Source organism: Nelusetta ayraudi, unplaced genomic scaffold, assembly GCF_046127955.1.
Source record: "Nelusetta ayraudi isolate G7.1 ecotype Tasmania unplaced genomic scaffold, CSIRO-AGI_Nayr_v1 ptg000033l, whole genome shotgun sequence".
Taxonomy (NCBI): Eukaryota; Metazoa; Chordata; class Actinopteri; order Tetraodontiformes; family Monacanthidae; genus Nelusetta; species Nelusetta ayraudi.
Window position 1 is genome coordinate 5,320,407 of NW_027466083.1, and position 69,168 is coordinate 5,389,574.

At 44.5% G+C, this 69,168-nt stretch overlaps 5 protein-coding genes and 1 pseudogene across 9 annotated transcripts; 5 read left to right on the forward strand and 1 right to left on the reverse strand.

Moving 5' to 3' along the window:
• The first annotated feature begins 6,596 nt into the window (after window positions 1-6,596).
• LOC142891884 (clathrin interactor 1-like) lies at window positions 6,597-14,686 on the forward strand. Its single transcript, XM_076031807.1, has 12 exons — window positions 6,597-6,858; window positions 8,728-8,832; window positions 8,970-9,066; window positions 9,500-9,608; window positions 9,959-10,231; window positions 10,489-10,657; window positions 10,896-11,112; window positions 11,194-11,275; window positions 11,377-11,454; window positions 11,547-11,863; window positions 12,051-12,234; window positions 12,756-14,686. The coding sequence occupies exons 1-12, from the start codon at window positions 6,818-6,820 to the stop codon at window positions 13,082-13,084; spliced, it is 2,001 nt and encodes a 666-aa protein (XP_075887922.1). The 5' UTR covers window positions 6,597-6,817; the 3' UTR covers window positions 13,085-14,686.
• Window positions 14,687-15,117: 431 nt separating this feature from the next.
• On the forward strand, window positions 15,118-24,689 carry LOC142891885 (transcription elongation regulator 1-like). Of its 2 annotated transcripts, XM_076031808.1 has the most exons (21): window positions 15,118-15,249; window positions 16,149-16,404; window positions 16,734-16,886; window positions 17,183-17,447; window positions 17,531-17,773; window positions 18,638-18,697; window positions 19,528-19,728; window positions 20,060-20,166; window positions 20,248-20,336; window positions 20,446-20,606; window positions 21,021-21,099; window positions 21,252-21,387; window positions 21,689-21,778; window positions 21,864-21,982; window positions 22,080-22,230; window positions 22,406-22,570; window positions 22,851-23,033; window positions 23,130-23,309; window positions 23,417-23,500; window positions 23,698-23,798; window positions 23,906-24,689. In XM_076031808.1, the coding sequence occupies exons 1-21, from the start codon at window positions 15,203-15,205 to the stop codon at window positions 24,105-24,107; spliced, it is 3,072 nt and encodes a 1,023-aa protein (XP_075887923.1). In that variant the 5' UTR covers window positions 15,118-15,202; the 3' UTR covers window positions 24,108-24,689. The 2 variants fall into 2 exon arrangements, with proteins under 2 accessions (XP_075887923.1, XP_075887924.1); XM_076031809.1 differs by lacking the exon at window positions 18,638-18,697.
• A 907-nt stretch (window positions 24,690-25,596) lies between these two features.
• On the forward strand, window positions 25,597-31,890 carry pcyox1l (prenylcysteine oxidase 1 like). Its single transcript, XM_076031820.1, has 7 exons — window positions 25,597-25,970; window positions 26,579-26,785; window positions 27,265-27,439; window positions 27,956-28,167; window positions 28,586-28,726; window positions 28,978-29,389; window positions 29,667-31,890. The coding sequence occupies exons 1-7, from the start codon at window positions 25,862-25,864 to the stop codon at window positions 29,914-29,916; spliced, it is 1,506 nt and encodes a 501-aa protein (XP_075887935.1). The 5' UTR covers window positions 25,597-25,861; the 3' UTR covers window positions 29,917-31,890.
• A 2,754-nt stretch (window positions 31,891-34,644) lies between these two features.
• crebrf (creb3 regulatory factor) lies at window positions 34,645-48,530 on the forward strand. Of its 3 annotated transcripts, none has more exons than XM_076031810.1 (10): window positions 34,645-34,797; window positions 41,113-41,376; window positions 42,273-42,398; window positions 43,138-43,313; window positions 44,106-45,340; window positions 45,435-45,632; window positions 46,014-46,203; window positions 46,297-46,370; window positions 46,507-46,626; window positions 46,829-48,530. In XM_076031810.1, the coding sequence occupies exons 2-10, from the start codon at window positions 41,368-41,370 to the stop codon at window positions 46,945-46,947; spliced, it is 2,247 nt and encodes a 748-aa protein (XP_075887925.1). In that variant the 5' UTR covers window positions 34,645-34,797; window positions 41,113-41,367; the 3' UTR covers window positions 46,948-48,530. The 3 variants fall into 3 exon arrangements, with proteins under 3 accessions (XP_075887925.1, XP_075887926.1, XP_075887927.1); XM_076031811.1 differs by lacking the exon at window positions 34,645-34,797 and adding an exon at window positions 34,872-35,085; XM_076031812.1 differs by lacking the exon at window positions 34,645-34,797 and adding an exon at window positions 35,501-35,637.
• An 8,720-nt stretch (window positions 48,531-57,250) lies between these two features.
• On the forward strand, window positions 57,251-60,053 carry LOC142891891 (vesicle transport protein SEC20-like). Of its 2 annotated transcripts, none has more exons than XM_076031819.1 (6): window positions 57,251-57,399; window positions 58,025-58,117; window positions 58,203-58,294; window positions 58,549-58,656; window positions 58,919-59,037; window positions 59,268-60,053. In XM_076031819.1, the coding sequence occupies exons 1-6, from the start codon at window positions 57,316-57,318 to the stop codon at window positions 59,462-59,464; spliced, it is 693 nt and encodes a 230-aa protein (XP_075887934.1). In that variant the 5' UTR covers window positions 57,251-57,315; the 3' UTR covers window positions 59,465-60,053. The 2 variants fall into 2 exon arrangements, with proteins under 2 accessions (XP_075887934.1, XP_075887933.1); XM_076031818.1 differs by lacking the exon at window positions 57,251-57,399 and adding an exon at window positions 57,629-57,861.
• Window positions 60,054-60,591: 538 nt separating this feature from the next.
• On the reverse strand, window positions 60,592-69,036 carry LOC142891893 (uncharacterized; annotated as a pseudogene).
• Between the last annotated feature and the right edge of the window lie 132 nt (window positions 69,037-69,168).

Consider the following 69,168-nt stretch of genomic DNA (forward strand, 5'->3'; position numbering starts at 1 on the left):
AAGCAAACTGGAAACTCTTGCATGCGTGTGTGTGTGTGTGCGCGCATGTGTGCGTTTGTGCGTGTGTGTGTGTGTTTCTCCATGCGTGCAGTCCACTAATGATGCATTGAATCCGCTGCTACATTGTTGATCCTGCTTGTTTATTCATGAGCGAGTGAAGAAGCAAGACACAACATGCAATGAGAATTTACTTTATTATTTTATTATATAATCATTATTATTATTATTGTTATTATTATTTGGAAAACTCACTTTTTTCCCCCACCACAACCCCCCCGCTCAAATGACTGACACGCCTCAGTGTAAGTATTTCACTTACACCCCTCTATTAACACACGCACATAGGCGCGCACATAGGCACACACCACCTCTCCTGGCTGTGTCAGCAGCCGAACTCGGGTCTTTGTGTCTCCTTCATATCTCGTCTTGTTAAAAATTAAAGTGACTCCCCTTCCCTCCATCCCGCTCTGCCTCTCTGTCTCTCTAATGCTAATCTGTTCCCCGTTGGACCAGTATGCAGATGAGACGCAAATATGGCACAGTCTGATGAATAGTGATGAAGCTGCCTCGTGCGTGCGTGCGTGTGCACACACACACACACACACACACACACTCACACGCTCACACACACGCACACACACCTGAGATGCCTTGGAATGCCCTGTGGTTTACCTGTCTGTCTGTCAATCAAAGCAGTGACCGGGTGGAAAGAAGCGTGCGTACAGAACATATATAATACACCACCACAATAAAATCACCTGGTAGAGAGATTTTGGGTTTTTTTGTTCAAGGTTTTTTGCGCTTAGCAAGATCCCAGCAGCTCCCTCCATTAAATCCAGCGGACCTGCTGCGGGCCGTTGCATGATTCCCGCGCTCGCCTATTTCCTCTTCTGAATATAATAGCGCACTGCTGCCTGTCACTAATCAAAAGCAGTCGTATAAATACACACAAACAGCTGCAGAGTGGGCTGCTTCCTGTATACCGTTCTCAGTGTGTGCGCAGCGCTCTTCCATCTGCGCAGGCATTTCCTGTCCGACCCTGATTTAAGGCCTTTGCCCACCACCGCTGTCACTTCACACAGTCACTTGCACAGTCTTTCCTCATTTTCCCACATACTCGGTGCTTTCTGAGGCAAGACTGTTTTTGTGTGTGTGTGTGTGTGTGTGTGTGTGTGTGTGTGTGTGTGTGTGTGTGTAACATCCAAATCCACTGGCCGCACTGATCGACCCCTTTGTTCACTTGAGCAGACATGGTATCGAGATCCAGTGCACGGTACTTCTTCAGATCTTTATTATTCCCAGACTTCAGTGGAGTCTCAAACTTTTCATTAATTAAAAAAAAAAACATTTCCTGTGTGTTTACAGCATTCTGTGGAAAATACTCCGCCAAGTCATTGCACCCTTAAAAGGTTTGTAAAGGGGATAGAACCAAGACGGCTGTGAGGTGGTCTCAGAGAAGTGAATCAGCACTTGATGGAGGGTGGTGTCGCCAACCTACGAGACGTATCAGTGTTCTGCCGGTTCCCCTTTATGACATCACAATGGGCCGTTCCCAGAAATGTGTGTTGTATTGCGGAATTACAAAAAAAAAAACTGGAACAAGCTCATTTCTAGTTTCAAGAAGTTACTTGATAGGCTGGAGACTCTCACTGTTGTCATTGGAGAAGCGGATTCTACATGGCTGAAACATGGTAACTACAATTACCAGCTGTGGAATCCAGCTGCTGAGGAGAAGCTATGGCACTCCAAATATGATTGCAAGCTAAAGCGCCAGCTTTACCTTTACAAGCACCCAAAGTTATTCTAATCCACCACCTTCTCATCAGGAAGCCGTGATGTCATCAATCAGTTCCCCCCCCCCCAGTGGCCGGCTTCCCCTCTGCCCTGAGACGCCCACATGTGTTTTTATTCAGCAGGAAACTTATAGCTGAAAAGGTTAGGTCACAGATAGTTTACGACAATATTATTCCTGTAAAGGAAAGTGGAATAGATCTGTGACATGACTCTGTTTACACAAGCATGCCCTGCAACACACTGACACTGGCAGTCAGTGAAACACACACACACACACACACACACACACACACACACACACACACACACACACACACACACACGCACAAAAACACAACACATAGTGCATTAATTGCATGAACTTGGATTTCATAAGGTGATGGAAAGGAACCAAGCTGGACAATTAACAAAAATAATAACTGGGAGCCCAAGGCAGAGTGTTTTAATGCGGAGGAGACATAATGAGAGTCAGAGTTATGATTCCAGCTCACGGGAGAGACAGAAACACTGCTGGTGTTCAGCTATTCATGTGCCAAAAGGTTACAACTCTTGGAACGACGCTCCGGTTGAATAAAGATCCCGACTTGATGAGGGGAAAATGGTCAAATTGAATTTTTGCGGGAGTTTTGAGAACAGAATGTTGTTCATCAAGCTTTTCAAACGGGGAATAAGAGAGCATAAAATTAACAGGCTGCATGTATGTTGTATGTCAACATGCTTTGTACTATTAGAAAAAAAAATCTACATCTAAATGCTTCTGCGCAAATACCTTCACATTAAGAAATTTTGCAAGGGTGGGTAATGAGTTTAGGGGGGTTGCAAGTGATTAACTTGCAAACAAAATCGTCCACAGTAACAAAAACAACACAGTGTGAGTTATATTTTCCAAGTAAAAAAAAAAAAGAAAATGACATCTTCTGACACACAGGATGTGGCTGCACTGATTCCCGTGAGAGAATGAATCCAAGAGGTTGTTTAGACATGCTTCAACAACTTGACAAGACAAGTTCTTTTCTTGATTGTTTTATGTATACATCTTATATATACACATTTATATATTTATGTGTGTGTGTGTGTGTGTGTGTGTGTGTGTGTGTGTGTGTGTGTGCATATACATATGTATATATATATATATATATATATATATATATATATATATATATATATATATATATACATATATATATATATATATATATTCCGACATATTTTCAGCTTAACTTTGAATAGATTCAGTTCAATTATTTACATTGCAAACAGTTTTTATTAACACAAGTGTTTTTGAACCAGTCAATGTGTTTTCTGCCTCTTGTATCTCCAATTAGAACACTTAAATTACGTATATTTTATGTGCAGTTGTCAAAAAAACAGATAATTAAACTTCAATTAATTGCGCTCAGCTCCTGACCAGATTCAAAATCTACCAATACAAATATATATATATTTATACAGCTTGCTCACACTGCCCCCAACAGGCCAAAACAGTATAAAGGATTGCAGGATTGACGTCACACCCGCTTTTCCACCCATTTCTTGAGACCAAACTCTTGTTTTAAATGTGTCCCTAAACAAACACACCCATTAAGATCAAGCATTCTTTTCCTGTACTGGAGCATCTGTATCACATCAGGCCTGCTTTCCCTTCACCTCCATCTTTTTCTCGCCTACTCACTCCTCCATCTCCACCCTCTTCCTATTTATTTTCCCTCTTGGCCTTTTATTCTGTCATCAGGAACAAGTGTAACTTCCGTTCTCGCGCCCTCAGAAACTCATTCACAGATGCTTACTCTCGGCTCATCCTGTCCCATCAGCCAGGAGGCTGCCTCAGCACTCGGTCGAGGCTGGAAAAGTACAACACTGGCAGCTTTCAAAGGTGTCTTTGGACGAGGATGGTGAGACGTTTTGTCCCAAACCAATCCCACTTGTGTGCTAAATTATTTACATTTCAGGGTATATGTGCGTTCAATGCATTCACGCTGATCATCGTCACACAATCAAACAAACTTTGGCCTTTTATATCTGCTTTGTTATGTACGTTCAGTTTTCTGTCCATGCAATAAGATGTCATCTGTTGTTGATTCCAGGGGGTGCAAAAAAGCAGTGTGCAAATCAAGGACAACAGTGTCAAAAATGAGTGCAGTGCACATTAAGTTTACCCCATTCAAGACGACTGTAAAGTGTTTTGAGGCAAATACGATTTTGTTTGTCGCTGCCAGGCGTTGATCTGAGAGCTTGTGCTCTGCAAAACGGTTTATTGGAGAAAAACAGCTGGTTTGGGGATGAGTAAAAGTGCTGTTAATGCAAAATGGGTGCAGCGTGTGGGAAAGAAAGGAAGATGCAGAGGAAGGGGGGTGGTTGATTTATCACTTAGAGAGTTGGCTGATGATCACTGTGCATCACAACCAGCATTTGTGACACACGACCTCCCGAGCAGCCCAGCAAGTTTATCCATGCAATTCACACACTGGAAGCCTTCTTCCCATTCCCCACACTCCTCCTATGGGCTGGAAATGGAGCGGACATGTCTTAGTGGTGGAGCGGACGCTCCTCCTGACGCGGGAATTTCCCATGGCTGATCATCATCTCCAGTCACGGATGCCTTCCACCCCCGCCATCTCGCCAACTCCCCTTCCCAGTGCAACAAAGCAGGAAAACAAGTCAAACAAATTCGAGTTTCCCATTATTCCCAATGTCTGACAGCATGTGGTTCCAATCAGCACTGTGTGAACATGTGTGTGTGTGTGTGTGTGTGTGTGTGTGTGTGTGTGTGTGTGTGTGTGTGTGTGTTTCTCTCTCTGTGTGTGACACCATGTGAATGTTTTTGGGGTTTTTTTGTCCATACGTTTGCTCCTCAGATACAGGACTCTTTGTCCACACTCTTACTCCATCTCCTTGGTTCCTCCTTCCTCTCACGCCCTCTCATCCTCCGTCCTCCTCACCGAGTCCACATCTTTGATGCTTGAGTTTAAGAAGGGCCCTCCCCTCCTCTCTCTCCCTCTATTTTAGTTTTGCTTTTCTTGGCTACAAGTCAGACCTCAGGCAGACCTAGAGGTCTTTTTCCCAAGCGATCTTCAGGGTGGACTCAAGGGAATGCTATACTCTCACTCTCTCTCTCTCTCTCTCTCTTTCTCTCTCTCTCTCACCCTCTCTATCCCCCCTTCTCTCTCGCTCTTTCTCTCTCACACACACACACACACACTCAGTGCCTTCACATGCGTCTTCTTGGTCCTCCCCCTTGTCCCCGCTCCTGCATCATATCTTTTTCAGTCTCCACCTCCTTGTTGACCCAAGCAATGTTATTACACAACATTAAACAGTGCTGCTGTACTCAAAGCTGTGGTGGAATAGAGTGGACACAGTGTTCATGACCAAGTATTGTGTTCTTGGGCCTGCCTGGAACCCCAGAAACACACGTGCGTGCACACACACGCACACACACACACACACACATTAGAACACATGGCTTTGTGGTGGTTTTTAAAGCTTTGTTTATCCAGGTTGCTCCCACTGACACTCGGGTGGATCACTTTTACAAGAGAGATGTGGTCACGCAGCTTATTTGGTCACAGATGGAAAACAAAAGCAGCCACTTGACAGCATTATGAAGATTAGTGAACAACAATAGGTTTAGTTTGCTGCAACTAATGTCAGACACGGTAACTGTAGCTTTTCATTTCATTTCTATTTAAGGGAGAAATATTAGATGATACGTAGACATTTCTTTTATGAAGTTGGTATGTTTTCCCTGTCTCTGCATGGCTTCTCTCCATCCTCATATTCCACCTACAGTCCAAAGACATGCACATTAGGCTGTGATAAACTGGTGATTTGAGCCCTGTCTTCGGGCCATCAGCCATAAGCTGTCTTGGTTGGAATTCCTACCAAGACAGCTTATGCCTTACTTGACCTTGAGGAAGAAAAAGCAGTGATAGATAGATAGATAGATAGATAGATAGATGGATGGATGGATGGATGGATGGATAGATGGATAGATAGATAGATAGATAGATAGATAGATAGATAGATGGATGGAAAGATAGATAGACAGATAGATAGATAGATAGATGGATGGATGGATGGATGGATGGATAGATAGATAGATAGATAGATAGATAGATAGATAGATGGATGGACTCAAACTTTTTCCACTGCCTCCAAAATCTGGCTGTGACGGTCAAAGGATATGAATCAAGTTTAAATAACAAAAATCAGGATTACAGTGCTCTCTAGTGGCGATATTGTGTAGTTTAGCAACACAATGCTGAAGACCTTAATTTTTTTTTCAGAAAGCAATTTTTTAAAGGGATCACACAGACAAACTATGGATTATAAATATAATAAAATTATATAATATAATATATATAATAAAATTATAATAAAAATAACTCATTATCACTGCTGTACAGTGATAATGTATTTGCTGCAGCACTTAATTCTGTAAATGAACCTCGTCACGCATCATGCAGAGCTGGCATTAAAATCTGAATGTTTTCTTCTCATATAAAACACAGGACATGTTACATCAGCATACATGTAGTATGTAGTATATATGTAGAATGTAGCTGATGCTACACAAAGGTAAATGACACCTTTTACATTATTATATTTTCTGCACACACACAAAAGCAAAATATTACAATAAGAGATCAGAACATGTTTCAGAGTCTATGACTCTGTGTTCATCTTCAAATCTAAAATAAAAATTAGGATTTGTTTTTCCTGCTTTTTGCTGAGTTGCGCAAACACCGGTGTTGTTGTCGCTGTGCAACGGGAACAAGCGGGGAGTGGGAGAGGGGGGTGCGCGTTCACGCTCAGGCCAGTGAGATTCTGCGGGGGCGTGGGATTTCGGCGCAACACCGGTTCCTCCGCGGCAGCCGCTACCGTCGTCCGAGCGGAGCGCATCGAGGAGTAGCGCGCCGAGAGGCGGGGGGTCGTGCCGTCGTCGCTATCCGGATACAACCTCTTGTCTTGCGGCGGGCGCGACGCACTGTCGAGGCGGCGAGCCTGCAGTTTCCGCGCAGAGATGCTGAATATGTGGAAAGTCAGAGAGCTGGTGGACAAAGCGTGAGTACCGAGGCGCAGGTGCGGATGCTAGCCGGCTTGCTAGGCGGCTCTAGCCGGGCAGCATCAGCGGTTTGGAGCGCTGACCGAGGATACGGTCTGTGACGTCACAGCGATAGCCCCCTCAGCTGGTAGCTACGACTAGCTGGCTGCTTGCCAAGCCCTCAACCCCGTGTCATAAATAGAAATACGAGTTCCACAGTGGCACATACTGTCATATACTCATGTATATCGCAATATATGGCGCAGGAAAAAAAAATGTAGAATAAGAAATTATTTTTCTTTAGGGGGGCGGTTAGAATGAAAGCTAACCGGTTAGCTAATTCCGCTAGCAGTGCTAAGCCCGGGTCGGCTCCGTGTTACTGTGTCTGGTAACGGTGCTGCAGAATCACGCCCTGTCCCGCCTTGGTGGTAAACTCATAGCTGAGACATGTATCCACTTTAAATGGTACCTCGACCAGAAACCCGTGGCAGTGATGATGGACAGCTGCAGTCTGTTAGATTGTGTGTGTGTGCGCGCTGTCAATAGATCTAATTAGCGACGGGGCATGTCTGTGTTCTCCATAGTGCTACCACGGACCAATGAGGCCCAAGCCCCCGTGGTCCTGGACAACAAGACAAAAAGATCATGCCGTAGTCACAATCCAGCCAACAACCTCCTGATGATACAGAACTATACAAAGAATGCATCCTGGTCTTTAACCTTTTCTCTGCTGCAGCAATAAGAAAGTACATGGCTGTCTAATTACCATGGTACATCATATTGACGAGCCCTCAAAGCCATTTGTGTAGTCGTGCAATTATTGCCAGCTTTTCTTTGTGTGTAATGTTTTGTGCTTGGTATAATCAACATACAATCTATGACAGCAGCACTGCTGACTCCATCACTACAGCTGTTCCCAAAACTGTCAATTACACAGTTGCTATAGACTATACACATAGAACATACAGCAGAGGTGTCTAGGTACACTTTAGATTGCGTTAAACTGAGAATGTGATTTTCGCATGCCAGGTAAATGTAGAGGCCAGTATGTTATTTTTGGTTGATGATGGTTTTTTTTTATAATTTCCGTATTTAAAAAAAAAAACACAAAAAAACACAAAACAATTATAGTATATTTGGTTTATACCGAGTACATTCAGTTATTAAAAACAACAATGTTTTTCCAAAAATGCCACAAAAAAATAAGAGTGATATTTCGTGCTTGCTGTAGGCTCCTCGTTGTTCTTCGTAAATGTTCTTTGGCTCGTAGTACTGGTGTAGAGCAAATCATTCCACAAATGTTATGGCTAATAGAAGAAGAGTGGCAGTATAATACTGTGTCAATAAAAGGTATGTGAGCAGAATTGTGGAAGGTGTAAAACGGAAGAAAAATATGAGATGCACTGCAGTATTGTTTGAACTAATTATGCATCTGTTGGTTGTGCCTGGCTTACCATGATGAATACTCTATTATTGATCCACACAAACAGAGCTGTCAGTGACAGCCATTCTTTACAGCAGACAGAGCCACGCTATTCTAAAGCGTTAACCGCCTGCGTCTATTTGATCAATACCACAGCCACGGCGAGTCCTGCCATGGGCAGGTTCATTTATTTTCTCCTGTAGCCTAGGTGATGTTAAGCATGAGTAAAGGCATGGTTAGCACTCCTCCTGAGGAGCGAAGGGGTTGTCATAATAGGATTAAAAATGTTAAGAGGGAACATGTGCATGTTTCTTTTATTGAGGGTGTGCTGGTCAGAACGCACACATTTGAAAGGCCAGAATAATACAGTCAATTCAGAGATAATAGTTTTATCGTGAACATTAGGGATGAGATTAATGAAGATGGGTCTTTTTTTTCTTTTCTTTTTTTTTTTTATTTTCAACAGCACCAATGTTGTAATGAACTACTCAGAAATCGAGTCCAAGGTGAGGGAAGCCACCAATGATGACCCCTGGGGACCTTCCGGACAACTGATGGGGGAAATAGCCAAGTATGTGTGACACAGGCATGCAGGACACGTGCACGTTGGGCTGAAACACCGCTTTGCTGTAGTTGGCAGTCTGGATTCTACTTCAGCTTCAAGTACATTTGTATGTGCTATTGTGTGTTTTGTGTTTGTCTGTGTAGGTCAACCTTCATGTATGAACAGTTCCCAGAGGTGATGAACATGCTGTGGACAAGGATGCTGAAAGACAACAAGAAGAACTGGAGACGAGTCTACAAGGTATTGGTGCAGTGAGGCGGCTGGCTGTGCACACAATCATGTTTTTTTATTCAGCTGATATGATTTAACCTGTCCACAACCCAGAGTTCAGGAAGAAGCGAGTATTGAAAATGGATGGATGGATTTAACCTGTAGAGTTGATCAAGTCTTATTCAGAAATGTTCCAAACCTGCCAACCAATCCGCACCATATCGCTGTGCACAGTTTCTGTCCTGTCTACGAATTGGTTACTGCTTACATATTTGTTTTGTTTTGTTTTTTCAAGTAAAGAAAATTATTAGATTTTATCATTGTGCACTTTTGTTTCAAATAGAGAAATGCATATAATTCAAAGAACAAACGGGGTTGGGAGGTATCAACCCCTGCAGCGGCAGTTGCACTGGAAGGTCGATTGTCACGCTGCTCTTATTGTTTAACTCTTTCTCTATGCAAGGCTTTGCTGTTACTGGCCTACCTGATCAGGAATGGATCTGAAAGAGTGGTGACCAGTGCCCGAGAACACATCTACGACCTCCGATCTCTGGAAAACTACCACTTCATCGGTGATTTTGTGAAACACAATTATATTTTTCACATATTATTTGTATCTTATTACAGATTTTATACAAATGTATTATGTATTGTGTTTTATTTGGCATAATTCATCTGTTGATTTCAACAAAAAATTAAGTTGTGATGCATCGAGGTAGACCACAAGGTTTGATCCTACCAAAATTTCAAGATAAACGGATATTAGATCGTCCCTGCGGCAAATTGTGTTTTGGCCTGGTGACTTCATTTTGCGTGGCCCTTTTCAACAAATAGGACACATGCCTTGGCGAGCATCTGTATTGTAGAAGATTTGTACAGCTTCTCATCTTCATCTGGCCGTTGTTTCCTTGTGTGTAAGCAGATGAGAATGGTAAGGATCAGGGCATTAACGTACGTCAGAAGGTGAAGGAGATGGTGGAGTTTGTCCAGGACGATGACAGACTGAGGGAGGAACGAAAGAAAGCCAAGAAGAACAAAGACAAATACATTGGAGTCTCCTCTGACAGCATGGGAGGAAGTGGTGGAGGAAGCGGTGGAGGAAGCAGCGGCGGCGGGGGAGGAGGAGGAGGAGGAGGAGGAGGAGGTGGAGGAGGCGGAGGCGGAGGCGGAGGCGGAGGCGGCAGCATGAAGAACTGTGAGTGATTCATAATGAGTGATTAGAGAGCTTGAGTCAGACAATTAGATGATGACAAAACCCAGATTGATATTATATCAGGACTAAAAAAAGTTTGAATGGCTATTTTTAATTCCTGTTGTTTTGAGACAAATATTAATGCTGCAAAAATTTGCAGCATCTGTGATAGTTTTGTCTGCCCTCAGTTGTATCTCCATATCAAGTTAGGGAGCTCTTACATATTGATGTGTGTTTGCTCTCTTTTTTTATTGCCACAGCTAATGAACTGGATCGCACAAAGTGGGATGAGGACTGGGATAAGAGCAGAGGGGCTTTCCCCTTTAGTGAGAAACTCGGGGAGATCAGCGACAAGATAGGAAGCACCATCGATGACACGCTCAACAAGTTTCGAAAGAAGGAACGAGACGACTCACCAGACAGAATCAGGTAAACATTGCTCACGCACACTAAAAGAACCTTGATGCCTTTGGTTTTTTTGTTTACAGTGGCTGAAGATTAAACACTTCTCCTATTATGAAATGGCTACCTCCAAAATGACTGCACCTAGCCTGCCGTTAAAAACCAAAGTCATCAAAGTATTTAATAGTAGCAGCAGGTTCAGCCAAAGTTAAGACCTCCCTGCTCGCTCACTCCCCATATATGCTTTGTCTTGTTTGCCACCTAGTGACAACGAGGAAGACCACGTGTCCAGAAATGGGCGGCAAGACGCTCTTGAGTTCAAAGACGAGGAAGAAACGGTCACAACAAAGAGCATCCAGATCACACAAGCAACAGAAACCACCACTACCACCACAAGGAAACGCAGCGGCGCAGCCAGCAGCAAGACCCTGGACCTGGGCGCCGCAGCGCACTACACAGGAGACAAGAGCTCCGAAGAGAAGGTGCTCGGGGTTTTGATTTGTTTGTTTGTTTTTGGACATTTTAATGTGTTCTCACATTACGTTGCTCCACACCATCTACAGTCAACAGTACGGCAGTCTTCAAGTGGCGGTATCGCCGACCTGCTCGTGATCGACCCTGCAGCCAGTCAGGGCACAACAACAGGTGACTGAGAATCGTCTCTTGCGCAACAGTTATGAAAAGTCGAGGCTATGATTGCGTGTTATCTTTGGGCATTCGTGCTAAACCTAAATCCACCTACTCAGGTGGAAGCTCAGATCTCATCGGTGGCTTTGCAGACTTCTCCTCTGCCGCTGCCTCCGCCAGCCTCCCAACCTCCACTGGTAAACACGCCCTCACCTTTCTGCCCTCAGCCGCATTTTGCAAGCCATGCAGTCATTGTGACTTAACTTATCTAACACTGTCTTGCGGACAGCTGCTGCCTCATCCAATGGGAATGGAGAATTCGGAGACTGGAACGCCTTTTCAGTCAACTCGCCCACTTCATCAAACGCCGGTCCCACCCAGCCCGTCGGCGACCTGTTTGGCAGTGTCCAGGCGTCCGCAGCTTCTCCCCCGACTTCCATCCCGCCATCAGCTGAGCTCTTTGACCTGATGGGTGGCGTCAACCACCAACTGACCAATCAGCATGCAACGCTGAGTGCATCCCAGAGCATGACATTCTCTTTGGGTGGCGTGACACCTGGAGCACCGGTTGCTCTGCCCACCATGCCCCTGTCTCGCTCTCAGCAGGTGGGTACAGTGCACATCAAAGGAAGGCACGCCACTCCTCCTTCCGTACAAATGATTTGACTTTTTTCGTGCTGCAGAAATGTGTTGCTTTGGTTATTTTCTCCCAGAAGTTATTTTTCCATGTGTGTGGTCTCCAGTTGTATACGCTTCATTGATTCAAATGCAAAACATTTGTGACATAACGCAGAGTTTGGGAGGCATGGCATCTCAGCAGGCTGCAGGGCAGCAGCAGAAGGTCGGCGCTGGATGTCAAGGGTCATTAGGGTCGACCTGGTCCGACCCATCCGTCAACATCAGTCTAGACTTCCTATCAGCTGGTCTCAATCCCACAAAGACGCCACCTACTCTTAACAACATCATCCAGCAGCAAGGTGACAAATGTCTCACTTTGATTATGACACACTATTGGATTCCACAGGGTGGTCGAAAGTATTCAAGCAGTCAAAAATAATTGGAATTAAGTCTTTGAAAGTAATTAAGAACTCAGACTGCAGTGGAGAAGCCATGCTCTATCTAAAAATATGCTAATTGTGCTACTAATATCCAGTGAACACCATATATAGCCCTGTGTTTACAGCCTCCCACTAAAAAACTCAGTTTTAGCATCTTACCAAGGATATTTTGTTGCTTTCTAGAAAGTGGGGCTTTTATCACTTCTGGAGAGTTAGACAACCATAATATAATTCAAAAATAGATTGGTAAAGCGAATTGTATGTAACATGGGAGCTTTTTAATATGATGCCAGTTGTCAAAATTGAGATTATTGAATGATGACTGATGTGAAAACGGACATTTAACCTGTACATTTCGAGTGATCTCATCAATGTTTTATTTCACCTTGCACAGCTTAGCAGCCGCTTTAAATCTCGCTTTCCGTATTGTTGGTGCGCAGGAGTACCTCCCATCAACCTGTTGGCCCAGAACTTTGGAGGACTCAACCTGAGCTCCCCTCCCCACATGACATCCATGAGAGCACCGACAGGCAGTGCCATGACCATGGGCACGCCTGCTTCCATGGCAACGAGCATGCCTGCTTCAATGACCACGGGTACCATAGGGATGGGCGCGATTCCTGTTAACCAAGGCATGATGGGAATGAACATGAGCATGAATATGGGCATGACCGCCCCTACTATGATGGGCCTGCCCCACTCCATCAGCCCAGCAATGGTTCCACCCAAACAAGATGCCTTCGCTAACTTTGGCAGTTTTGGGAAATGAGTAGTTCAGTAATTTTGTGTGTGTGTGTGTGTGTGTGTGTGTGTGTGTGTGTGTGTGTGTGTGTGTGTGTGTGTGCGTGTGCGTGTGCGTGTGGGCGTGTGCGTGTGCGTGTGTGTGTGGATTATGAGGGTGAGCCATTGGGGCGGGAGACAGTTGTATGTGGGGACAGTTTTGCATGTTTCTCTTTCTACTTGCCGGCACCATTGACACCAGTCATACAGGCACTCCTCAGCGAGCAGATTTGACGTGTTGAAGGATTTCACACTACACCATAAAGACTGGAGTGATGTCAACTCACAGCCTTCGATATGGGTTCCTCATGTCAGCCTGTATGTATACGTGATCCGTATATGAAATAATCCCCTATTGCTAAAAAGAAAAAGTAATTTTTTTTCAGTGACAGTTCAGTCGGTAGTGCCAACTAAGGTATAGTTGGCACTGTTGCCTTACTTCTGCATTGTAATCTGGAATTTGTGTAAAACAACAAATTACACAATCAATCGTGAAATTTGAGCTATTACGTTATTGGCAGATGTGTGAGCAGTACGTTGTCCTCGCAGTTAGCTTTAGCAGTTACAGATACTCCAATCGTCCAGCAGAGGGGAGTATGGGCATATGCAATGAAATGATACAGTGTTGTACCTATTCTGAGCCATAATACCGTGTGGATTGCATATTACACTGTTTTCCATTTTCCTCCACTCCGAGAAATATGATGCAGCTGTTCTCAAGACTCACTGTACACCGCTCATACCAGTTTCTTCTGTCCGAGGTCTTCTTGCGACTATTTATATTTCAATAATCATACGCCGTTATGGGTCATATTTTGCATTTCTATGTGATGTAAGGATACATTTAAGTTTGTTTTTAAAGTACCATTCACCACCACTGATAATTTTGCCCCACACTGCTCTCATCTGTTTATTCAACATTTATATACATAAACACATAATAAACCGGAACAAGTACAAATCCATTATAGGATGTTAAATGTTGTCAAGATAAAACAGGATTACAGGATACAGCTACATCCTATTTTTTAATATTCATTCTGTTATTTGAGTTTGTTTTGTTTTTCTTTTTTCAAGAAAACATCTTCATTTACCCACACAGTTGGTGATCCCACAGTGCAAGAATTAAACATCTCTGCTCCAGAAATGGTGTGCTAAAAATGCTCACCTGATTCCTTTTAATCTGTGATTACCTAGGCTTGCAGAGACCAATGAAAAGTTTGCAGGGAGTGAATGAGTGTGTTTTCTGTCTGTTTGTCTGTCAAAAAAAGGGAGAGAGGGTATGTCATGTGTATGGGTTTGAATTTTTCAGTTTGATGCGCAAACACAACTCACCAGAGCCTCCTGTCATTTTATGGGGCGTTCTACTAAAAATGACCAAATCTTTATTTTGTTACTCTCAGAGGTATGATTCCATAGCTTTTAGTTTCATATTTTTTATTAGTTCTCTTCTAAGGTTAAGTTAATATGAAAGAGTTGCTAACAACATAAATTCATTGAAATTATTTTGTTCTTTTTCATTACAACTAGATTAATTTGATTGTATTCTATTTTCTGTACTTCATCCAGCATTAAATTACATAACATAAAACCTTTGGTTTCCTATTTGTATTTGTTTGTAGCTATATGTTACTTATTCACTTCCTGCTTTCTGGGTGCAGGACTGGGTCCATTAATCTAATTAATTACAGCTATTTTGACTACTATTGGCCTTTTATTTTTCAAAGAAAATAACTGTTAGATACGTCGGATTTAAGAATTGTGGAGAAACGTTTCTGCAATTCAGATATTTTTTTCCAGATAAATTGACTCTTTCACCGTCATAGACGACTCACAAATGTGCAGCATAAATATCTTCACATTGGTGGACAGTAACAGAAGAATCAAAGGCAGAAACTTACGGCCCTGCATGAACAAAGGCATTAACACAAAATTTGACCCCAGCCAACCAATGAATGCTTGGCCGAAAATTTGTGAGTAAATAATAATCCAATCAGACGGAAAAGAGCTCGGGTCCATTTATGATTTACACAAAAATTCGACCAATGGGAGATGTAGAATCTGGTTTGGGGCGTTTCCAGGAAGAGAGGAGATACATTTTCCTGTAATGGCGGACCAGGCGGAAAGCGAGAGTATCGGATTCAGCGAAAACAGGTCAGATAAGAGCAAATAATGTGTTAAATAAAGTAACTTAGCAGGATCTAGCCTAGATTAATTATGAACTCAAGTCGCTTTGTTTTGGCGAAGTTTGTACGTGTGTAATCGGGCGTTGTGCGTGCGTGTGGAGCCATGCTAGCTAGCTAGCTTTGGGCTAATGAGCCAATGTTGGCAAGCCGCTCGTCTCTCGTGGCACGCGGTAAACACAGGCTCCAGTCGAACACATTGGTCTTTACCTGATTAATGGACGGAGCCTTCCACCCAGTCTTGACTCTGTCTTTTCAAACAGTCTTGGGTTCACATGGTCGGACACATGTATTCCGCCAGCTTTAGCCAGCTAACACAAGTTGCCACTTAAATTAGTAGGCAGGTGGCGGGGGGGCATAACGTTCATTGCGTTATTTGAATGAATGGACTCTCTTTGTTTTCGCCCATTACGAGAAAGACGCGGTTATTTAGCAAGTAAATAGAAACGTGCAACACCAGAACTATAAATTGCAGTGCAGCTCATGTTTGAATAGGCCAGCAAGTACACGTAGACGTGTTTTGTAACATTTGGCTGTATTGGCTTCCATCTCGCATGTATCAGTTATCGGTACAGCCAGTGATACATGATGCTCTTATCAATTTAGTAATTACTACTCGAAGTATACTATTATTTAAAATGATATTATTGGATAATATAGATTAGATTTCTATAGCAATGGGCCAACTTAAAATTTCTCAGTAAAGGTTTGGGACTTTTTATGTATTATATACTGACATTGTAAGCAACGCATGTTGTGGTCCGTGTTTTTCCTGCTCCAGGCTGCTTCCTGTACCTGTTACAGGGTTCACAGCACATCTATACCATAGGGTGCCATACTTAACCTAAACAAGTTTTCATTGTGTCCCAGAATGGTGCAGCAGGCAGTACGGTTCCGAGGTCCTGCGCCCGTGCCAGCTCCTGCTCCGACATCTGCACCCGCGCCTGCCCAGACACCGGTGTTGCGAGGCCCACCGCCTCTGCTGCGACCACCGCCTCCTCCCTTTGGAATAATGAGAGGACCCCCACCCCGACCTCCTTTTGCACGCCCACACTTTGACCCCAACATGCCTCCCATCCCACCACCTGGAGGCATACCGCCACCCATGGGCCCTCCCCATCTACAGGTAACTGTCACAGTTTTACTTCTGTAAATGTTGTTGTACAGGCATGAAGGACAGTTTTCTTATAACTTGCTGTTGGCCATAAGTGACGGTTCAAAGGCTCACTCCTGGGCATATTGATGGGTAGGTCGCTTTACCTTCCTTCTTATATAATGTAATAGTTTTTCTTTCTTTTTTTTTTTTTTTTTTTACAGCAATATGTAACTATGGGCCACAATCTGCCCGTCTGTCTATTTTGTCATACAGGATACAAGAATGTATTTTTATATATGTTTAGACAAAAGCAACTGATGACTGATAATTGAATGCCTTGTCTTTCCTGTTGGCTCCAGAGACCTCCCTTCCTCCCACCTCCAATGAGCAACTTGCCGCCTCCACCTGGGATGCTTTTTCCGCCTGGGATGCCTCCTGTTCCTGCATCTGGAACTCCTGCAGTAAACCCTTCAGAGGAAATCTGGGTAGAGAACAAGACAGCAGATGGAAAGGTAGGATGAAATTCTTGTCAGATACCATAGTGACCTTCTGAAATGCTGAATTTTTGAAAAACTGAAACTGTTTTTATTGGTTTACATAACTAATATTGTAGAAAAAAACATTGTGGATACTGCTTAGTTTATTGAATCTTTTCAACCCTTTTTTCCAGAAAGATTTTTACAATTACAAAATATTGTTTTGTGTTCAGTTTAATCAGAGTGTAATACTGCACAAAAATACAATTTTAGCATAGTAAAAACAAATCCACCTCAAAACTGTACATATTGTTCTTGTCGGTAATCGCTAGGCATATTACTACAACGCCAGGACCAGAGAGTCTGCTTGGACTAAACCTGACGGTGTGAAGATCATCCAGCAGTCCGAAATCAACCCTCTCCTCGTTGGCGGCGCTGTTGCCTGTGCGAGTGGCGGAGTGACGCCAGCTGCCGCCTCCAACAGCGTGAACACCACAGCCGGCACGGCCTCCCCGAGCCAGGCGTCCATAACCCCCTCGCGGACAATCTCCTCCAGTCCAGAATCCAACATGCCCTCCCCCTCTGTGAGCATGGCAGGTATGTCTGCACTCCTGGGTTCGACACGCAGAAGTGCATACACTCTGAACTAACGCGTTCTTGTGTCGTCTTTCCCCACAAAGCCACTGTTGTAGCAGACCTAAACCCTGTTGCCACAGTGACCTCAACTGTAGTCGTGTCTCCAGTGACTGTGGTCACCGTTTCCACGATGCCGTCACCTGTCACAGCGGTGCAGACTGTGCCTCTGCTGCCTGCAGCCTTGCCTCACAGTGTGGCCCAGCCTACTGCAGCCCTGCCGGCCTTCCCCCCTGTCATGGTGCCGCCTTTCAGGGTGCCTTTGCCAGGCATGCACATCCCTCTACCAGGTAAGGTTTTATTGTCCAGCTGGTAAATTCCCAAACAAACTTAAGATCCATGCCGCACTCTGAAAGAACTCTAGGTCTGTAGCGCATAGAGGAGTAGTTGCAGATTCCCGGAGTGGGCGGTGGCTCAGAAGTGATTGGCTGGATTGTGATTTGGTGAATAGCGACTGTATCGCTTATATCAATGGACCCACTATTTAAGTGGATTTAACTTCATGTTGCTTTGAGACATTTTAGTGGTTAACAAAAAGCACCAAACTACATGCAAATGTTGGATGTAACATAATGGTTGTCAAATATAAAGTGTTTTAGATTAAGTTGCCTTAATGTAGTTGAAGTAGCAGTGAAAAAATAAGAAATAAATCTAGCTTTCTCTGTAGGCTCTGTAGTCCTGTGTTTGCGTTGTGTTTTATGTTTCTTTTCCTGTTTCCTCTTTTTGGTGGCTTATTTTCCCCTTCTTTTTCCATCCCACATGTCAACACAGGTCAAACGAAGGCCAATTGAAGTGGTCATTCTTTTTTTGTGGTGTTCTTTGAGCAAATGGAATTGACTGGAGTCAGTTGTCTATCAGTCAGTTAAATGGGGAGCTTCAATGCTGACTAGTTTGAATGAATCATGATTTCTTTTCTCTTTCCCCTCTTATGATTATTAATGACACGGGCTCCAAAGCACCCTTGATTTGTAAACCTCGTGGACCTGCTGACGTTCTGATTGTCAAAAAATTTCTCAGAACTGTGATGACCGATTGAAAACTTTGGACGTGTTGTCAGAGTCGGGCCACTCGCACACTTTTACACGTCATGGTTGTTGATGTTCAGTGTCCTGCTGTTTCCAACCAAGATGCTTGCTTGTCCGTTGTTCTTGCAGGTGTAGCAATGATGCAGATAGTAGGTGCACCCTGTGTAAAGGCAGGCCCCAGCGCCAACGGTAAACATCCAGCCGCTCACCTCCCCAGACCGTACAGTAGATGGCATGGCAGTGAATGATTCATGAGTCATACGTTCGAGATGGGCTCCCTCAAAACAGTGGCATGGTGGTGAATGCTGTCAACATGATCCATCCAGCGTACCATCCCCACCAAGACAACTTGTTTATTTGTCTCCTTCTAGCCTGAACTGTCAGGACTGAGAACGGTGCAGATTCAGAGCTTATATGTGCAGGATTTTGCAGCACCCATTTATCTCAGACGATTTGTTTCATTCCTAGCAGTCTCTTCTGCTAGAAGCTAAGTTCTGACCTCAAAAGGAGAGGACTTGTGGAGCAGTTGTGCAGTATAAACATACCCAAAAACAGAAAGGATTTGTGTTTGGACAGTTTGCATAATTCCAGACGCTGTCGACGCGGGGTGTTTTGGGCTGTAGGCGAGTCAGGGCTACATGTTGCAGTCATGTGCTCGTCTCTGTTTGTGGCATGATTGTGTGTGGTCACTATCCTGTTTATCTGTGTGTGGCCTGTGTTTGCTGTCAGCTGGTTGTGCTTCTCACAGGCATCTTTAGTCTCGTGTCAGACTTTCAAGTCTCATTCTCATCTTTCACTTCCGTGGACAGCAAGAGAAACACTTGCAGGGACTTGTCGTCTGTTTTTTTTTTAAAATTTCAAGTCTTTGATCTACACAGTTGACTAAACTCTTGTGGTCATACATTTTTAGATAACAGACAGGCACCTGGGTAACCTGGGGAATTTTATGCTGGATCTAACTGCTTTTCTAAGTTGACTGGTTGCCAATTTCTGTCTCTTTGTCGTCTCACCAATTCTAGGCATGCTCCCTGGCATGGGCCCGCCTTTAGTTTCCATGATGCATCCGCAGCTGGCGCTCCCAGCGGCCCCTGCTTCCATGGCCGGATCGCTGCAGCTCCCCGAGTGGTCGGAGTACAAAACAGCCGATGGGAAAACATACTACTACAACAACCGAACGCTTGAGTCCACATGGGAGAAACCTCTGGCCGTGTTGGAGAAAGGTGCGGATACCGATACCATATTTAAGTTTGTTCATGCTGATGCCGTCAGAGGGAGGACTAGAATTGGTCAGAACACAGTGGTCGCAACAGTTTACCCCCTTTGACTTTTACGCTCAGCAACAACAGTTGAATAGGTAGGAGAGAGTTATACCGCTGAAATGATCACTGAGGCCAGATCAGCATCCCCGACATTAGCCTGTGTTCTATGCAGATATGACTGAAAGTAAGCTGATTGAATTTGTGACCAGTAGCTGACAAGTCACAAATTAAATTTGTGTCTTTATGGCTTAAAAAAAAAAATACATTTATTTGTCCCTTTTTTTTGATTCAGAGAAAGAAGCAGAAAAGCTCAGGGAGCGTCTGGCCCAGGAGGAGGCCGAGGCGATGGAGATGGAAGATGAGGAGAACAAAAATGAAAACGCAAATAACGTAAAGGAGGTCGGTAAAAAGTCAAATTTGAAAGCCTATGCTCTTGTCCGAACTGTCGTAAACTCAAAAATAAATGTTTGATCCACACAGGAGCCGAAAGAAGAAGAGATGACAGAGGAGGAGAAGGCAGCTCAGAAAGCTCGGCCCATCGCCACAAATCCGATCCCTGGCACGCCATGGTGAGCCTGCGTCACCTCTGCTCAAAGCAGCACATTTGCTGCGTCAGTTCAGTTCCCTTCATTCTGTTGGTTGACTTAAACGTGTGTTTGTTTTGCTGTCCTGTGTCAGGTGTGTAGTATGGACAGGTGATGACCGGGTGTTTTTTTATAACCCGACAACGCGGCTGTCGATGTGGGACCGGCCCGAAGAGCTGGTTGGACGATCCGACGTTGACAAGCACATCCAGGAGCCTCCGCACAAGAGAGGGCTTGACGAGGGCAAGAAGACTGGTGTGTACAAACTGGCTTTCACCTTTAGTTTGTCATCCAGGCCCTGTTGACACAAGCCAGTAACACAAGGCACTGCTAAAATAGGGAAGGCCACTAGCTGGCAGCATAATGGCTCACCAAAGCAATTATAATGGCCCTTGGCCAAGTGAGTTGTTGCACTCAGCCAGTTTACACAGCTGGTCAGGGTTGGTTGAGTTGCCCATAGATTTAACTCTGGAATTCCTATTCAAACGATTGTGCAAACAAAGCGTTGGACTCGCTCGGTGAGGTCCCTTCTCTTAAATATCAACGTTTAAGCATTCACATCTTAAACATCTCCAAACGAATGCACCCCAGGGAAACACAGGCTCACAAATGCTGCTTTCCATGTTCACGCCAAGATGTGTGTTCAACTTTGCTTGTATGTCTGTACAGGTATCAAGGAGGAGCCAGAACTGGCCATCCCCACTGATGACAGTCAGGATGAAGAGCCAACCAAAGCAAAAAAGAGAAAGTGAGTCCCCGCTCTCAGTGCTGCTGTAAAGCGAGCCTAACCCTGATCAGTACTGTTAATTTTACATCAAGACTTCTTTTTTTTTTTTTTGTCATGTTTTGTTTTACCTTTCTCTCTCTTTGTGTGTCATTTGTTTTGTTTTACTCGCACAGGAAGGAGGATGTAAAGGAAGCAGACACTGACAAGGAGGCGGCGATGGAGGCAGAGCTTCGAGCTGCTAGAGAACGAGCTGTAGTGCCTCTAGAGGCTCGGATGACCCAGTTCAGGGAAATGCTGTTGGAGAGAGGGGTAAATCAATGTTCATACTTTATTTGCTGCATGTTTCAAAACAAGAGTTGACAATTTATTTGAGCTAAGTACTTAAAAATGCCGGACACTTGGTCAGGTCAAATTTAATTTGAACCTAAACCATGTAGTTCATAGAATTAATAAAAACATTAAATGAATATGTAAAAGGTTGATTTATCGCAACGCAGGAGCCTTTTGTCAGAATTAATGATCACGGGTTTTTTTGTTTTTTCTTAAGTGTGAGTTGATACAATTTCAAAAAGGCCTTAACAGGAACGTGAGCCCTGTGTCTTCCATATAGGTGTCTGCCTTCTCAACTTGGGACAAAGAACTTCATAAGATTGTATTTGATCCCCGTTACCTTCTACTCAACCCAAAAGAGAGGAAACAGGTACATTTGTATTCTCCCTTCTCAATCACATTCACGTACGCCCATCTGGTCATGGCCAATTAAGTCAAAATGTCCCCTTTTTTAGGTGTTTGACCAGTATGTGAAGACACGGGCAGAGGAGGAAAGGAAGGAGAAGAAGAACAAGCTGATGCAGGCCAAAGATGAGTTCAGGAGGATGATGGAGGAGGCAAGGCTGACACCAAGGTAAATAAATTAGTGTTTTGTGTTTTGGATGTGCTTTTCTGTGTGGATGTTGCTTTAATTCTTGACCTGATTTTTAAATTTTTTCTTATGTTTGTAGAACCACATTTAGTGAATTTGCTATGAAGCATGGCAGAGACCAGCGGTTTAAGAACATCGACAAGATGAAGGACAGAGAGGCCATCTTTGTCGAATTTATGACTGCAATGAAGAAAAGAGACAAAGAGGACTCCAAGTCCAGAGGCGAGAAGGTATCAGTTACTCACGCACAGCTAATCCATTATTAGTAATGGTAGTAGTAGTTGTATTTTTAAAATAAGAATTTCAAAGTCAATAAGGACCGTTGCTGTCCTGGTTACCTGCTGTTGATTCTGCCATTTTGGTATTTCCTTCTAATTTTGACGTTTGCCTCTGTATTGTTCCCAGGTGAAGCAAGATTTCTTTGAACTCTTAAGTGACCAACACGTTGAAGCAGGCCAGCGGTGGAGCAAAGTGAAAGAGAGGCTGGAGACAGACCCTCGATACAAAGCTGTGGAGAGCTCTGCCCTCCGAGAAGAGCTTTACAAACATTACATGGAGAAACTAGCCAAGGTAGGAACCAGTCGAAGTAGGAGAGACAAGAAGGTTCATTATTAGTGAGGTTAGTTAATAGTTCCAGTGAGGCCTGGTGTGCGATGGGCTAAAGAATTATTCTTAAAGAGCACCAAACCTCTTCATGGTCTGGATGTCCCAACTGTGTGTATTCTGAGCTTTAGACTCTTCATGGTGGCACAAATGTAAAATTATGGGCCAGTTCTTTTCCTATATGTTATATTCCCTGTCACCTCTTATATTTTTATGTATTTACCCCAAACTGTGTTCTACTCTGCAGAACGTGGACATTGAGAAGGAGCGTGAGTTGGAACGGCAGGCTCGCATCGAGGCCAGTCTGAGAGAAAGGGAGCGGGAGGTGCAGAAAGCCCGATCCGAACAGACCAAAGAGATCGACAGAGAGAGAGAGCAGCACAAGAGGGAGGAGGCCATCCAGCATTTCAAAGCCCTCATGTCTGACATGGTGAGACGCTCACTTTTCTGTATTATCAGACACTTCAACATTACCTCCAAGGTGTGTTAGAGCCCTATACTTAAAAGAAATACATACATATTTCAGGTACGGTCATCAGATGCAACGTGGTCGGACACACGTCGCAACCTGAGGAAGGACCATCGCTGGGAGTCGGCATCGCTGTTGGAGCGAGAAGAGAAGGAGAAGCTGTTTAATGAACACGTAGAAGCGCTGGCCAAGAAAAAGAAGGAACTTTTCAGGCAGCTACTGGATGAAACCACCACGGTAACCATTTCATTCCTGATATATGAAACTGCATTTGACCATTGAAGGCATCAGATGTCATTGCTGCACTTCAGCATTTTAAAGAGTGATTTGTCACGTGTTTTTAGATCACTTTGACAACGACATGGAAGGAGGTGAAGAAGGTCATCAAGGAGGATCCGCGCTGTATCAAGTTCTCTTCCAGTGACAGGGTAAAGCTTTTCATTTGGAAACCTTGACCAAATAATTTGCATGTGTAAATGGCTCAAAGTACATTAGCGCCGCTGTTTTCATGTCGTAGAAAACATTTGTAAACACAATGTTTGCGTATGGAAATATGGAAAGTGTGTATCGTAGCATGACTTTAATGTGGCCATTTTAAGTGTATGCATGTTTTCTTTGTTTGTAGAAGAGACAGCGAGAGTTTGAAGACTACATCAAAGACAAGTACATCACAGCCAAAGCTGACTTTAGAACCCTGCTGAAGGAGACCAAGTTCATCACGTATAGGTTGGTTAATAATAATCTTTATTATAAATGGTATTTAAACAGTGTCTCTCTTCTTGATTGTATGCTTCCTCTTTCACATTTCCTCTCACATTTCCCCTCACCACCAGGTCAAGAAAACTCATACAGGAATCAGACCAGCATCTGAAAGATGTAGAGAAGATCCTTCAGAATGACAAACGATACCTCGTCTTGGAGTGCGTCCCAGAAGAGCGCAGGAAGCTCATCATGTTCTACATTGAAGATCTGGACCGCCGTGGGCCGCCACCACCTCCCACTGCCTCCGAGCCCACCCGTCGCTCCACCAAGTGACCAATAGCATCATCTTTTCAGACGGTGCCCGGCTCCTCCTCGCCCTCCCTGGCCAGAGCATGACCTGGTCCAAAACCCCCAAGACCCTACCCTCCAGGCCTGTCGCTGCTGGTCTTGCAGTGTTATTGCTGGGGGGTCATGTTGCTTCGCCGATGTACCACAGAGACATAAGGCTGAAGTCTCTGTGTTATGTCGCCACACGTCCCTGAATTAGCCTGTGACGAAAGGCAAAAAGCAGGGAAGACGAATCTGAGGGTGACCCTTGACCCCTCGCCTCTCTGACTGAATACATCGGAGGGGAGGGGCAGTGATACGGTTGCTGCACGAGCAGCGATATATGTGTAAGATAGCTGATGTAAATGAAAAATGAAGTTGTGTGTGCATGGGCGGCTGCCCAGGTGAGTACATGTGTATATGCGTGTGCACGTGTCCGAGGCGTCCTCGAGCCTTACAGCTCCGCTGTGCCAGTCATCATTTCAGTGGCACAGTGTGAATGTTAGTTTCTGCTCAGTGGTTAAATCCGATGTCGCAGCAGTTTTTTTTCTGTTGAATGAAATAAAAGCAACCTCCACTGTTTTTCAATATGTCTTCCAGTGTGTGTGTGTGTGTGTGTGTGTGTGTAGTTAAGTTTTTCGTGTTTTGTAAAAGAAACCCATCTGCTTCAAACAATGATCATACGTTTCTAGTGTATTTTTTTATTCTTCTCTTGGAATTAGTTTTTAATATCAAAGTGATGCTGTGTTCATCGAAAACGTCGATACTTTGCACTTTACTTTTCCTGGTGCTCCTGCAGCTGTTTTTTTGTGACGGTTTATGGCATTAATAGTTGTTACACGGCAGCTAATTAAAACGACCGCTAACAGTTTTTGTCAGGAAATTTAGACGTTCGATTTGATGACCCTTGCAGGGTAACGGTGCATAGTTTAATGCTCAAAACATAACTCTTTAACACATTTGTAGAACGGTCAATATTCGTTTTTGTGTGTTTATGTTGATATATTGATCAGGGGTCACCCATGGGCACCAGGTAGCCCCTCAAGGACACCACATGAGTAGCCCGCAGGCCTGTTCGAAAAATAGCACCGCTTATTGAGCTGCGTCTAAAATTTGATTTTATCCAACCTTGTTTAGTCATTGTCTTTTATTATTATTGAGAACTCATTCATGTGATCAGTGTCTTAACATAGATCAGTATCATTAATCATTCATTTATTATCATTAGAATGAAGTATCTCTCGGGTTAAAAAAAAAAAAAAAAAAAAAGGCTGATGACCCCTGATCTACATCATTAGTATTACTATTACAGCGGTCGTGGCGTTAATGTATATATTTTTTATTTGGAACGACGTTCCTGCGGCGATATTATTCCGTGCACTGTGACGTCACCGCTTTGAAACTCGTTTATCAGTATTCTCTCGCAGAGGCTAATGCTAGCAGCATCGCTTGCCCCGCGACTGCGGAAGTAGCGAGTCTCACCACCCACATCGCTTCTTCATCATCATCCTCATCATCATCAGGACTATGGCGAGCCGGGCCTTATCGTCACCGTTATCCAGCCGTCCCGTGTGCAATTCCGGAGAGATTTAAAACGTGTGCACACTGACCCACGGCTACAGCATAAAGCGGATGTCGGATGTGAATGACCTGATTGTCTCTGACGGGAACCAACAGTAGAAAGGGCCACGTTAGCCGGTACGTTAGCCGCTGCTGCTCGACACCTGCTCCCGCTGCTCTCCCGCCGGTCTGTCGCCGCCATGGGCGTCTCTCTTCTCCCGTTGGTAGTCTCCGTGCTGTCAGTGCTGTCGGCTGTCGGAGACCCGACGGCGTCTACACATGTCGATGGAGCTCAGCCATCCAAAATAGGCAAGTATATGAGGCTGCTTGTAAAATGTTAACGAGAGTTTAGCGTTGTCCCGAATTCAGGGAGGTGCACACTCATTGGAATTCGAGCCCGTGGCGATGTCAGCAACTGTAGTGGTTTGCTGTGCTGAGATTGTTTTGGGTTTTTTTTCTTCCTATTTATCCACTCTTTCCATGATTGATTTTCCTATTTATCCACTCTTTCCATGTTAAAATATACAAATATTCATTAAAGTGGCAGACTCAGACACTCAGTCGCCCCCTTAACTGTGCATCACCCAACAGCATCAACGACCACACACACACACACACACACACACACACACACACACACACAGAGGCATAAAGCTCTAAGAACTTTAACGTCAGAGTCCCCCTCCTTCCGTTGCTAGAGTACTAAACAATTAGTCACGCCACCCTGTCCAGAAGGTTTTATTTACCATGCATACTTTGTGATTGCATGTTTTTTTGTTTTGTTTTTTGCACGCTAACGATGACAGATGTCCCTCTTTTGTGTTCATGCCATATCTTTTACGTCTCGTGAAAGCGTAGAATTAACAATTATTTGTCATTAAACATAAACACCAACGCTGCCTCTGTGCCTTGTCCAGCGGTGGTCGGCGGCGGTATCGGAGGCAGCGCCACCGCCCACTTCCTGAGACAGCACTTTGGCCCTGAGATCCAGGTGGACGTGTTTGAGAAGGGAGAGGTGGGCGGCCGCCTCGCCACTGTCACAGTCAATCACCATGACTATGAGTCCGGGGGATCCATCATACACTCCCTCAACCTCCACATGCAGGAGTTTGTCAAACAGCTAGGTGGGTGTTGTACCATGTAGTACACATACACACACACAGGCACACGTTATTTTTGTCATGTCAGTGCTTGTCTGTGAATGAAAATGCGATATATATGTGACTATGACTATGATTGTATGGATGACCAAAATCACACACACACACACACATTTTTAATCTCTGTCATGGAAGCACAAAAATCTCCAAAACAAAGACAGCAGGCCAGTTGTTCTGCTCCTCTAGATTGGAACAGGAACCTCTTTTTGGGCTTATGGCTTTTTTCAATTGGACTCCTTTGTGTTATTCATCATGGTTCACGGCAGAGTCGTGGTTGTTTACAAAAGGTGAAGCAAACACAGACAGACACAGCAAGCAAGCAAATCCAGTTTTCATCATCACAGGGAAATACAAGCGTAACTGACACTCGATAGTCACCAGTGAGTGCAAGATTTCCCACGGGCGTTTCTCAATAAAAATATGCCATGTGTCTACTTCTCAAGGGTTAAAGTACCGTCGCAATATGGCCGGTAAGACCGCTGTGTTCAACGGCGAGGAGGTGATTCTGGAGGAGACGGACTGGTACCTGCTCGACCTGTTCAGGCTGTGGTGGCGCTATGGCATCAGCTTCATACGCCTGCAGATGTGGGTGGAGGAAATCATGGAGAAATTCATGAGGTGGGACATTAAGGGATATTAATAACCTGTTTGCTGTATTTTGGTTTCACAGCAGCAAGGCATTGTGGGTGTGTGATTGGATGCATCTTTGGTGCAGCGGAAACAAGATATATGATCTGTGTGGTTACATGACGTCGTTGGCTGCATTTCCATTACCCCTAGAATTGCAATCGCGAAATGGTGCGGCATGTTTGGATGGAGGAGGAGATGGAATATTTTTTATAAGTAATCAAAGAGAAAAAAAATATAACAAGCATTCTTGACAGCAAACAAACACAAATGTAATTCTAGTAAATCTCGCGGGATGAGATTTTACCAGAATTACGGCTAATGCGCTTCACACCATTCAATGGAAACGCCTGCAAATCACAATTGTACTTTCTTATAATTTTGATAATTATCACTTTTATTTTGCGAAAAACTGAAATGGAAACGCAGCTATTGGTTATTTGTTGTTGTTGTTTTTTTTTTGTTTTTTTTTAAAGCATTCTGATATTGTTTGCTTGCGTTAACTAGGATCTACAAGTACCAGGCCCACGGCTACGCCTTCAGCTCGGTGGAGGAGTTGCTGGACTCTCTTGGTGGGAGCGGTTTCATCAACATGACGCGACGGCCGCTCTCCGATTCGCTGCTAGAGCTGGGCGTGTCACAGCGTTTCATCGACGAGGTCATCGCGCCCGTCATGAGGGTCAACTATGGCCAGAATGTCAGCATCCCCGCCTTTGTAGGTCAGATGGGTGTGAAGAAGTGAGAGACGAAGTGTGAAGTGGGAGTGAGTGGGGCGAAGTGAGGAGGTAGCTGTTATGTGTGGCACACCCAGGGTTAGCGGTCGCAGAAGTGAGGAGGGGAAAAGATGGAACAACAACAAAAAAAAAAGTCAGTGACAGAACAGTAGGAAGACTGTGTCAGGAATAGAAAGAGGAAAGAAGGTGAGAGGAGAGGGTGACCTGTGGGAGTGACAGTGGAAGGAAGTGTGTGTGGGCAGATGTTAAGTGGTGGTTTATAGCACCTGGCATGTCTGTTGACTGTGTGTGTGTGTGTGTGTGTGTGTGTGTGTGTGTGTGTGTGTGTGTGTGTGTGTGTGTGTGTGTGTGTGTGTGTGTGTGTGTGTGTGTGTGTGTGCGCGTGTGCGCGTGTGCGCGCTAGGTGCTGTTTCGTTAGCTGGTGCCCAGAACAACCTGTGGGCAGTGGAAGGAGGCAACAAGCTGGTGTGCTCCGGCCTGCTGAAGATGGCCAACGCCAACCTGCTGCAAGCCAAAGTCGACTCCATCTCCCCGGTCTACTCCGGTACCTTCCTCTGATCTTCAGATTTTTAGCCCTGTGTTTGCAACCTTCTAAATTGCTGGGTTTTAGCAAGGCAGCTGTGAGGTGATCTCAGGGGACAGAGCCGCCACCTGCCTGGGGTGTGGGGGGATGGTAGAGTCATCAGTGACCTTTGTGACATCACAGAGGGATGATTGCAAGGACTCGCTACCTACATGAAGGTGATTGATTATATGTGGCACTAGATACCAACAGTTTGGTGTGTTTCCACACAGCAGAGACTCCACAGTACCGGCTGAGCTACACCACGGCAGCGGCGACAGACTCCCAGCTGTACGACATTGTCGTGCTGGCGACGCCACTGCAGGAAAGTGTTGGGTCTGAAATCCGCTTCCAGGATTTCAACCCTCCGTTTGACCAGCTCTCAGGCAGCTATCACAGCACCGTGGCAACCATCGTGCATGGCTACCTCAACACCTCTTTATTTGGTTTCCCGGACCCACGCTTGTTTCCCTTTGCCAGCATCTTGACAACGGAGACGGCCGATCTCTTTTTCAACAGCGTGGCGAGCGTTTGTCCCGTCAACATCTCGGCAGCCTTCCGGCGGAAGCAGCCGCAAGAGGCTGGAGTCTACAAAGTGTTCTCCCCACAACCTCTGGACAAGTCTGAGCTCAAAATGCTCTTCAGGTCAGCTGAATATGACATCTCATCATTGTGGGATGATAGAAAAGAAAAATGTTTTTGTTTTGTTTTTTTAAATAAAAAAATAAAAAAAGAATGTATGTAACATTTATCATAAATTTCTATTATTTATTTTTTCTATTTATTACACCCATTTTCAGTTTGTTCTGTTGTATCTAAATCTACACATACACACACATATATATATTTATATATGTATACATATGTGTGTGTGTGTGTCCAATAATTCCAAATTACAAAACATTCTTCCTCTCAATCTTAGGTCTTACTACTCAGCGCAGGTGACAGAGTGGCAGGCCTACCCGCATTATGGCAGCAGCCAAGGACTTCCGCCCGTGGAGCTCCACCCCAACCTTTATTACCTCAACGGCATTGAGTTGGCCGGCAGCGCCATGGAGATGAGCTCGGTGGCTGCCAAGAACATTGCTCTGCTGGCTTACCATCGCTGGAACAGACAGACAGACATGGTGGACCAGAAAGATCTCATGCACAGGATCAAGACCGAGCTATGATGCAGAAGGAACAAAGGAGGACAATCTTGTACACTGTATTATCACCTCAAAGCTGGTGTGTAAACATCATGAGTCTTTGGGTCGCTGTTGGCATTGAATTTTCGGGGAGGAACATGCCCGTGGCAGAGTGACCCAGTCCCATTTTCCTGGGAATTCCCCTGCATATTTAGAGAAAGTCTGATGGAAATTAACTGCGGTTTTGTTTTTGTTTTTTTGAACAGAAAAACAAAGTACCAGAAATTGATCAGTCTGAAGCTCATTTAAATTTTTTTGGTTCAGCCCTGACAGCTCACCAGTGTAACACCCAGCTATGTTTGCAGCCACTCCTGGGATAAATTCCTCATCCTGTCCAAGTCCGTGTAGAAACTTGCAAATCAAAGTCATGAACGACAACTTTAAGCGGAACTGAAAACCATTTTCCCAGCCCCCTTATCACTGTGTTCGAGTGATAAGACCCACCTTATATTCACCTTAAGGTTTCTCCAGAGAAGCAGAATTGCATGCTGAAAGATGGCGCGTTGGGAGGTTAATATACACCCCCGATGCAGGCTCTCACTTTGAATGTCAGACATTCCTTTGCAATTATACCGCCAAACAAGGTGGATACGATCAGTTAAACCTTAGCAGGAATGTGATTGGACTGAAAAGAAAGTAAGCGGTGTGACACCTGATTGGAAATGTGCCCGACAAAGCCTGGTTTAAAAACAGTGTGCGTTCAAAGCCGCAAGCTAATTGATAAGCCGTTGATCACGATGGCAAAGTGATTTTTTTGCAGAACCCACTTCAATGGTGGCACTACCAGCTGTGGGTTCTCCCAAACGCACTGACGCTGCGATGACACCGTTTGAGTAAATACTGCTGCAGCGCTGCCGTGGTCGTCTGTGGATCAAAGCACCATTAGCAAATGTTTTGTTGGGACACGCTGTTCTGAGCCGATCTCTTTTGTAAATTAAAACGTTATTCAGTGGCTCGTGGAAGTGGCCGCTGGTGCCGTGCTCCGACGCCCCTTTCACTGGACTCTTTCATTATCTCCCCTTCCTGCTGCTTTTGTTACGTAATCCAGCGGAAAGAATTTATTTTGGGGAGAATGGAGCCAATGAGCTTTCACAGTGGAGCGAATACAAGCGGAGGACAGATCCATGGAGTGCATGTTGATGATGATGACAAAAAAAACTGGGAGTGCTTAGATCCGGCTTTCTTTAATAAGCCCCATCATGTTGGAATGACACAACCAAATATTGTTGTGCGTGTTTGTCTCAGAAATAGCATGCGCTGAAAAAGATTATTATGGTGATCTCAAGATGCTATTTTAATTCTTATAATGCTTTTTTTCCACATATTATTCCCATTCTCAGATTTTTGCCTCTAATTCCAGATCTCCGTAAAGCAGGGTATTTAGCCCTCTGTTTACAGTTTTCAGCAAAAAAAAAAAAAAAAAAACACTGGAAAATGCTTCGTTGCACCTTGCAAATGTATGGCAGGGGTTAAAGATGGGATGATGATGACGAGGCACTCTCCAAAAATAGAATGAAAACCTGGCTGGGTGTGTTGCCACTGACCTGGAAGAGGTTTTCCTTCGTGACATCACAGAGAGCTGTTTTTCCAAAATAATTTGTTTTTGCAAGTGGAGGCAGCCAAAGAAGTAAAGGATGGACTTCCTAAAGTTCATGAAGAAAATCTAAACAAAAGCAGTATAACGTAACGGGATACTGGTAAAGTAAACTTTCATCATTATTTCAGCAGTGGGGGGGAATAAACTTGTTTCCCCTGTCAGAATATCTTGAAATGCAATGAGTGGCTCTCAGTCAGTTCCTGTCAATCAAAAATTATTAATGTATCATTGAATCTGTCAGCCACAGCAACTTGACTTTCTATCATGTGCAGCATGTACCAACATTTCACCCTCCTGATAAACAAGATCGTGCAGCTGATTTTAATCAAACCAACCGTGTCAAATAAAAGGTATGAATCTTTTGCCACGAATCCTGTCACTTAAAACATCTCCAGTTGGCTCCTGTTGGCCTGTGATATATGGCCGTGATGCAGGTGTCATTTCCTGTCTGCTAACAATTTCACAGTAGAAAATGTATTGCCTGAAAAACGACCTCTGAGCACGGAGGCGAAATTGCTTTCTCGATTGCGTTCCTCCTCCTGGTTTCCAGTCATTTGAAGTTTAATTTTTCTTTTACACGCTTGGGGTGAAAATGGAAAGTTATATGGTCATCTGTCACAAACAGGACAGGACACTGTTGACTGGCCATAAACTGTTGCAACAGTTGCACCGCTGGGAGCCTTTTGAAGCTTGGTTTATAGTACCACAAATCAATTTCATTCGGTTACGCTGATTACAGGCTGAGGCTTTTTCACCGTGATAAATGTATTTGTGCTGCTTCTTGAGTTCCAGGTCTTAAATATGCCCGGTAACCAAAGCAGCTATATTTTACAACACATTTTTCATGATTTCTTTTTCTTTTTTTGTTTTGAGCCATTAATCAACATAGAGACAAAAGTGTTTCACCTCTCAAACTACTTCTTCAATACAGTTGTAGTTTCTTTTATCTCTAAAATCTTCCACTAACTCATAATAGAAAAGACTAATTGCATTGCTTTGTCTGGTCTGCAGTACTGACAACCTCACAGTAATAGTAATAGTAACATCCATAGACATTGCATTTGACGAAACCAGTCAAGTATTGGCTGGTGTTGGAAATACCAAAAGAATTGTGTGTCTGTCTTGTTTAAAAAAGTTTCTCCTGATCATTTAGGCTGAATGTGTGACTCAACGCATGTCTTTTTGTGCCATAATCTTTTCTTGGTCATTTCTCTTAGATATTCATCTTCTGAATCCTGCAAATTCCTTCATTCTTTTTTTTTATTTTTTATGTGACTCAGCAAGTAATCAAATTGCAGCTTGCTGAGTCACAGCGTGTAGGAACGCTTTGGATGTTTCTGAGGTAAGGAGGAAGGTAAATCATCTTTTGTGTGTTGTGTTAAATCACAGAAATATAATTTGACTCGTTAAACATTTGGAAACACTTGTCTTAAAAAAAAAAAAAAGTATTTCGCTGCGTGAACGAATACCCAACAAGGAACTTACACAAACACACTTAAAACAGATTCATGTTTAATCCCAATCACTGCCATTTATATACAGGCCTGGCAGAGTTTTCTGCAGGTTGTTTGATCTGTACGATCTGTCTGCACAAACACTGTGAGATGGAGGCAGCAGAAGACTGCAGGGATGCTGCTGATAAGACTGGTTAACCCCTCCCTCCTTCCCCCAGGTCCCTCTTCCCGTAAAGAAAGACCCATCCTTTCACTTTCACTGCAAAATGAAGGTCACTCCAAAAATCCTTTTTGCCTCATCTGATGTTGTTTTGTCCTTTTGTGAAACAACATCATTTATTATGCCCAAATACCGGAAGGATTGTAGACTCAATTTACTATGCTAATGTGGTGACTGTTTTGGCAGTCATACAGAAACAGAAAGCAGTAGATGATGTCTGCCTCTCTGTAAACAACAAACTGTCTCTGATCTCTGAAGACTTAAAATAAAAACAACAACATTCACTTCAGATTAGTCTGTCTTTTGGTCTGTTTATATGTCGTCTGACCGTTGTGTTGATCATCTTCATGTCTGGACTCTCAGTTTCTCTTTCCTGGGAAAAGGGGGCGGAGGCTGTCTGAGGAAGTTACTCACATAGTCTCTTCGCTTTGGCTTGGTTTAATGAAAATCGTTAGTTATTCTGTGAGTTAGTAAGAAAAGTGCTTTGAGCGCTTCATCAAAACCAACCTGTTGAAGCTGGGTGTTGCAGGAAAGGAATAAAAGTGTGTTTGCCTCCCAAGTGAAAGTAAGAAAGAAGGAGCATCCTCAAAAGTAAATTCAGTTTCATTCATGTGGCACTCGATAAACTGGCAACGTGTTAAGGGTATTACCCTGCCTTAGCCCAACATCCCTGAGTACATAGGCGGAAATAGAGAATGGATGGTTCTATACACACGCACTAAGGAATCTATTGAATTGAGTAAAATGTAAAAACTAATCGCCTTTTTTATTTCCTTTTCTACATTAATAAGAAACGGCATTCTATTATCTTTAACTACATTGTCATTGATATGAGTGTAGATCAGACATGGGCAAACTATGGCCCGGGGGCCACATGTGGCCCGTTAAACTTTTTAATCCAGCCTTGAAGAAATTATATTAATAGTAAGTAAGTCATAAAATAGCTGTATTTCATCAATTGTTTCAGTGTTTTAAGGGTCATTTCAATAAAGAGCTAAATACTTTGGGACTTCAAAGACACAGATTTTGTTGTAACTTTGCTTTTGTTCATTTTCAATTGACATTGAAGCAGTGTTTTCTACATATCCTATAATACCGATATATTTTTCCTCCTATGAGCTGGGTCACCATAACTCTTCATCTATCTGCTCCTGCTCCGGCCCCTCTGTCAAATTTCAGAACCCATTGTGACCACCAGTCAAAAAGTTTGATAATTGAGGATTATTTAATTTTTGAACTACTCTGAGTCTCTCTGACGGCAGAGCAGCGTAACCAACTTGAACATCCTTTGTGAAACTGATGGCCGAGGTCATTCTTGTCTGTGGTGAAAAAAATAGAGAAACGCAAAGCCCCCGTATGTGTATGTGTGTATGTGTGCCTTCTCTTCGGGCTGAGTTCTGCTCCGATAGGCCCAGCGGTGCACCACGTGGTCTGGCAGTCACGCGCTTTCCAGGAACCCGTCAGGAAGAAGAAAAACAAAACAAACCCGAGAGAGCCGTAGCAGCGTGGACTCCATTGAAAAGGGGGCCTCGACACAACACAACACACACACGAGGTCCGACGCCGAGAGAGACTCGTACGTGGACGTCTTAAAAGTGAGTGGGGCCGCGTTTCTCGCTCGTTCCGCGCGGACTTTTGGCGGAAGGAGCTCGGCTTGTGTCGACGCGACGAGGGATTAGCTCGGAGGCTAACGGCAGTTGGTTGGGTCGCTCGTTCGCTGGCTTGTTGTTGCGCGCTGAGCCTCAGCTGGGACGAGGAAGGGGGCGGATGGAGGCCATACTGATTGCTGCTCGCTGCGGTCGAGAAGGGAGGGAGAGATCGCCGTTTGATCGCTTCGACCAAAGGCGAAACGTGTCGACCGGTTGCTGGGGCCACGGCTTTTGGTAAGCTTGCGCCAAAAGTGTTGACGGGCTAAAAGTGTGGCTAAGTAACGTGTGATTAAGAAGCGAGAGCAATTATCGGTCACTGTCAAGTGTCACTGGCCGCTCCACCTGTCACAAACTGCCAACAGCTGGTTTGCATAGTGCCATTTGTCAGGCCAACAGTATGTCAAGTCCTGCTATAAATTGTAATAATAATAATGACATTAATAATTTTTATTTTTTTATTATTATTATTGTTTTTGGAGTGAGCTCGCTCTGATCCTGCTACAACCTTTCGTGTTCACAAAGTATCAGTCGCCTTCATATAGTCTCCGTCGGCACCTCTAGAAAGCATCGGTGAAACGGTGTTTAATAACGGCCGTTCCGAGGCACTCGGAGCCTTGGGTGTCCGCGAAACGTCCACGAAAATAGCGAGTGATCGCAGGCAGCCATGAAGGTACACGCCCCCCAACACACAGCACATCCAGAGCTGCTGGGAGAGAACTCGACTCCGCTAGAAGTTTCGATGTGGTCTGGGGTTCATCACAGGAGATCATTCCACGTCAAAACCAGGTTTTTACCCCCCACCAAAGTTTACCGATCGACGGGAAGATTCCTCAGCTGTGTCAAATGACTTGGTTAAAACAACGTGCGGTATTGTTTAACAGCGGACCTCACAAGGTGCGGGGTCGGTTTGAACCAGCAGGAATGTCGCCAAACGCCGCGGAACGGCAAATGAACATATCGCCGCGTGTCGATTTTGATAGCAGGTGTGAGATTTTGTCTCCGTCATGTTTTAAACTGAGCTATGTAGGCCACGGAAATGTAGGCCTCCAAGTTGTTTATCTTCCACCTCCACCTCAACCTAGGCTGACGCGAGCTGTTTATTATGAAGCACCCGTCCCCGCCCCCCTCGAGTGACAGGCGAAGCGGCCAATCGAGTTTGAGCGGAGGCGGGACGTAGCCTCCGCGCCACCAATAGGCGAGGCGGATTACGTGGGTGTTGGCGCAGGAAGTTAGTCTGTGGTTTTGTTTTGCTTTGCTGAGCATTCGTGTTGAAAAGCAAGATACGTTACCATAGCTGTTGTTGGCGTTATTAGGAATCGTTACTGGTTATTGATAAGCGATCCCTGTCTGTAAAGTGATGATGATGAGGATGATGAGGATAATGTAGATGTTGAGATGTATTGTGGGTTTTCCGTCAGGAACACTTTGTTCCCTCCTCCTCGCAAGTGAATCCATCTCAGAGAGAGCAAAGTTGCAATGATTGTAATGTTGGTTGAGAAGGTTGAGTAAAGGTCTTGAATGACTCAGCAACTCTAGTGCTGTCTCTTATCCCCTTGGTTTATCTTCTGGTGTTGTGGTGGTTTTCCCTCTCTGCAAGGAGAGATGAGTCTGATTCCGCTTCTGCCACTTGTGCAGTGCGATGTGGTCATTCATTACTATCACCAACTCACAGTCAGCAATGCACATATGTGAACTTTTGGGTCGTACACAGAGCCATCACACGCATTAAATTAAAGATATTTCTTTTATACTCACATTTTATTTAACCTTTCACAATCATTTTTAATAATTTGCCGATCATTCTAGATAATTGTTTAAAAATCAAAAAGTCATTGTACACTGAGCTAATCACAAAGGAGGGACATCTGGAGCTTGTCTTATTGCAAGATGGTGAGACAGGTTCCACTTAATTCCACAAGAATAATATAATTTAAGCCCCTCAACGTTCTAATGTTAAGTATCTCCTGCTATTTCTAGTCACTGAGAGATCAGGCTACAGTTTGATCTCACTTTTGGAAAATTTAAATTTACATTTTATTTTCTCGGAAAGAAAACATGCTCCCAGTGTAACTCTTGCAAATCTTTCCCATTAACCCAGTATATTGACTGTTGGAACTCTGGTGAGTCGTAGCAGCAAAGGCAAAGGTGGAACTAATAATATAAACAATGGCTCAGCCCAGCAAATGATTGCAGTTTTGCAGACAGTGTCTAATGTGAGAGAGATGTATTTGACCTTTTAAACATAATTTTATTGTGGGAAGCAAATAAAAGGGAAAATGCATCATTTATTCTTGCAGTCTATGCAGACAGTCGGCCCTCTTGAGCGTTCACATTCTGTTTGTTGCCATGTTGTGCTCACACATAAAGGCCTTGTCGTGTTGGCAAAGATACTCTCACATGTTCTATTTAGTAAACAGGCTGGCATCTCCTGGTCTCTGTAGGACTCTCTCCAAATGAGACACCGCTGATCGGCCTACTTGGATTGCCTCCAATGTTGTGAGGCGAAGAATGTGAGCCGTTTGCATGATAGTCTAACGATGAGATCAGGATAGCAGAGTCACAAGCAGGAACAGTAGTAAAGGTTTTGGTCTTGAGCATATCCGCTTGAGTTTTAATTTATTTATTTATTTTTGCAAGTAAGCAAAAGGTAATGTCATGGAGGACAATGTAATTTCAGAAAATATTCATTGGCAAAACACTTAAATCCCCATATATGTCATTTATTTTTAACGTTAAATGGGTTATTCACTCAAACACTACATCAAAGCCGTTTAGTACTCGCTGCTTTGTGGATTCTGGCTCTGCTGACGCTTTATGATGCACATCACCGATCTGGAGTCTCATGAACAGAGAGCATTCCATCCAGCGGATGCCTATGAGAGCTACTAGTCCAATGTAAACAAGCACGAAAAAAACATCAACGGAGGAAAAACATACCATGGCCTTGTACTGCCAGTGTGGCGTGATCCTAGTGTCCGATGGATACAGCAGTGTAATTTGACAACCAATTCAATAGCGATGGCAATTTTTTGTCTAAAATATCTACTGTAGCATCATAGCATATCATAACATATTTAGCTATCTTTATGTCCCGAAGGAGAATGTAAAACTGAGCAGAAAATGCTGTTTTGAGAGAATCTGTTTATGTTTGGACATCAAATGTAAATGTAATTAAATTAATTTAATACCTCGTATTTATCTCACTTATTGAAGAGTGCTAGCAAAACTCTCATGTGCAAAGCTTTTGATACATCCAGCCTGTTAGTTCCAGCAGTAATAAATAATACAGCCACGGTCACAATAACAAGGTAGTCAGTCAGATCATGCAGAGTGAGGAAGGTGTAAAGGTGCCTCCACTGAATGGCAAAGCACCCTCATTCCATATTTAATTAAATTCTCTCTCCTCTTTGCACTTCTGAGACTGAAACCATGATGCTGCAGAAATGCTCTGCAATTCAATTGCTTTGGTCTTCATTAAGTTCTCCATCTGTAGGGAGAGTCCTTCTGTGTCCGCGACTCCCTTCTTCGTCTTACTGTATGAAAGTTCATGTCCCTAAAACTAAAAAAAAAAAAAAAAACCTTGCAAACTTGATCTTTATACAGAAGCTCACATCCAAGCCCACAGATCAGACCGCTGTGAGCAAAAGCCAAAATAAAATCCCAAAGTTTAAAACAAAAGGTAAATGTTTGCAGAGTAAACCAAGCAGGATTCAGATCTGCTGCCTCAGTTTTTATCACGGCATTTGCTTGCTACAAAATGGGTGAGATGGGTTACACTTAAATGTGTTGTAAGCGCTGTTGTTGCAGGATCTGGTCGTGTTTTCAAGAATGCTGGTTCCAAAGAAAGGCTTTAACTTTCACTGAATGTTGGTGTTGCTGTGGTGGTAACGCTGTATGTTTCCTTTTTGTGCTTCTGCTGCAAGACACAGCCGTCCTGAAAGGAAGTACGTTTTGATGCGATGCATATCACAAGTTGTATTTCAGAGGCTGAACTTTGATAAGCTGCTGTTGGTGTTTTACATGCATACAAGTACAGATTTGCTCTTTTAAAGATGCGCTTTTGTTGGATTATAGTTGTTCACAAGATGACAACAAAGAGGCAGAGCTCAAGGGTGAAAAGTTCAGTTGGCAGAGGAAGTGATGTCATCAGTTTGCCTCAGTCAAGCAGGGTCAATGTGTGCTTGTGTCAGCTGTTTAGCACTCGGTCATGTCTTCATGCAGATCCCTTTTTTTCATGTGCCAAAAATGTTGCAGTTGGTGCATGATCACGATGAACTGAGGTGACAATGAACTAAAGCTTCATTAACCCAACAAACCAAAACAAAACCGCCTGGGTTTGGTGAAGTTGGTGCTTTCCGAGCTGCATGTGGGAGAAGAGGGGGGACTTTGTCACCACGACTTCCTGCAACTGGTGGAACAAGAGCCGCTTTGTGTTTTGGGTGCTTTGCAAATGAACTTGGGCTGCTAGGGGTAATGTGCAAGTCATTCTGAGATAGACAAATCTATAGACGTTCGTTCATCGGCCACCGCTGAAACCTGGAACAGAGGAGCTGACGAGATAATAAGATAATGATTTGGCTCATCGAGAATATTAGCAACGGTCCGCCAGCACAAAAAATACAGTTTTCTTTTTTATGTTATTGTTAATATCACTCATCATTTCAAATGCCTGTTGCACTTTAGGCGTACTCTTCTCACCGTTGTCTGTCTCCTAGGCTCTTTTCCCTATGACTTATTTGACAGATGAAGAATTCAACACAACATTATAACCCCTGGTAGCGTCTACAATAGGCTAAAACCAGAATGTTTTGGAAACATTTTAGTCGCACTTTAAAGTGAAATGCATGTGGTCGCTGAGAGGGTGGAGCTGCAATATGAAAAATAATACAGCGGCAAACAGGTTCTTTTTTTTTTCTCTGCCACTCCCACGTGGACGTCACAGTTGAAAGACGAGCTGCTTACTCGAGTTATGCAAAATGGTCAGTTTCATCGTGAAGTCGAGCTGCGTCGATAAGTGTAAGTGTGCTCGCGTGTCTGCCGACGGCCGATTGTTCAAATCAGCAGCTGTGGGGCAGTTGTAGCAGCAAATTCAACAGGCTGTGCTGCAGCTTCACTATATAGCATCAAGACGCGCTAACCTGGCATGGGAGATCTAACGTCTCCTCTATTCATCTGACTCGTCCATCTGGTGAAGAGAGTCCATAGATGCAGTGCGACACGAGCTGCACGCCAGAGTTGAAATCTGAGCGGTGCAGCTGCCCCGCAAGGGTGCAGAGTTTTGTCAGGTTTGAAAAGCTGAGCGCTCAGGCTTAATGAGGCACTAATGCAGTAATCTCTCCCTGCAACATTGGAATATATTTTTGTGAGATTTTAGCCATTTGATGGCAGGTATAAAAAGGAAGGATGGAGTAGTGTGCACTGCACCCAGCGCTGTGTTGACTTCAGGTCGGGCTCTGGAGGTTGAGACAGAGGAGTGGGCCGCTCGACCGGCACTTTTCAGTAAACAGACAGACGGTCGGAGGCAACAATTTGCCATTTTTGGAAAGCGATGGGGCGGAGTTTCCCATTATGTGATCATTCTAAAGATAAAGAAGCTGCAATGTTTATGTTTAGATAAGGTTCCCCTACTCCCTGGACTGTTTGTATCAGCGAATCCAACCAATAAGGCTGTTTTGGGGGAATCTTGCTTTAATTTACTTCAGAATTCATGTTCTACATAGCATAAATAATAAACACAGGTTGACACTGCAGGTTGAAAATATCAGAGCAAAACTGACTCAGCATTTCTGCAAAAGGAAGACCAGTGATTAGTTAATGAATCTTTGATTCAATAATGACAAAAAGGTGTTTATTGCATTTATTATGTTACGGCTACCGTGTTTTGTGTATGTATGTTGGGACATTTTAATTTCCATCTAACTTTAACAAGTGTGGATGCATTAAGTCTTTTAGAACTGCAGACTGTTTTAGCCCATTTCCAGACCAGATTTAATCCTTTGATTTATTGCAGCATTAAAACAGTAAGACGTCAGGTGTAAGGGGGAGTTGGTTTGACGGTTGTTGTGTCTATTGTCAGTATTAGAATAACAGAAACAAGGCAATTTAAGTCTTTATTTTTTAATGTTTTCTTCCTTGTTCCAGTCTGAGCCAATAGGACAGACAATTTTAATGGCTGTGGTTTCTTTGTAGTTTGCATTAATTTGAATGTCGTCCTTCTTCTATATGGCCTCATGTTTTTTCCCCCTTCTGTTTATTCCACAGACCTAAATCACATATAACCAAAACACACCAGGCTGAGCCCAGTTATCGACCACCGCCCTCTGCCCCCTACTGTCCTCCAGCCTTGCAGCATCCACCCTTTGGCACTCAGCAAATTGTCCTTTTTTGTTTGTTTGCTTGTTTTATACGGTGAATTATTTTACTGATTTGTTATCACCGCCACCACCACCACCACCACTGGGACCAGACAGAAGTCCCAGAGGGTCCCCCAGTGGGAGCTCTGCGCTGTCTTTGGCGATGCCTCAGGTAAGAAAGGAACCGGCACACGTGGAGAAGTGATACCTACCAAACAGTGGACTAGTTTGTTAAATGTGAGCCTCAGGTTTAACATGAACAAAAATACTTAATCACATTTTTTTTTTATTCAAACACCTTTTCTTTTTCTTTTTTTCAACCTTGTGAAACTAAAATATTTCCACACATCAGTTTAAAAACTAACTGGTGCATGCACATACAGTTTTTCACTGCTTGTGGCCACTACTGGTGTTTGAGCGTTCTCAGCGCAAAAAATACGACGGGCTCTTATGTACTGACGGTGATTGCAGTTTCCATCTGCTGCTACTCTGCTTTACTGGATCTGTAAAATTGGCAGAAGGGCTATCGTTTAAAATCACCGCGTGTCCACCTTGAGATACTTTTATCACTGTGGCACCGTGAAATCGTGATTTTATCACCACTCCAGCCGACCGTCATTAAACATAGTGGGTTTTTAAATGACGCCTCAACAGACTTGAATCTCATATTGGGAACCAGTGACAGACAAACGGCCTCGGACGAATTTGGCCGCGTTTACAGACAAACAGACTCTGTGTCAGTGCGACTTCTGTGGAGCGCATGCAAACAGCCGCTGGGGACAAACTGTGTGAATAAATAAATACAAGACGCTTCGGTTGCACATCAGAAAAGACAATTCACGTCACTTTCACGTTAGTAATGGTTACAAAACATTCACCCTATTTTATCTCGGCTTATTAATGAATTTGTCAGTGATACACTGAGTTTAAAGCAGGCTATTGTGCATCGACTAGTTATGGGATGAAGGCTAACGCCTACTAAATAAATAAAAAAAATGTAACTTGTGAATTGATGTGTTGGCTTTGACAGTTGTGTTTCCCCCCCTCCCACACGCTGTTGTGTTGCAGCCCAGCGTCAGTGGGATGGAGCCTCCCTTTGGGGATGCCTTTCAGAACTACTCATTTGTCGACCAGGCCCTGACCAGCACTGAGCTGCTCGCCACCAGCTCCGACCCAGATTTCATGTACGAACTGGTGAGTGGCTACGCATGCAAGTGCGCACGCGCACACACTCACAACACACACGGTCAGGGAACAAACAAGAATGAATCAAAGCAGAGGGAAAACACCGCCTCTTTGTTCAATCAGTCCCTTTCTGCAGCGTTTCTCCTCGCTGCAAGGATTATGTCTCTCATAGTAGCGTCTTCTGCTCCTGTTTTTAATCACACTATGATGTCTCTGCGTTCCATTTCTTGTTCTCACTTCTTATTTTTTTTTCTTTTTAAATCAACATTTGGCTTCGCTGGCTTTTGTCTGCCAGATACTGTAACATTTAATACGCAGCTGTCGGTGTCTAATTGCCTAGCAGCAGCAGCAGCCGGGTGACATTTTGCAAGCGGGCAGACAAAAAGACAGCTCACCTGTCACCGCTCATGCTGTCAGCTCCAGGTGTATGCCTCTGTTCCACAGTCCACCGCAGTGATTCAGCACCACGTTGTCTGATTCTTGCATCATAGTCATGCATAAACAGAACTGGATAGATATGGAACTTGTTTCTCTCTTCAGTTAAGGTTGCATTTTACACAGAATTGCACACGACTGTTTTCTAAGACTAATGTGTTTGTTTTTTTCCTGGAGGCTGTAAACAGAGAGCTAATTCTCCTGCAATGTGGTTTTTTACTGTCGTTTATGCAAAGTTACTCCAGTGCAATGATCGGAGTGTGGTGCAGTACTGTCCCTTCTTTATCTTTATTCCATTTCTTTTTGTGTTCAGGACAGAGACATGAGCCACCGACAGAGCCCCTGTGGGGACAGCGTGGTGGGTGTTGGCGATGGCGGTAAGGAAGCCGAGGGCTGCGTGGATCAGCTCATGAGTCTGGGTGATGGTGAGGCAGCCAACAACAGCTCAGCATTCGAACAGTGGGACTCCTACTGGGAAGATCTCACCAGGTACCAACTTGATTAGTGTGCTTTTTTTCCTCCACTCATTTCGCAGGTGGACACTCATTAGGGACCTCTTTTGTTTTTTATGTGGATGTGGCCATTTTAGCCGTCATTTAGACGCTACATCATTATTTCGTAGGGATCAGTAAAGCAAAACTCAAAACATGGAACAAGTTTGCGTAGCTCATGTTAATTTGCATGACCCACAATTTATTCATTGCGGATATTTGATGAGATCGTGCAGCGTGATCCGTGTAGAAGCAGGTCCGCTCCTGTAGGTGGAGACGTCCACACATCCGCTGGCAGCCAACAGTGGCTGCGTGTCTCGTCGGTCATGTCGGGTCTTTTGGAGCAGCTTGTGGTTTACGACACGTCCCACACGATGTTCCATCTGGCCTGCAGTTTGCCTGACGAGACTGTGCACTGTCTCCCCTGATGTCGAGTGTTGCTGTCAGCAGTTTGTCTGAGCATGTTCAGCTTGCAGTCACGCAGAGAGAAGAGCTCGGCGTCGTTATTTGCTCAACAACCGAGACGTCCACATCCTCCCTTAGTGTTTTTATAGTGAAGCGTGTTCCTGGGTCGATGCAGGTTTTTTCTTCTCGCGGTTTAATCAAACAGTTGTTGTTGTTTTTTTGTTTTTTTCAACTTGGGAGCTCTGCAACACACACAGCCGTGTCCATGTGGGTGTAAAAACTAAAACAGAACTCTGGGCTTTCCTCTGCTGCCAAGTTTACTGCTGGTTCCGATAGTCTGGCCGCTCTTTGTAAACACACGCTGAAAGCTTTTTGTGCTCTGCAGATACACGCGGCTGACCAGCTGCGACATCTGGGGCACCAAAGAGGTGGACTTCCTGGGACTGGACGACTTCTCCAGCCCCTACCAGGACGAGGAGGTCATCAGTCGAACTCCCACGCTGGCGCAGCTCAACAGCGAGGATTCGCAGCCCGTGTGCGAGGCACTGTACCCAGCCGGCGACCTGACTATGCCCAGCCCCCAGCCTCAGCCCCAGATTCCTGGCCACAGTAAGAGACCCCCGGCGCCCGGCCAAGGACCGGGACCCAGTCCCGTGCGACCGTCGCCGAGCTGCTCTTCCGCCACCTGTCCCTCACACAGCCTCCTTCCGGACTTTGCCGAAGGCTTGCAGAAGGCCACCAGGCCCGTCCCCTCCAGCACCGAGACCATGGCCAAGACCCAGACCCTGAGCAGCCTCACGCAGGACTACGGAGCCTCTCAGTTCAAGGCCCAGGGCCGAGCCGCCAAGATGGCGGCCCCGGCCTCCCACGGCTCCGACTTTGTTCGGAAGGCCAAAGTCCGCGTTACTGCTGTGCACAGAGCTCATCCCGACAAGCCATCCCACTTGGATTTCGACAGACCAGAACCGCCTTTAACTCTGTCCCCGTCGCAGGAGGAGAAGGCCTCCACCTCAGCCAGCTCCGCCTCGGCGGGGCCGCCCGCCGCCCCAGCGAGCGGCTCCGGCAGCTTGGCGAGCTTCGAGAGGAAGGCCGACGCAGCAGCCGCCAGGAGGGATTTGCCCGTCAGCTGGTCCACCGCCGTGCCTCAACTTGTGGAGGCGAGCCAGGTCCTGGAGGGCGACGCCTCCGGGCTGGACAGCGGTGGCGCGGTGGGCGGTGGCGGGGGTGGCGGCGGGGGCGGGGGCGGCGGCGGCGGCGGCGGCGGCGGCCTCCTCATCGTTGAAGGCACGGAGAAGAACAAAGAAGAAGAACACAACTACTCACTGTTCCTGACCCGCACCAGACTGGCCGGCAGAGCCCACTCCCAACTGGAGAAGGAGGAGGAGGACGACGAGGAAGAGGACGAGGCGGAGGAGGAGGAGGAGGAGGAAGAGGAAGAGGAGGGTGACGGGCAGGACATGGACGACGAAGATCACGACGAGGGCTTCGGCAGCGAGCACGAGCTGTCCGAGAACGACGAAGAAGAAGAAGAGGAGGAGGAGGAGGAAGAGGAGGAAGAAGAGGACGAGGACTATGAAGCAGACAAGGACGACGACATGAGCGACGCCTTCTCTGAGCCAGGTAGAGGTTCAGCCCTGTGACTTTCCTGCCCCCTGCTGTCCCATCCGTCGCCCCCTTCCTCACTGTCTGTTCTTCTTCCCCCCGCGTCCACCAGGGTGCGACGTGGAGCTGATGGAGGATGTTAAAGGCCTGACGCCAGGAGTCTCCAGCCGGAAGAGAGGCAAGCGTCGCTACTTCTGGGAATACAGCGAGCAGCTCACCCCCTCCAAGCAGGAACGCATGCTCAAGCCGTCTGAGTGGGACAGACACACGCTGCCTAGCAACCTGTACCAGAAGAACGGGCCTCTCCATGGTATACACACAAGCACACACACCAGCACATACACACACTGCTGTACGATACAAGCCTGGTTTTAGATATAGAATAATCTGATGGGATGCGGTTATTATTTCAACTAAATCATCCAATTGAACATCAAGTGTATTCATACACTACCAGTCAAAAGTTAGGACACACCTTCTCATGCAATTTTTCTTCTCTCTAATTTTTTTATCTTTACAACTTTTGACACAGCAGATAGATACCGAACACTATGTCAACAAGATACATGTAATGAGCGAAGCAAAGAAAAACACATGAATTAACTCTAAATATGCTTTGAGTGAAGACCAAAAAGGCAATAGGAATGAAAAATAAAACAAATAACCGAATGCTCTGTCTCTCGACCTGAAGGGAAGTACATGCTGAAGAAGTCCCGCCGGACCGACGTGGAGGATCTGACGCCCAACCCGCGGAAGCTGCTGCAAATTGGCACGGAGCTCCGCAAACTAAACAAGGTGATCAGCGACCTGACCCCGGTGAGCGAGCTGCCTCTGACTGCACGGCCGCGCTCCCGCAAGGAGAAAAACAAGCTGGCATCGAGGTAAAAAACACAACAGAGGCAAAAACGTGGGGCGCGCAAGCAAACGCGCTGTCGTTCAGAGTAAAAAGAGCAATTTATTTTGTTTCTTTTTAGAGCGTGCCGCCTGAAAAAGAAGGCCCAGTATGAAGCAAACAAGGTGAAGCTGTGGGGACTCAGTACAGAGTACGGTAAGTTGTTACTTCATGACTCGTTTCACACTTTAAAGCAGGACCATTAACATTCTGATACACTGGCACACATTACCTTATGTGGCAATAAGCTGGAATTGTAAGCAAAGTGGGGTTTATTGTGTCGCACCTGCAGACCGGCTGCTGTTTGTCATCAACACCATCAAAGAAGAGATTGTGGCCCGGGTGGAGGACTCGTCTCCACGTCCCACCAACATGACCGACACTCTGGAGCACCTCATCCAGGAGACACTGGGTGAGAACCGTCTTCATCGCTTTTACGGCCGCTGTTGAAATACGAAATGACAATAAATTCAAATAACTCAGAATATATCACCTGCTTTTCAAATCACCTTGTTTTTGTATCAAACTGGGTGGAAATGATACTGAAAACAGTATCTGAGCCCCGATCATGGCCTTCGCTTGTCTTCATCCGTTATTCCTCTGTGTGCACGCAGTTGCTCCACCTGTCGCCGGGCAGACGTCGGACTTTGTCAACAAGATCTTGGACAACACCGGACGCGGGGACCCCACCGGCGGACTGGTGGGCCTGCGCGTCCCCACCTCCAAGATGTAGACACGTCGGGGGGGGGTCCACTGAGAGGAGTGGAAGGAATATTACCACCGTGCTGTCCTGTTGTAACTATGCTCCCCTCTGCATGCCCCTCCAACCCAGAGAACATACACATCGTTAGTCACACAAGCGCACATACCACCCCTCGTGCGCGTGTGTCTGTATGTGTGCTTGTTTAAGCCATGCACCTGTACGACGCGCACCCCTCGCTTCCTGCCTCCAGCCGAGGCAGCGCGTCACTCTCACTCTCTCAACCCATTGTGAGCATCCGCTGGGACACCGCGCCTCTCAGAGCGACGACGGTCGGTTGGGCGGACAGCCAGTAGCAGGGCGTTCCCTTTTTTTCCACGTGTCTTTAAACGTAGCATTGTGCGGGCTCCGCCTCCCCGGGCCGGGACGCAGGCGGCCCCGCGAGCGCAGCTGCCGGACGCAGTGAGTGAAGAGGAGTTATTGACTGGTGTGAGGGGTGGGGGTGGGGAGGGGTGACTTTACTTTTTAAACCTTAGCGTTCCTCCGAGGAGTTTCACGTCACATGGCAACGGAACGTGTCACCGAGGTGGTTGAAGTTGCCTAAACAGGAGATTGGAAAGCTCGACAATGTGCTGTGAGGCGTCGGGGGGGCAACTGGATGTATTTTGGATTGAAGGCCTGAATATGTTCACGCCCCCCCGACCCCCCTCTCCGCCCCACGTCTGCCAATCAGGTCGGCCGTTGTTAAATTCATGGCAGTTAATTTATAGCCAGTGAAAGCCCTTGATGAAAAAGAAAGAGTCAAGCTAAGGGTTGCAATGAGAACAAGATATTATTTTTCTTTCTTTCTTTTTTTTCTTTTTAAGGCAGGTGAAGGTGCAAAGCCCAGCGGCTGAACTTCCAGCGAGTGGAGGTGTTTGTAGTTTGATGCTTTTTTTCTCCCTTTTTTTTGGCCTTGCTGCTGGTTAGAACTGGACTTTGGGCTCAGCGGGCATATGATGCCGACGTGGGAGCAGGTTGTGAGGAAGATGGCAGTGGCGATGAAGACGACGGCGTCTCCTCAAGGAAAACTGTACATAAAGGAAAAGTGTTTCCCAGTGGACAACAAACAACATAACAAACAAACAAGAACATTGGCACCGCCCCCTGCCCCCCCCCCCTCCCCCCCTTCTTTTTTTTTGTACAGTAGAGACGACCAAGGCTCACAGTTTGGTGTGGTCATACTAGTGTTTGGTCAGAGTTCTATTCATTGTGCCTTGTGTATGTTTGTGCGTGTCTGTGTACGATCTGAAAAAGTTTGTGTGTGTGTGTGTGTGTGTGTGTGTGTGTGTGTGTGTGTGTGTGTGTGTGTGTGGGTGTGTGTGTGTGTGTGTGTGTGTAGGAGAGGACTACTTTACCCCGAGTTAGACCGTCGCTGAATGTGAGGTGTGTGTGTGCGTGCGTGCGTGCGTGCGTGCGTGCGTATTTCAGTTGTTAAAAGATATTCTGAATGTACATAAAAGAAAAAGGAAGCTCTTGTTGCGCGATGCCACAGAGTCTGTGTATATAGGAGGGCTCTGCAATAGATTACTTTGGTTTTTGGTACTCCGTATTCAGGGGACCGGGGTGGGGTTGGAAGGGTGGGGTGGACGAGGGGAGGGGGTGGGGTTCTGGGGGTCTGGGGGCGTCGACATGGGGGCGTCGATATTTTCATTGAGTTACAACGAAAAGAAAAAAAAGAAAGAATATTTGCACACTATATTTTGATTGTTTTTGTACCAAAGACACATGCAACGAAATGGCAAACCAGCCAGTTAAAGTAAGGTTTTGCACAGCTTACCTGACGCCGTATTGAATGTAAGACACGTGGGAGGGTCAGGGATCTTCATTGAACTGTGAAATTAGCTCGGGTCCAATTCTGTACAGAAAAGGAACATTATTTCATTCTTTTTTTTTCTCTCTCGCTCTCTTTCAATCTCTATGAAAAGTAATCTTTTTTTATTTCTCCGAAGCTTCTTCTCCAGTTTGCTGCTTGGCGGGCACTTCATTCCTGAACTGATAGCGCCCTCCATGTGCTAGTTGTGTTTGTGGCGCTCAGTTAAAAAAAACAACAACAACAACAACAAAAAACGACTGACAGCGCCAACATATAAGCTATGTTAGATTTATTTTGCTTTCTTTTTGTTTTTCTTTGTCAAAAGTGTCACCAACAATAACCAAAATGTTGAGTTTTCTCTGTCACTTGTTTGATTCCTGTATGTAGACATGGTCTAGCTCTTCAACATAATATTAACAGATTTATGTTTTAAAGTACTGTATATAGAAACTTTATTGAGACGGTAGTGGGATGCCTCTTCTCACGACGGCAGATTTATTTTTGAGCATGACACATTTCTAAAAGCCTTGTATTGAGAGAGAAGTTAGAGGAGACGGAAAAAAAAAAATCAGAAAACCCTCAAAAAAAAAAAAGGTTCCTGTTATATTTTTGTACTTTGGGCTGCCTGTTAACGTTTCTGTCAGTCTGGATGTGTGTTTGTCAGCGGGATTCTTCACACAGACGAGAAGAAAAACGGAGTGTTTTCAGAGTGCAGCGAGCGGCTATAAATCTAGACTTGACCCCTTTGGCTTCCCTTGCTGGCTGAGTGAAATGTCGAAGATTCAGGACTGGATTTGTTTAAAGCACAACGCAGTGAAGCCACAATCTCGTTTTTTTTTTTTCATCGTGGTCTTTAAAGAGGTGGAGGACATGGAGGTCAGGGAGCGCAGGGAGCGCAGGGCACAGCAGTGTCTGCTGGACGTGAAGGACGGGACGGCCTCCCAAAGGTGTCAGAGAGCCAAAGCCATTGTAGATCCGTCGCCCGGCCGCTCCAAGTTGTACAACTGTGAATCGTAATCTAGAGGCCCCCCCCCCCCTCTCGAAAAAGCAACAGTGTCATTGGTTGAATCTTTTCATTTCCTGCGAGTGATGGCACCGCCTTCATAGTTGAGCATCGCTAAAGTTAATCCGCCTGGCCTCAGCTTCGCGTCCTCCCTCCCTGCTTGCCTCCATCATGGCAGCAGCGACCCACAATTCGGCAGCGGGTCCCGCAAAGAGAAAAAAAAACCTAACAACAACAAAAAAAAAAAAGCTTCGCTTTCCTCCTGCATCCGCACAGGATGCGCTGCCATCACGGGGAATTTAAACATTCAACCACAATTGGCAAACAATTGTTATTGAAACGGAACGAACTCCGAGGGTTGTTTTTGTTTTCCTGTGCAGTGTGCTTGAACAACATGGAGTGCTAGCCGATAAATAGTTGAATAGTTTTTGGTTTGGTTTTTGTTCTGTCTAAAAAGGGAGAATTGGTGCTTCTTTCTGAACTAGAAAGACAAGTATCTATAATTATTTGACTTCTTAGTCTCGTTGTAGCCTATAATGACTTGCTCTCACCTACCGTCCATAACTATTTTCTTAGAAGTGATTTTTATTTGTTTTTCTTTTGTAAATAGTCTATTGGTTAATGAGTATCTTCTAAATGTTAGACATATGTAGAGAGTACTTTATCTTATTTGTTTAAAAACAAAAGCACTTTGTCCAAAAAAGGTTTGAAAAAAAAAAGAAAAAGAAAAAAAGAAAAGCATTTTTTTCTTCCATTTGCTGCTAAATGATAATAAAAAAAAGGCCTCGTGAATGCTGCAAGTGTAATTACCGACTACTTGCTAGGATAGGCCAAGGTCTCGGCGAGGGTCCGATCCACGTGTTTCCGGAGCCATGTGACGATATGAGTCCTTGGCTTTGGGAAGGCCTGTTAGTTTGGACAGGACGTGTCTATTTTCTGGTCAGGGGCTTTGTTTGTTTGTGGTCTTAAAAAAAAAAACAACACAAAAAAACATTAAAAAAAAAAAAATACAAACCAAGAGGGTTTTGATTCCAGGGCCCATACGTTGATCCTGATGCTGACCCCCCTTGGCGTCTTGATTCATTTGCCTTCAGTAGAGGTTTCCTATGGAAAAACTGATTCTGCTTTGGCTTCCTCTTCAGGGTGATGTACAGTGTAGACACATTTCTCCATAGAGATGTATTGTTGTCGTATATAAAACTGATTTCTACTTGTGACTTAATGAGGAGCGGTGTAGCCTGGGGCGGCCGGGAAGAGCCCGTTTGAGAAGATGTTGTTCCGGGCCGCCTTGGGGGGACGTTACTATATCACTGTACTGTATGGCAAGCCAATTATAAATGGAGACTCAAAGCAGACACTTATTGCCTTCTTAAATCACTCTTCAACTTCACCCGCAAAACAGAAACAATAGCTCGGCAGATTGACATCGGAGGCGCCCTGGGGCCGACGACAGTCTGCTGCTTTTACAGTCGTCAGTAACAAAACCATTCAGCCTGATTGGCTCAAAACAAAGCTTGACTCAAGTCGTAGACGTGGTGAAATGTGTCTTTAAAAAAATGGCTCCAGAAAAATGTACCCAGCTGTGTCTTTGGGGACGTTTTGAAGCATTTTTCCTTATTTTCTTCTTCTTCTTCTTCTTCTTCTTCTTCTTCTCCTCCTCCTCCTCCTCCTCCTCCTCCTCCTCCTTCTTCTTCTTCTTCTTCTTCTTCTTCTTCTTCTTCTTCTTCTTCTTCTTCTCCTCCTCCTCCTCCTCCTCCTCCTACTCCTCCTCCTTCTTCTTTTTCTTCTTCTTCTTCTTTTTTTTACTGCTACATTTCTACCCCGAATCTGTTGCTGTTGGTGACGGTAGGGGTTCAAAGTTGTCCTAAAAAAAAAAAGCTGTCAGGAAAAGCGCGTCTGTTTTGTTGTCGATCGTGAGGCTGACGCAAGACTCCTCACAGGCTTTTTCACATTGGACGCAATGGGCGCAGAGCTGTGCGACTTTACATTCAAACCAGGAGACTCTGTGGCATTTTAACAGTCGAGGAGTGAGTGTAGAAATCCACGCCAGTAGAAATATTTCCACTCGTCCTTTCATTTCTGGGGGGCAGCAGGTCTTCGACTGTCTTCTACTACTACTAAGCTAACCGTGTGTTACTTTGTGCTCCTCTTATCCGATTGAAAGCTAAGTGGATTCATGAAGCTCATCTTCAGAAAATCAGGGTAAAATCCTTCTTCTATCTGACGTGTGTTGACATATAGAATCAAAAGGATAATATATTTATGTATGCCAATTATTGTCGCCATTCTTTACTCTGTACAAAACAAAATATATTTTGTGTGTGAATGTTTATGAATTATCAATGTCAATCAATATAGTGCAATGGTCTCTACACAAGACATGTAAAAGGTCTGGTCTGAAGAGTTCACAAGGCTCCTCCACTCTCTCCAAAGTGAAACGCAACCCATGACATTCTCCTCACGCCCGATTGGGTCAACCACAGCTGGGTTCTGTCACATGGTGCTGATTTCCTTCAATTGCTCCCCCTAAAAAAACACAAGATAAAAGTCAGAGTGGCTCACATTTTATGATCCAAACATCTGTTACCATCAGTTACCATCATCAATCAGACCCGACACCCCTGTTGGACCAGTCGGCGATTTAAAAAAAGACAACAACAACAATATGCATTTGTACACACAACAAATCACTCAACAAAAGCGGAATTATTCAGTGTACTTGTGTGATCTGTTGCACTGAATATGTCATTGTGTCGGCTGTGTAAGCTGGACTCTGAGTCGACATTACAGCCATGTAGGTGGACAACAACATGGCCTTCCTGCCTTCTGTTTTCTTTTTTGAACCATAAAGTGCACAATTAACAAATGGGAATTGGAAACGACAACATTGGAAGTAGTTCATCTCAGAGAGAAATATTTGGCAATCAGTAATCAATCAGACTGACATGTTTACAGAAAGAGCAGACGTTGCACTTACTTGCTTTGAAAACACAAGGAAGCTCATTAGTTTGGTTCGCATTGCCCCGGATCAGAATGAACAAAAGAAATTCCTCATCTCTGTACTTTTATTTTAAATTCAAGTAATTTCCAAGGATGTTTTTTTCAGCTAAATTGTGGTTGAAGTGTTACCAAATATTTCTGCACCAATAAATCTTTGTCACGTGATTAGTGATGACCTCACCTTCCGCTGCATGTGATGTCACGTCTCAGAGTCCAGCTTCTGGCTTCTGTTTGTTTTGTTTCTTGGGTCTTTTACTTATTTGTAAAAACCGGAATAATCATTTTGAGAGTCTGTATTACCCACAATCCACTTGTTTTTTTTTCTCGCTTATGTATTGTAGAAATATCCAGAATTGTGTTTGATTGACGCCTCTGCATGCTGACTTTCCGCACAGCACTGACAGAGTCATATGTTGCCTGAAGTCCCTTTGCAGATCGGGAGTAATAATTGTCAGACAGTTGGCTCTCAGCTGAATGATGTAAACTCGCTGCTATTTAAATGAGCACAAAGAGATTTGAGATTTTGTTTGCGCATCCACACACACACGCACACACGCACACACACGCACGCACGCACTCACACACACCGTATGTTTCCTGCACCTTTTTTCTTTCCTATGACAAAGAAAAACCAACAATGCTACTCACCCTGCACTTGGTTTTTACATATATAAGAGAAAAAAAACTTCAAATACGATGCCTGCAAAACCAGGTGCCTTAATCAAATACATGAGGACACAAATCTGCACCTTTCGTCAGTCTGAAGGGGGTTTCCCAAAATGAAACAAAGGGCCCGGGTTTCCCAAAACTGGAATTTTGTGGCTTGAAAAAGACAAAAAGTATTGTTTGTGTGTGAACATAAATTTTATTTTAAAGCATGAATGATTTCTTGCAAACTGAAAACCAGACCATTTTTGGGAAGCCTGGCTCCACTTTGAAGTCTTTCTCTGCCCACTACGCCACATCATTGTGTTTTCTGTACTGGCTGCTGCTGCTAGAGAAGAGTCGACTTCCACTGTGTCTAGGCAGAACGAGACCCGGCCCTGCTTTGGTAACTGGACAGTGGCGATGCATTCTTCATCTTCTTCTTCTACTTCTTCATCTTCTTCTTCTTCTTCTACTTCTTGATCTTCTTCTTCTTCTTGATCTTCTTCTTCTTCTTCTTCTTCTTCTACTTTTTGATCTTCTTCTTCTTCTTGATCTTCTTCTTCTTCTTCTTCTGCGGTGTAAACGTGCACTGTGTTGCTGCCTCGAGAGCTTTTAGAGAAAGCTAAAAGTCAAAAAAAAAAAATTAAAAAATGAACAGCTGAAACCTAAACTTTTCGTTTCTCAACCTCGCTGTTATGAAGTGCCAGAGCCTCCTTGAAGTATATACATATATATATATATATATATATATATATATATACATATATATATATATATATATATATATATATATATATATATATATATATATATATATACACACATATATAATTATTTTCTTTCTTTTTTTTTTTTTTTTAAAGAGGTGCGACAAACTGAGCATGGAGGTAAACTGTGGTGCTAATCTGTCTGTGGTTGGGTGCTAACACGGCTGTTTGTTTTAAGAAAAAAGAGAAAAGAGAAAAAGCTGTATTAGCCATACGATACCTTCTGCTGACGATTTTGGTCAGTCCCGTGTTTCTGACTGCTGCACTGCTGAATGCTGATGATAGCGAGGTGTTAACGCTGCTGCTGCTGCTGCTGCTGCTTTGCTGATGAATGTAGACTAGTCTTCCTCAGCAGGATCATCCAGACAGGTGTGAGCATCGGGGGGGCTCTCCTGTTGTTCTACTTCCTGTTAGATCTCGATCAGGGAGACACTGGGGAGAATCGTTTTGTCCAGATCAAGAAAGATCATAATTCTATATTTAGCTTTTTTTTCCCTTCTTGATTATGTTTTATATTTATTATTTCACTCCATTAGTTGTTGCATATTTTAATTCCCCCCCCCCCTAAATTGTATTGCACTTTCAATGTTGTTACCCTTCCTTGAGTTTTTATTTATTTTGTTCCCACCTTAAAGAAATGAAAAATTGAATGAATGACACTTATTATTAAGAGTTGAGTTGAAGTAAGGCTTTATCAGGAGTCTGACACTTTACAGACATGAGTCAAAGTCACAAGGAAGCTCCTTGCGTTCCCAAACTCCCCGAATGCCGCTGAGTGCCAAATTTACAGTGTATGCCCTTTTTTGTATATGCACATGTATGTCTTTATCAAGACTCGACCGTGAAGTTTGAGCAAAAATGAGTGTGCGATGGTGCCATGCTACCTGGAAGATGTGTGCTTGAAGATCTTTTTTTTATCCCATTATTTTACCCCATTTGTCCACCAAAAATTCTGATATTTTTTTAAACGACCCCAAATACAACTACAAGTTCTGTCTTGATTTTCCAGTTTTTCAAAGGCCCAAATATTTACACACTTATTATTTATTTTAACGATTGGCCGCTGACTGTTGGATTATTTTATATGTCAATCGGGTATACATCATCCTGAAAAAAAATGTTGGCACTTTGACGTAAATAGTTTGATTTGGAGATAATATGATTTTTTTTTTTTTTTTATAAAACATCAAAATTTTATTTGAATAAGTACACTTGAGTCCTTTCCCTGCATTTTGCATTATGTGAGTAGCCGTGGTCTGTAAAGCGCACTGTGGGTTCTGTCATGTGAGGTGTGAAATGGTCTGAAGGGGCAGTAGCGTCCTGAAACTAGCGTAGTCCACATGGCAAAATCTGATATGAACCTCACAGTGACATGAGCTGTCTTTAGTCTGGACTCCAGACTGGGGGCCGAGTGCCTGAGGTGCTCAGCCTGAAAGTTGTCCACACAGTGAAAACATGAAAATCTGCCTTTTCATAGTTGCAATCGAGTTTTGTTTGTTTGATTGTTTGTTTTTAGGAGGGCTATTGGTTGACTGTTGTCTCATCAGGGAGCTCCTAGGACAGGAGTTAGGAGTCCTTAGAAAGAGTGGTGGGCAGAGACCTTTTCACCTCCCCTGATTAGGGTGGTGACCATTGCCTCCTTTGCAGACTGATCTCATTCGAGCAAACGACAAACCTGAACATAAGCTAATAAAGAAAAAAAACATTACAAAAAAAAAATCAATGTTTGCACACACCCGACACTGCGATGATTTACATCTCCCTCCAATTTTGCCAAAACCAACGGAGCAAGAGACGGCAAACAAACAAACAAAAAAAGTTTATGAAAATGCATCTGTTCAGGGTTTTTTTGTTTGTTTGCTTGCGTGTTTTTTAACATTGATTTCAACATTAGTCCGATCAAGAATATTTTGTAGGAAATCCATACAAGTCCAATCATGTAGAGAATGTGAGAGATATGGGTCATCCTGAGCTCCACAGCTACATGCCATTGTCAACGATGCTTCTGGTCTTGTATGGTATCTGCATGGGATCTTTCTGTATTTAGTCCTGTGTGTGTTCCTCCTTCAGTCTCAGTAGGAAGGCTGTACTTCATTGCTAAGTGCTCTCCAATAGATGCCCCCGGTGGATAAATATAATTTCACTAAAAAGCAAAACCTGCAGAAATTGTATCCTGCTGAAACTAACTTGATCCTCTCTTTAGCAATGACGTCTATATTTGTAGTTCACATATATGCCTGTTCAAATACAATATATTGACAGTTGTTATATTTATGTTGTGTAATAAATGTCGTGCTGGGTTTCTATTTTTCTTTTGTTTTTGTTTTACCTAACTATGTGTTTTACATTTTATTTCATTTACTCAGAGGCACAGAGGGTGGCTTTATGCACAGGCATGGAAATGTAAAAGTTGGTTGGTTTTTTTTTTTTATTATTGTTTTTTCTTTGTTTATACTGTAACAACTCACTGTTTCAGAGCTTCTGATAGTTTGTTGAATCTCTGTTGTGTTATTGTGCCTGTCTTTTTTTCTCTTTCTTTATTTTTTTAAAAAATCATTCTTTTCTGCTGCGGTGTCAGCCGGGTGTTGGTTCCGCAGCGCTGCTTGTAACCACAACAATAGTTTGATTATGTTTATTGATTTTTAATATTGAAACAATAAAACCATTAGCACCCCAGTTGGACTCATTGTTTTTCACCGGCATGAATCCATGTGCTTTCATCAGGGATGGAAAAACTATATATATGCAGTGGTTCGTGAAAGTCATACCCCTTGAACTGTTCCACATTTTGTCACATTATGACATATGTTCAATTGCAGTTTTATTTGAATGACCAACACAAAGAAAGAAGATTAAATATTATTATTTATTAAGAATTATTTACAAATAAAAGACAGAAAAGGACAGTGTGCAAATTAGGATGTAAAAAATAAGGCTAAAATCTAAGTTAAGTGGGTTTAGGAGTGTCACGAAAAACTGGCTTCCCAGGTACTGGTCGATTTATTGAAAACAGTTTTGTTTGGGTAGATATTGTAATAAGAACATTTAAAGTAAATATATTGAATATTTCCTTTTCCTTTTGCCTACTGAGTATTTCGGCCCTTCGTGTTCGCCGTACGAAAACAAATATGTCGTCTTTGGCCGACGTCAACGTCCACATTTGTGGGAAAGAAATTATTAAATATGACTTAGAAATAAAAGCCCTGGTCCAGGTAAGTCCTCAGGACACGAGTACTGCGTATCAGCTTCTGTGTTGTGTTTTTACAACGTTATTATTGAAAAATAATCTTCATGAAAGGAAGACGTTATGAGAAGCGAAGCTAACAGCTAAGTAGCAAGCTGTTAGCGAAATAGCTAACAGCGATGAGATTGCCGGTAGTTTTTAATTTAAGATATTTATTTTTTTTATGACTTACTTCAAAAAATTAGTTACTGGTTATTTCAGCAGCTAGTTGCCTTTAGATAAATGACCTGCTATCACTGAAGTGTCCGTTCAGAAACGATGCAATCTCAGTCCTTTTTGAGCCATGGACAATTCTTCAGTTACTACCTGGATACTGCAGTTCATTGTCTTGCAAAATGATTGTTTTACCTCTTCCACCAGGTCTTGGAGTGTGACACAATTTCAAGTAATTAGGCAACCTACGATGTGTTCTGTCGGTTACATTGAAAAGGTGTACATATGACATTAAACAAGTATTTGTTACGTATGATAACTTTTCATTCAAGCAAAACCAACTGCACCCATGTTTTCTATGATGCGAATCAGCTGTTTTTAATGTTAACTCTAGTGTGTGTGTGTGTGTGTGTGTGTGTGTGTGTGTGTGTTTCCTGTAGGACATTAGAGATTGCCCTGGTCCGCACTCATTGCTCTCTGAGCTCAACTCTCGGGTCAAAGGGACCTTTAACAAGCTTAGGCTCAGAATGCAGGTAAAATGTCATATTTTACGCTTGGCAAGAGAGTTTAACTGAAAATCCAGTGCATTCCTTTTGAATTGTTGTCATTGGCATGCAGCATCTGGAACAGCTGGCCAGAGAGCAGGACAGAGAGTCAGACAGACTGGTCGTCCAGGCAGAGGCAGAGAACCACCGAAGGCAAATGCTCAGGTGTGACCTACACATACACACAATTCATCAATTTATTCAGTGCATTGACTAAGAGAACGTGAGTTGAGTTTCAAGCTCAGTCTCAGCCTGCAATTTGTAGTTATCCTATAAAAAATATATATATATTTTAAAGCTGGCAGTACTGGTAGAAGCGTGGCAAATATATTTTGGCTCAGGAATAATCCAGGAATAATCAAGAGTTGGCAGCACTCAAACGTGACCGGAGTTGTTTTTTTTGTTGTTTTTTTTTGCAGTAACCAAACTGCGTGGAGGAAAGCTAACCTGGCTTGCAAACAAGCCATCGACAACATGGAGAAGGATGAGCTGCTGCACACAGGAGAAGATCAGAGCCCCAGACAAAGGTTTGCACAGTTCTTTTCATCTGCATTTGAGTTATTTGTTTAAATGCTGTTTTAAAAAGTAGCAAAAGTTGGAATTATTTTTGCAGAGGTTTTTTTCTCCTTACTTCATGACAATAAAACCCTTTAATTGATTTTGTAGAGGAGCATGCTTTGCTAATCGGACGCTAAAAAAAAAAGTATTTTCCATCAGTCCAATTTTAATGTAACATTTTAAATGGCACTTGTCACATTCTCTAATCTGGTCTGTGTGTTTTTTTCCCAGGAAGGCAACCAAAGAAAGCTTAGTGGAAACCAGCAGCAACATCACAGAGAGCCTTATGTCCATCAGCAGGATGATGGCCGAACAGGTGAAGCAGAGCGAGGACGCCATTGGCTTGTTGGGTAAAGAAAATAAGTCAAAATTTGCACTTTGTGGGCTCATTAGTGTGAGCAGTAGTTTTGCATTGAAAACAGAGCAATGTAACTGATGTGTTTCTCCAAATTCATCTCTCTCTCTCTCTCTCTCTCTCTCTCTCACTCTCTGTCTCTCTCTCTCTCTCTCTCTCTCTCTCTCTCTCTCTCTCTCTCTCTCTCTCACTCTCTCTGTCTCTCTCTCATTGTCTCTCTCTCAGCTACCTCCTCCAGAACAGTGCAGGAAACCAACGAGGAGTTTAAAAGCATGACGGGAACAATCCACCTCGGCAGGAAGCTGATCCTCAAGTACAACCGGCGGGAGCTGACGGACAAGCTGTTCATCTTTCTGGCCTTGGCCCTCTTCTTTGCCACCGTCCTCTACATCCTAAAGAAACGGCTCTTCCCTTTCATCTAGCCCCCGGGGCAGATTCCGTAAAGGGACTCGCAACCATGAATCTGGACATAGACATTCCCAGCTACTTAACTCGGAGAGAAGTTGCCACATTTAGTGGTATTATGCATGGTGAGTTCCCGCCAGCTCTGTGGCTGTAATCATGGCACATATGTGTGGTGAAGAAAATGTTTTGTCCATGTTTCTGGCCTCTACACGGGTTCGTAAAGAGAGTATGTTGGGTTTTACACTGTATTTTAGCTATAAAATATAAAGCAAACGGCAGAGATTGTAGCATTGATCAAGCAATGTCCCATATTATAGCTACGTCCAGGAAACTTTATAGATCTCGTTCTTGTGTTGGTTTATTTAATGGTCCCAAGATGCAGTCTCAAGTCAAAGGACCCATTGTACAGTCATTTTTTTTTTATATATATCTTTCTTTTTCATCCTGGTCATCAGTGGAGCAGACTCACACAATGTATAATCTTAAAAAACAAACTCTACAAGTCCAGGCATAGTTAGCCCTCTGTTTACAGTCTCCATCAAAACTGCCTCAGAATGTTTTAATAAAAACACTTGTGAGGTATTGTGCTCTTTGTGACATCAAGAAGGTCGGCTTCCAAGTGTGTTTTTTTTTAAAGGCAGGATTGACTTTGCTCATTTCTGGGGAAGTTCACTGGCAGGATCGACAACATAATCTAAAGTCTAGAACCTTTTTCAGACACCTGCTTTCGTAGCCTCTCCACCGGCCGTTTTTGGAACTCTGTGGTTTTGGAGGAGATCCGTGGCACTGCATGAATGAGGGGACAGCAGAGGAGAAGAGTGTGTGTGTGTGTGTGTGTGTGTGTGTGTGTGTGTGTGTGTGTGTGTGTGTGTGTGTGTGTGTGTGTGTGTGTGTGTGTTATAATAACATGTTCAATGTTTATGTTATATGTGTGGAATTATGTAAGTCCACTGAGGACAACCAGTCAAAGGTTGTCTTTCAATACCAGGTGAAGTCGGAGACTGTGAGTGTTGAACAGAACTCGTCTCTTCCCTCCCTTCTTATTACACAGGCATTAATGTTCCAGTAGATGCTGCGATACCCAGCATTTGTCACCATCAGAGTCTGTGACACTGTGGATTTGCAGTCATTTCATGGGTCATGGTCAGGTCACATTACTGTAGTTTATTTTATATGAATTGACATGTGTACCAATGTGTCTTTAGATGCCTTCCAATAAAAAAAACAACAACAACAACAACAACAACAACGTAAAAACAATAACATTAGCTTGAAGCCTGGGGTCTGTAAGAGACGTTAATGTTCAAGTAGAACATTAGAAACACACAATTAAGATGACTTCACAGCCTAAAGAGTGCTTCCCTTCCTGCAGACCGCACCCCGACTGTCCACAAGGTAATGACTGAGAGTCACCAACACGCTGCAAAACATAACAATCCTCATAAATACAAAGACAGACTTAAATAGGTAGACGAGTGACTTTGAGCCATCAGCTGCACTCGAGCTGGATAGAACTTCCTGCTACTGTTGTACTCGTGGGTTGCGAGCCCCTTGCCGGGGCACGGCTTCTTTGGTTTACTGTCGTGGTCCGGTGAGGTAGATCCATTGTTTTTATAGCACTGTCAACTGACAAACTCAAACGATAAAGAAAGATCTAGACATATCACAAATATCCAACAGATTAAATAAGAAACACTGCACGCCTCCTGTCTGCGATGCAGCGTTTTTACCGCTTATATTGGAAAAAAATAAAATAAAAGTGCTCAGTCTTTGTGTACCCTGTCTGTACCCTGAACAGGACTCACTTCCTCTAGGCAACAGTCACGTTGGCCTTTTCAAGGGCCGGTAGACCGGACGTGGCGGCAGCGGCGGCCTCTTGTCCACTCCTCTTCTCCTCTGCTTCAGCAGCTGTGGTTGGCTGCCGCTGGCTCCGCCCCCGAGCCGTAATCGGCCACGGCGCTGCAGTTGGCGGGGTGGCAGTGGCGCCGACGTTTGGCAAGTTGTCAGACTGGTTGCCGAGGGGACAGGTGCTGCTGAAGGTGTGGCACAGCGCCCCCCACTGCTGCTCACACTGACCACGCAAGCGCCGGCCCACCCAGAGCCTGACGTCATCGCCGCACTTCAGCAGGAAGTTCACCAGCTCCACGTATGGCCTGCTCACACACACACACACACACACACACACACACACACACACACACACACACACGGCTTAATAGTGGATAAACAACAACAACAAAACAACACCTCCTCTGCTGTGAGCAAAATTGATGAACATGATACAAAACATAGAAGCCGAATCTGTCGAACTTTAACTGGTTTGCCGCCCAGCAACCACTGCAAGTCGTGGGTATCAAAGAGCGCTCTAAAACGTTGCCATCTGTTGGTTGAATGTGCGTCTTCCTCACCCAGGGGGGAACATCAGATGGAAGTGGATCAGATTGCCCATGGTATCCATGTGGTCCCGCAGCGGCAGGCAGAGCTGGTGTTTGCCGTAGCACTCCCTCTGGAGCGCAAACACCATCTCCTTCACCGCCGAGCAGCGCCGGCTCACGCAGCTGAAGCGCTGCCGCAGGCCCTGCGCCATGCACCGCAGCGCCTCCTTCACGGACGATTTGCCCTGCAAGAAGTGCCGCAAACGGGAAGGGGTCACTTTTTTTTCTTTTTTTTTTTGCCCCCAGCGAAAGCTCCCTCTCGACCGCCGGGACCGTCAAGTTTTTTTTTTGCACAACTCCAGTGGACTGCGGCTGCTCTATAGTGAAGGAGACAAGCTGCTCCCATTCTCATTAAAGTTTGTTATATAAGCGGAGCCACTCGGCTTCTTCGAAGGCAAACATTCCTTTCTGCAAAGACCGATGGGGCCGAATTCAAACAAAACAAAGCACAAAAAAAAAGTCCAAACATGCAGACGTATATTGTCGGACAGCCATTAGGGGCTGTTGCAACAGTTTCATGCTGTATACAACAAAGAAATGTGCACAACCACAGTTTACGACTTAACGGGCCAGTTCGCCCATTTGAAAACCACCACATTTCTGATCCACGTGACCATCGTGACGTTTCAAGAATGGAAAGAATTCCATCCGCTGGTACCTGAGGGAGGCTGCACTTCACGTGAACACAGGCGGTCACGCAGTCAGCCGTGCTCTGTATGTTCACGTGAATGCGCTTCTGTCCCCAGGAGGTCACAGCAGGTATTTTTTGTTTGTTTGTACATATTGTGGCTGTCTCCTGTTGTGTTATTTATGCTGGAGTTCATAGGGGGCAACTCTCGCCCTCGGTGAAAACCAGATCTGTCTGTCGACAGAGCGGGCAAAATATGCCAAAAATGGTGCAAACTGGCCCGTGACATGGTGAGTTCCTTGAGTAGGGAGGTGATTTAAAGCCCGGCGAACCCACCTGTGAGTCGTAGCGGCCGGCGTTGTGCAGCAGAGTCAGACAGATGTGGTGCAGCCCTTGAATCTCGCAGGAGTTGTTGCTGAAACACTGAAACGTCCCGCAGCCGACGTCCCCCGAACTCATCAGGCAACTCTGGATCTCGGCTTGAAGACAAAGAGCAACATCAGTCAGCCGTCTTTAGTGCCGGGAGTCACCTGGCTGTCGTGGCCCTGCACCTTATCTTAGGGCCATCTTATGTTAACACTCGCAGCTGTGTTACAGCATTTCATTTTAATGTGATTTCAGTCCTTTTGAATGATGCCACCTCGATCAATTGAGCTTTTGAGTCTCATGGACAAAATGTCTACGTCTAATTTTTTTTAACTACTATTATTTATTCTGTCCTCTTATTTGTGCAGCAAACAACCTCTGAGGTGAAGAAAGACAAGCCTGACTCACAAAGGTAGGCAGAAAAGCAAAGGAGTTTGAGCGTCTAGACAGATGTAGATTGAGTAGAAACTTCTAAAACCCTTCAAAACAATAATTGATTGATGAATGATTTTTTTCAGTGCATTCGTGAAGGGAGACTTCGGGGGTTTCCTGGCAGAACTCTGGGGCGCTCTGGGGGGCGATCTGCGTCCCTCGTGTGGAGTTTGAAAGTTTCCACCGATGACAAACTCCCGCAAACAATCCGTGACCGCCGCTGCGCCGTGGACGGGTCGGACCGGGCCGGAATGTTCTTGGAGCTCCGGGGACTGCGCCTTGAATTTCAGCCGCAGACATCATCAGCCACAGGAGCAACAAGAGAGCAGCCGGGACGCACGATGGAGCTCGTTCTCGTGGCAAACAACCGCCGAGCGTGGGCGCGTTTCAGGTGCATTTGAGCTTTTGGGGGGTCTACCTTTGCAGCAAGAGGCCCGAGAAGAAGAGGGTGAGGAGGTGGAGGAGGAGGAGGAGGAGAAGGGGAAAGTGACCGGAGGCAGAGCAGTGGTCACCGCACCGCACCGCACCGAAGGTCTGCAGCTCACCTGCGCTCTGCGGGGAGAGGCGCCTCTTCACCTGCGCGGCGTGTTTCTCCTGGACGTCGTGCGGCTCCGCGGTGAGCACCTGTTGGCAGGCCGCCCGCTGCAGCAGCAGCAGCAGCAGCAGCAGCATGGAAACCGCAAAAAGCACCGTGGAGAAGTTGGTTGTCATGCTTGAGTTGCCGGGGAAGAAAAAAAAAATCCTTAGCGGCTGAAGCTCTTGGGTGTTTGGTTTTGCAGCTGTATTAATGATCGCTACTGGACGACGCGGAGCGCAGCTGAGCACTGTGTGAGCGCGGCATCAGGGCTGCAGAGAGTATATAAAAGCATGCGCGTGCACGTCCGCGGCGTGTGACAAATGACGTTGGAGATAGGGGTGCGGCCTCGCGAGCGAGCGCCTCCACCCCACCACCCTCAAAACATGCATTATCTATGCGCGAGAGATCGTGCGTGAGAGACCATATTTGAGCGCGAGCAGCTGCTCACTTGGCAGGGAGACGTGCGGCGTTAAACGTATTGAGCTGCTGCGGCCTGGCAACGCAGTCTGACACAGCTGTGAATCGGTATGCATACATTACTATAGGTTATTATCCAATGAAGACGTAAATTAAACGCAGATTTTAACAAACTGAAACGCTGTGATAATGTGGTTGTAGGTTATAATCCTGAGGTAAAAGGTCAGATTACGATGGAATGAGATGTTATTCCAGACACGGACCCTTTATCTCTATATTATTTGTTATACTTGTCTTGTATAGTGAAGTTAGTGAAGTTTCCCCTTTGCTACTTATTTCGCTGGCAGAAATGTGCTACATGTGCTGGCTTGTTGAAATGATTCTTTAACAGTTGCAGTGAACAAACGGTGTCTTGATACTTTATGGACTCTCTGTGAAAGAAAAAAGAAGAGCTTTATACAATATGTGTATTGACTTAAGATGAGTTAAAACAACAACCATTTGTGGTTTGGCTGCTCCATATCCCACACACGCTCTGTTTTGACGCAATGAATGAGGCAAGTTCAGCTTTGTTGTTTTCCTTTTGTTTTGTTTTTTGTTTTTTGCCTTTATCAAGCCTCCAGAAGCCCTGGCTGTCCTCATCGCTTGTTGAACCCCTTAATGGCCATGACCTCTGGTCTTTTGGGAGAGGTCACAGTCATGACTCCATAACCTCAGCATCTCCACTAAAGCCAAACAGATGCCCTCAGTCCTATCCAATCAAGCCAAGATACAAAAAATATTTTTCAGTGCACAATCAGTCAAATATTTGGGGTTTTTGGGAGGGCGGATCATCATATCATTAAATATCTGATCTGATCTACTTCAATTTGATAGATGGAGGGGTTTGTCCAATTGCTGTTCAGGTTCTGCTTCTTCTTTGCAAACGCTTTCTGTGGGCTGTTTACGAGATGGATGTGTGTGTTAAAGCCACACGATCACATCTGGCGTCCAAGATTCCTGCAGTGAATCTAGTCAAGACAAGTGTGTGTGTGTGTGTGTGTGTGTGTGTGTGTGTGTGTGTGTGTGTGAGTGTGAGAGAGTGTGAGTGAGTTGCAGTAGGGAGGTCAAGGTGTATTTATGTGCAGGTTGACACTGGGGCCCAGTCAGGGAAGACATAGTGTTCTCTGGGATGTTTGGACTTTGTCAGAGGGATTTTTTTCCTCTTCCCCTGACCTTTCCTGCTTATTCTGTCTCATCTCACTTCAAAACATCATCCCTCACCAAACTCCCGGTGACCACCCACACAATGACCCTCCAACCCCTGCGTACGCACGCAGACGCACACTCTCTCTCTCTCTCACACACACACACACACACACACACACACATTCAAAAGGAAACATGCATGGATGCAGTCAACACTGTGTAAACAGCACACATGCAAGAGCCTCTTGTACTCTGTCTCTCATATGACCGTGTTGTAAACACGTCTGCCTTCCACGAGTTTGTGTTTTTGTCTGCAAGCACACTGATCACCCTCATACACATCTGTGCTGTGTGGGGTGATATGTGGAGGGAGCCGCACTGTGACCTTTGGCTGTGGTAACACTGATCTCTTACCCTTCCAAACCGCTTTGAAGATGAACTTGGTTTCTCTGGATCCCTCCAATATATAAAATCATAGTCCTCCTTATGGGCTGTTGATTGTATTATCATCGCTGCCCTTAGTGACATCACAGGTGGCTGATTTTCAATCTGCAGGTCTTCGCGCTCCCTTTACTATCTTTGGATCTTGGAAAGGAAGGGACTTTTACACAACATATATATCTGTATGTATAGAAATATTTTTTGTCAGGTGAAAATAAGAACACTGTGTTGAAACTGATTATTTTCACTAATGTATGTGTCGGTTGTGGAATGGAGATTGACTTACATTGTGAAAGGTAAATAGACGGAGTTTGCTTGTATCTGGAACGCATTTATGTCCTATTTGACTTTATTTTGTTACATTTTTTTTATTTTTTTTATTTGACTCTATTAGTTTGATGCTGGTCATCAATGTGTGTGTGTTTTGTATGCTTGCTTACACACACACACACACACACACACACACGTATATATATATATATATATATATATATATATACATATAAATGAAAATGTTTGAACAATTGACAAAGTTTGATATGCACACGACTCCAAACTTCAATTTAAAAAAAAAAGATGTGTCGGTTGTAAATAATGATACCAAATTATTTGGAATGCATCTGTCTTTCTGATGCTGACAGAGTGACGGGGGGGAAGAACTGGCACAAACATGTGGCTCAGTCCCCTGCCAAAAACAAGTAGTGAAATCCATAAAGTTACGCAATCTACAACGACACGAGCACAAACACTGAGCGGCTGATGTTTGAGTCTGGATTCACCCATGCTCGGGTGTATGCTCCCATACATGCACAACACAACATATTCTGCAACCCCCACCCCCAGTCCTGACACGTCACCACTGGGAAAAGCAAAGGAAATACATATAAAGAAAATACCGAACTAGTTATGCAATTTTCAACTGATATTTAAGAAAAGGACAAGAGACAAAGTTTGTATGAATTGTTTTTGTCTTTTATTATCCAAGCCCATAGGACAGACCATCAGTCCATGACCCTAAAAAGTCCCAGTAAGGAGACAAAAGAAGAAAGTGAGGAAGTCACTCCTGATCTGGCTACTGCTACTTGCAGTACTCCTGAATTGCAGTAGGGGTTTGCAGAAACACTCCACACTGGCTTTAGAAAGAGTCCAGTTAAACATTGAGGCACAGTGCAGTTCACGTATCCTGGGGCTGTAGCCGCATGGCTAAACTAGCTGGAGAAAAAAACCTACTCGAGTCGACCGATCAGCCATTGGAAGAACAATTGTGATGTCATTGGATGAACTTTAATGAAGGAAAAACACTCAAATTAATAGTATTCCCCAAATCAAGAACTTGAAACTGTGTTACAAAAACTCGCTCATAGAGCTCAAAAAAGGAAGTTCATTCAGCCAAGCACTCCTTTGAAGTGTTCAACCTTCTCAGTACGACAGTCCAGTCCACACAGGTCTTTCAAAGATGTAAGAAAACACCTTGTCATCCATTGTTAATCATCTGTCCCTTCTCATCTGGTGCTGCGTGTTTCTGGTGGCGACACAGCAGCCAGCATGACATGGAAACTAGCAGTCAACTGCATGTTCCTGCAGCAAAAGAGAAGATACAGTTTATCTTCTCTATAAGATCATTATTGTTGATTGTCCTTTAACTTTCGCTGTGACTTTAGCTCTTGACGTAGTTCGCTTCTGTGGTCGAGCGTCAGGGGGTTTTGGGGCCGCAACCAGAGTCCTGCGGTTCGGTCTGTTCTGGTGGTACAGAGCTACAACCGTTCTCTTCCTTCCTGTCGCCTGACAAGAAATCACTGATGGCGGTTTCAATGCTTGGACGGAAACTGTGGTTCATCTTTGGGTCCACGACTTGTGTGATGATCCTGTCCACACCAGACTCCAGCATACCAGATCTGGGAGAAACACAATGGGGGGGAGACTCTCACACACGGTTGCTTTCAGACTTGCTCCAACAAGAGTCTTGCTGATGTGCATTAGAGGGTCCATTTAAAAAAAAAAAAAAAAAAAGACCTACTGGACAACACTTTGCCTCAGTCCGTTCCTCATCTGATTCTTGTTGATAGATGGGTTCCACTCCTGCGTGCTCAGGTGGGACGTGACAAAGTTGTCCACTTTCTGACGGAGGTTCTGATAGGCAGGCTATCAGCAACGACAGTGACAGCAATGTCAATATGGCCCAAATACAAAGGGACACACGGTGCACAATACTTCTTTTTAACTTTTTTTTTATGCAGTTCAGTAGAAGACATAATTCAACTGTCTATAATTCTATGTCTGCAATGATGAATCTTTCAAAGTAAGACAATCTTCACTCAGTGAAGATTATACACTGAGTCAGGGAAACGCGGAAGAATTCCCATGTACCTGTTTTAAGATGTTTTTAACTTGTACAAATGTCAATAAATGTTTAATCGAGTTAATGTTTTTTAGTTATGTGTTGTACTCTGCAAGTCTTGGCCGTGTTTTTGGAGTAGACTGTTAAATCAAATGGCTCTTGGAGGAGCTGTTTCATTGGCTCTGTAAATAAAACGCTGTCATATCTAAGTAAATTAAACTGGTGCTAATTCAAGGGTGACTGGCTTGGAGAGAGGATACACGCACAAACGCGCGCGCGTTGTTTACTCGTCCTCAGCTAGCACGATGCTACTGAGAGCAGCTGGGCTGGATGGTTAGCATTAGCTCAGGCTTTTCGCTTCACTTACTCACACACAAACCACAGTGGTAACGACGGCCGCGTGTCGTTAGCTGCCTGTTACCTTCGTGTCCACGTCGGCCAGACAGTCTCGTCGGAACTCGTCAAACAGCCCCCGGTTCTTTAGATGCTCCACGATCATAGCGATGAGTTGTGGGTCTCCTGGTGGGAGGTTGCCGCTCCCGTTCCCCTCCGCCATAACAATCCCCCGGAACTGTTCGCTGGACGACTAACTAACTAACTCGGTTAGCTACATGAAAAGCAGCTACTTGGGGCTGAAATTTGCAATAGCACTGCTCGTTTCCTGCTAATGTGAACAATCGTTGACTCGTTGTGCCAGTAACAAACTACAGGTGGAGTGCTTGCCCCTTTCCGCGTTATCGCACCAAACAAAAGGTAGACGCCGGAAAACAAATCAAACGCCGTTCCCGAGTTTGACACGGAAGTAAAACCATGATGGAAAACGAAACAGAACGATTTTTTATTTTTGTTCTATTACGACTATGACACAACGCCTCACTATCGTCTTATTTGTACACAAC

Coding starts and splice junctions, on each gene's coding strand:
- LOC142891884 (XM_076031807.1), top strand. CDS start 6,818: ATGCTGAATATGTGGAAAGTCAGAGAGCTGGTGGACAAAGC. Junction 6,859..8,727: donor AGAGAGCTGGTGGACAAAGC/GTGAGTACCGAG, acceptor TATTTTCAACAG/CACCAATGTTGTAATGAACT. Junction 9,067..9,499: donor ACTGGAGACGAGTCTACAAG/GTATTGGTGCAG, acceptor TCTCTATGCAAG/GCTTTGCTGTTACTGGCCTA.
- LOC142891885 (XM_076031808.1), top strand. CDS start 15,203: ATGGCGGACCAGGCGGAAAGCGAGAGTATCGGATTCAGCGAAAACAG. Junction 20,167..20,247: donor ACGCAAATAACGTAAAGGAG/GTCGGTAAAAAG, acceptor TGATCCACACAG/GAGCCGAAAGAAGAAGAGAT. Junction 22,231..22,405: donor CCAAGTCCAGAGGCGAGAAG/GTATCAGTTACT, acceptor TATTGTTCCCAG/GTGAAGCAAGATTTCTTTGA.
- pcyox1l (XM_076031820.1), top strand. CDS start 25,862: ATGGGCGTCTCTCTTCTCCCGTTGGTAGTCTCCGTGCTGTCAGTGCTG. Junction 27,440..27,955: donor ATCATGGAGAAATTCATGAG/GTGGGACATTAA, acceptor TGCGTTAACTAG/GATCTACAAGTACCAGGCCC. Junction 28,168..28,585: donor CAGCATCCCCGCCTTTGTAG/GTCAGATGGGTG, acceptor TGTGCGCGCTAG/GTGCTGTTTCGTTAGCTGGT.
- crebrf (XM_076031810.1), top strand. Junction 46,371..46,506: donor GGGACTCAGTACAGAGTACG/GTAAGTTGTTAC, acceptor TCGCACCTGCAG/ACCGGCTGCTGTTTGTCATC. Junction 46,627..46,828: donor CCTCATCCAGGAGACACTGG/GTGAGAACCGTC, acceptor GTGTGCACGCAG/TTGCTCCACCTGTCGCCGGG.
- LOC142891891 (XM_076031818.1), top strand. CDS start 57,715: ATGGACAATTCTTCAGTTACTACCTGGATACTGCAGTTCATTGTCTTG. Junction 58,118..58,202: donor AGCTTAGGCTCAGAATGCAG/GTAAAATGTCAT, acceptor ATTGGCATGCAG/CATCTGGAACAGCTGGCCAG. Junction 58,295..58,548: donor CACCGAAGGCAAATGCTCAG/GTGTGACCTACA, acceptor TTTTTTTTGCAG/TAACCAAACTGCGTGGAGGA.